This window comes from Kryptolebias marmoratus, linkage group LG14 (assembly GCF_001649575.2).
Source record: "Kryptolebias marmoratus isolate JLee-2015 linkage group LG14, ASM164957v2, whole genome shotgun sequence".
In the NCBI taxonomy this organism is placed as follows: Eukaryota; Metazoa; Chordata; class Actinopteri; order Cyprinodontiformes; family Rivulidae; genus Kryptolebias; species Kryptolebias marmoratus.
In genome coordinates this window covers 15,529,831-15,582,895 of record NC_051443.1, presented here as the reverse complement: position 1 = coordinate 15,582,895, position 53,065 = coordinate 15,529,831, and the positions used below count along the sequence as shown (strand labels likewise).

At 36.8% G+C, this 53,065-nt stretch overlaps 2 protein-coding genes across 8 annotated transcripts; both read left to right on the top strand.

The window, feature by feature from the left end:
• The first annotated feature begins 16 nt into the window (after positions 1-16).
• Positions 17-3,062, top strand: LOC108230932. Of its 2 annotated transcripts, none has more exons than XM_037979330.1 (2): positions 17-2,494; positions 2,572-3,062. In XM_037979330.1, exon 1 carries the CDS (start codon positions 810-812, stop codon positions 2,367-2,369), a length of 1,560 nt encoding a protein of 519 aa, XP_037835258.1. In that variant the 5' UTR covers positions 17-809; the 3' UTR covers positions 2,370-2,494; positions 2,572-3,062. The 2 variants fall into 2 exon arrangements, with proteins under 2 accessions (XP_037835258.1, XP_024859831.1); XM_025004063.2 differs by having other exon boundaries at positions 17-2,774; positions 2,866-3,062.
• A 12,158-nt stretch (positions 3,063-15,220) lies between these two features.
• On the top strand, positions 15,221-47,980 carry znf618 (zinc finger protein 618). Of its 6 annotated transcripts, none has more exons than XM_017407981.3 (16): positions 15,221-15,845; positions 15,892-15,976; positions 27,842-28,169; positions 29,325-29,402; positions 30,945-30,989; positions 35,294-35,383; positions 36,385-36,465; positions 38,203-38,292; positions 38,871-38,960; positions 39,109-39,129; positions 41,086-41,163; positions 43,701-43,745; positions 43,904-43,999; positions 44,211-44,369; positions 44,679-45,778; positions 46,534-47,980. In XM_017407981.3, the coding sequence occupies exons 3-16, from the start codon at positions 27,869-27,871 to the stop codon at positions 47,071-47,073; spliced, it is 2,814 nt and encodes a 937-aa protein (XP_017263470.1). In that variant the 5' UTR covers positions 15,221-15,845; positions 15,892-15,976; positions 27,842-27,868; the 3' UTR covers positions 47,074-47,980. The 6 variants fall into 6 exon arrangements, with proteins under 6 accessions (XP_017263470.1, XP_017263469.1, XP_017263468.1 ...); XM_017407979.3 differs by having other exon boundaries at positions 15,224-15,845; positions 43,698-43,745; XM_037979588.1 differs by having other exon boundaries at positions 15,225-15,845; positions 43,904-43,981.
• Positions 47,981-53,065: the final 5,085 nt, after the last annotated feature.

Genomic DNA, 53,065 nt, shown 5'->3' with positions numbered 1-53,065 from the left:
GGAAATGATCAAATTACTTATAATATGCTAAGTAATCTTAGTGATGTGAGTAAAAAAATATTATTGGAAGTATATAATAAAATCTGGGAGGAAGGTATGCTACCTGATAAATGGAAAGAAGCCATCATTATTCCTATCTGTAAACCTGGTAAAGATCCACATTCAGTTCAAAGTTACAGACCAATAGCTCTAACATCATGCCTTGGTAAAACTATGGAAAAAATGGTAAATAACAGATTAATCTACTATTTAGAATCTAAGAAGAAGATCAAAATGTACCAATTTGGATTTAGGAAAGGCAGAAGCACAGTCGATCCAGCTTTATGTCTGGAACATGAAATTAGACGAGCCCAGATTAATAAAGAGAGTGTGATAGCAGTCTTCTTAGACGTGGAAAAGGCTTATGACATGCTGTGGAAAGAAGGGCTGTTGATTAAATTAAAACAATTAGGTATAAAAGGGAAAATGTATAGGTGGATTCAAAATTTCTTGACTGAAAGAAATATTAAAGTAAAAGTAGGAGGGGAAATAAGTTCAAAATATCAAGTTGAAAATGGGACTCCTCAAGGCAGCATTATAAGCCCTATGCTATTTATTATAATGATTAATGATATTTTTAGCAGTATAGATAAATCTTTTGGGGTTTCATTATTTGCAGATGATGGCATCATTTGGAAGAAGGGGAAAACACGGAATTTATTAACAGGAAAGTACAAGAAGCATTAAACAAAGTAGAAGCTTGGGCTTTAGACTGGGGTTTTAGATTCTCAACATCCAAATCTAAGTTTGTTGTATTTACAAATAGGAAAATGAATACTAATGTGGATCTTAAATTATATGAGAATGCCATAGAAAGAGAGGATCAAATTAAATATTTGGGTATGTGGTTTGATAAAAAACTCACATGGAAAGTGCATATAGATAAAATAGTGGAAAAAAGTAAAAGAATTTTAAATATTATGAGATGTTTGAGAGGCAGAGAATGGGGAGCAGATAGAAAAGCACTAAAAACCGTTTACATTGGACTAATTAGGTCAGTCTTTGACTATGGTAGTATTTTATATAATTCAGCTTCAAATAGCCTATTGACAAAAATAGATAAAATACAATATCAGGCACTAAGACTTTGCTGCGGAGCAATGAAAACCACTCCAGTTTCAGCTCTACAAGTTGAGATGGGTGAGATGCCGCTGGAGCTCAGGAGGGAACAACTAGCCTTGAATTACTGGGTAAATATTAAAGGGCATGATGGTACACATCCCCCACGTGCGACACTACTACCTTGTCAAGAAAAAGGAAAAAAGCAAATTAATAGTTTTGGATGGATAATTTTAAATAAAGTAAAGGATGCTGGAATAGATAATTTTCTAATTAGTCCTGTGGTTCTCACCCCTGTTATTCCATCTTGGAATTTTGATCAGGCTGAAGTTGATTTAAAGTTACTGGAAAAAGGGAGACAATTAGAAAGAAAGGAAGTGGAGAATTATATTAAAAGAGAATATTCAGAATATATTCAAATATATACAGATGCCTCTAAAATGTTAAACAACCAAGTAGGTATATCATTTATAGCTCCAGATTTAAACTTTATGAAACATAAAAGAATATCTGATAATTTGACAGTGTACACAGGTGAATTAATGGCAATTTTAATGGCTTTAGAATGGGTTGAAGAAATGGAAAGAAGAAAGGTTGTAATTTGTTCTGATTCAAGTAGCGCATTAATTAGTATTAAAGAAATAAATTCAGAAGCAAGGCAAGATATTGTATTGGAAATAGCGCATGCAATCTTCAGGACTAAAAGTCGTGGTTCTCATATTAAACTAGTTTGGATTCCAGCCCATATTGGGGTGGTAGGAAATGAGTTAGCGGATAGTTTTGCTAAGAGTGCTTCAAAAAAGAACACTGTTGATCTGGATATTAAGATAAGTAAAAATGAGGTAAAGAATATTATAAAAGAGTATATCAAAGGGAAGTGGCAAAAAAAGTGGGATAGAGGAGACAAGGCGAGGTCGTATTATAGCATCCAAAAAAAAGTGGGAGAATTTAGGAAGTGTAATAGAAGTAAGAAGGAAGAAGATATTATATCTAGAATAAGATTTGGACATACAGGTTTAAATAGTACTCTTAAAATAGTTAATAAACATAGCACAGGTTCTTGTAGTTACTGTGGAGAATTGGAAACAGTAAAACATATCTTCCTAGAATGTAACAAATATGTACGGGAAAGAGAGATATTAATCAGAGAATTAAGTAGGGATAAGATTAAACTGGATATTAGAGAACTGTTCCAGAGATCATCAGGGGATGTAGTCTTTTGTAGTATTTTTATTTATCTGAGAAGAACGGGTATTATGGGGAGATTATAGGCATCTGATCCATACTCCAACCTGGAAGGTGGCGGTAATGCACCTAAAAGTTGTTTGCCAACCGCCATAAAAAGAAAAGAAGAAGAAGAAGAAGAAGACCAGCGCTGGAGCATTACCTGCTTGTGGTAAAGTCGCTGAGCCTCTGTACTAATAAGATTTGTTATTCCGAGTTTGACTAACTCTGTCTCACTGTGTGCCTCAGGAATTACCTTCTGCCTCGTGGATCCAGTCTGGTTTTCGTTTTCCCTGAGACCTCTGCTAACGCTCATACTACCTGCCTCCCGTGGCTGTCTGTCTGCTTCACTATACCATATGGAAGGAATACTCACCACTGGAAGGATTCTCACCCTGGAACCCGAACTCACCACTGCTTGCTTCTCCAAGTGTTGGACCCGCCGCCCTGTCGTAAGGACTTTAAATTCCAACCATTACTTGCCCTTCGTAGGTTCCTCGTGTTTTCACTCCGCCATACTTACAGTGTGTTTCGCTTTTTCAGATCCCGACGTTCATCCTGTAAAATATTTCTCCTGCACTGTAAATAAATCACTTACTGGTACACTCCTAGTTTCCTGTGTCTGTTTGCTGCCGGACTGCTCCAAAAATCTTCCCTGGTTTATGACAGTTTCTTGATAAACCAGCAGTAAAAAAAAAAAAAAAAAAAATGAGAACCAGCTGCTGGTAGAAGTCTCCCAGTTTCTTTTCTAGTTTAAAATAATTCCCAAATGACTGAAACAGTGGTCAGAAAGAGCAAGAAAACCTTCCAGTAGAACTACTTGTAGGATTGTTAGAAAGACCAATCTAAATCCCTGTCAGCCTGCAAAAAAATAAATAATAAAAAACAGCCCCTCCAAAAAACCCTTACCCACTCAGAAACCCAGCAGATTCTGGACAGGAGAAGCAGAAAAACAAGCACTGCAGTGTTTTGTAACATCTCTGTGTGGGCTGCAGTGTACCATTTCTGCCTCCTCATTCACAGGAGACACGGATGCAGGGGCGGGGATCTGATTACGGTAGAAAATTCATTAAAAAAATGTGAAAATAAAGGTCATGCTCACAAAAGAAAGCTAGATGAAGAGTGTCCTTTATTCAGCAGCTGTGGGGTCATATGATGAGTGAATGTAACAAGCATTAAACAAACTTAAAATGAATTGGGGGGGGGAAGCAAGTGAGAAGCAGAAAGAGTCCATGTTTTTCTCTCACAGGCAAACAACTGTAAGACATCCTTCACGTACTTCTAAAATAGGATTAATCACAGAACTCTTTTAAGTCTCTGTCTGCACACGTTTGTCTTCGGTTGTTTGTCGTCCTGCTTTCAGGAGAGAGAAGACAAAACCAAGCTGCACCAGATGATCCTGAGTGCAGGTGACATGGAAGGTGATGAATATGGAATCTGAGACAGGCTCTTGGCGTGAAAACAATGGCTTCAAAGAGGTGAGTATTCAGCCAGTTGAAGAGGCACAAAAAGCTGAAAACGCAAAGGTAGATCTTAGCACTAACCATTCATTTGAACTGCTGTTTGAAGCTTAGCAATGTACAGTTTGCATCTTAGACAATTGAACAACCTTACTAATTTTCTAACAAAAAATATATATTTCTATTATATCATATATCATTGCCCACACATTCTCTGAGTGATAAATCATCTCACAGGATCAGATTTTTAAGATTTTGCCATTAACTGTTCACAGTCAACTCTGTTCGCCTGTTAGCAAAATCTCTCATGGACCACTGGACAGATTTTATTGAAACCTTCAGAAAGTAGTTACTGAATGTATGTCTACGAGTAAATTATATTCTGGAGATACTCCAATTTAAGATGGCCGCTACAGCTATGACAGTCATATTTACAGATATTTAGGTAAGATTTGGTACGATAGTTGCAAAAAGTCATTTAAAAACCTACTCTAAGTGCTACACATTCTGACAAATCTTTGCTTAAAACTTTAACACTAGCTGTTGGTAAAATATTGCATGAACCATTGAACCTTTAAAGATGGCTGCCATCATCCAACCCCAAATTGATAGGCTCATTAGCTCATTAGACTCATTCCTAATGCACACTCCGAGAGGGAGATCTTGCACTACTGCAAATGGTTATTTTCAAGGTCTGACCGAAATGACTACAACTCTGTCATTTCCCAGCTTAAAATGGTCTGATGAAATTTAAAACTCTGTCAATAAAGAGGGCAGATGATATGCATTTCTTTAGGGAAAGCTAGGGCTTTAATTTCATTTATTTTGATTTCTGGCAATCATGTGGAGACCTCCCGCTTGATGATTCTTATTCTGCTGTTACATCCTTTCTCCTTTTGATCAACTTCTACTCTCCACATTGCTGCTCTCCACACCAAAAAGTTTAAATAAATCTGAAATATGAAATATTTTATGAATTTAGGTAGTAAGATTAGCTTAAAAACTTGTGAAACACAACATCAAAGTGATCTCAAGAGATCAGCATATACAGTAACTCGGAGTCTTGCCTTTTATTTCGGTTTATTTTCCAAATATCTGATTCATTTTCTGCCTGGAAAAGCGTCTCATTCAGTTCCTGTGTTGTGTCTGTAATGGCTTCTGCACAAAAAGTGAATTTGGTTTCTGGTGTTGTGTAGATGGAGTGGGTGGCAGGGACTCAGCACAAAAACAAAACCGGCTTTTTTAGAATTCGCTGAAAAATAAAACTGGGACAGTGAGCCTGCTTTTAGTACACGGATGGGCTTGAAGCATGCAAACAGCCCACTCACCCGAAAAAGTGTAATTTTATGTTTCTAGGAATACACTACATTTATTCTCAGTCAGACAATAAATGTGCACATCCATTAGGAAAAAGAACACAGTATCTCTCCTACCTTTTCACACAGGACTGGGTTTTAAAAATCTACATTTTATGCTAAAACTGGACCTGTTTTAAACTTACCAATAAGATTTTGTTGTCTAACCGTAACTTTATGGCTTTGGTGTTCAAGTCAACCAAATAGTTTACTAATTATAGAGACTATGGAGCTGAACGCCATGTATTATTTATTGCCTTTACACCTTTTTGTTTACTGAGGCTTGCATCTGTGCAGCATCATCCCAAAAATGCTTCTTCAGTGCATATAAGGCACAGATCAATCCAAACACTAAAGCAAAAAAGCAAAAACTGTCCTACAATTAAAATACAAAAGAAATGATGCCTGAAAAGTCTTCACTTGTGCATATTATTAAATTAAAATGTGGCCCTGGTTTGTGAATCATTACCTAAATCAAAGTCAGAGTTTACTAATTAAAAATACCCAGACTTACAGACTTGGACAAATACATTTCCTAACATTCAATATAAGCAATGTAGGAGGAACTTTCTGGCAAATATGGAAAATAAAAAACAAATGTAAGCAGCTGTATTCATGTAGTTTTTTTTGTTGTTGTTAATGTGATACGCAGCATGCAATTTGATGAACTGTAAATTAAAGCAACATTTAAAAAACTCAACAGAGCAGTTCAGAGAAACCTGGCAATGTTAGAAAATAAATGTTTTTTTAGGGCTTTTAGGAACTTGCAGAGCTCTTTATCTGTGGGGACGATGATCTTATTCACAAAAGCCTCATGGAAAATGAAGGAAAAGAAGGTCTGAAGTTAAGATAACGTAAAAATGAATGAATAAATTTGCGGTTACCCCAACAACAAATGTTTGTCAGGGAATCTGGTGAGACCCAAAAGCTTATACCACTGTATTTTTCTTTCAGTGAGACACAACCATGAAACTCTGAGACAAAACCTCAGACATGAACTCTAACGGCTTGGAGTGTTGCGTCATGGCAGAAGTTAAAGCCTCCTGGGTTCTTGTCTCTATTATAACAGACTCCTAATGAGGTTCCATTTATAGACTGTCATTTATATGATGTCAGTGCTCAGGTTAACACACACACACACATACACACACCCACATACTAACACGTGTGGGTGTGTGTATGTGTGTGTGTGTTAACACTAACATCTTTATATCTGAGTCTCAGAGGCATGTATTTCTTGAGAAGTTGTTCTCGTCACTTATGTTAGGTATGTTTCTCGTCTTGGCCCAGATATAAACTGTTACAGTTACATAACTGCTTTTATCTGAGCAGAATCTTCAACTTGTGGGCTGCAGTTGAAGACGAGAGCTTTTAAAGTGACATGACATAATTTTGCCATGACTTCAAATTTTATCCAAAGATTTCAACAGCCCATATTATTAATTTATTACCAATACTGTATAGACCACACCCTGACAGGTGTCACTGGAACAAGTAAACCATCTAATTATTCAAAGGTTTTATTATTATTAAAACTGTTATCTGTGCAGTTATCACAACCATCGTCCTGACTGATCAGATACTAGTGAAGCAGTTTACGTTAGCTTTTTAACATTTATTAAAATATATACTTATGGTTGTTTTTTGTCCAGTTTATTGTTAATGAATACTTTTAAAGATATAAACATTGCTGTTTAATGACATTGCTGTTTGATCACCAGCTAAAAGAGCTCCTAAACCTTTTGAATATTCATTACATTGAAGCAGAACCTAACTCAATAACGATTAAAGTGACACAAAGATTTTATGTTAAAGAAAAGAAATAATTATACTGAACTAAACTTGGTTCTCCTTTCAATGATAATTAGAGATTAGGGCATTAGTTTGGCTAAGACTGGGGTTTAATTCAATCCAGGGTTTTTCGGGGATCTCTCAACGGGAGAATATTTGTCTAGTCAGGTGTAACTCTGAGTGTTCCAACACATTATCACTTGTGTGTGCTCAGTTTAAAATGTAACCTTAAAATCATTGATTTCTTTTTTCTATTTTTTTTTTTTTGGTTATGACTATGAGTGGTTAAGCTCCACTCTGTAACACTTAATACGTGCTTCTTTATAACTGAGCTGCTGGTACTTTTGATGTTTTGCTTTTCATTCCAAACGGCATCCTTCCTCAAATCTTGCAGCCTTTGCAGATTTACAGCCTTACCTAACAACACTTCAGTTCAGTTCCTTGCGGTTTTCTTCACAAAGTGTCTGGGCTTAACAGAAGCCTCAGCAGAGCAGCTTTATACGAGTCCGGGGACCAATAACATCAATTCAAATGGCTGCGCAGAGGAGTCTATGACTGCATGCATAAAAGAAGCCCTGTGCTGTATCAAGAAGGACGATAATAAGCTGACCAGAAGGTGTTATCATCAGGCTCTGAGGTGAGGACAGAAGACATGAAGGGCAGAGAAACAGTGGCTGAATCATGACAGTGGCTGATTAAAAAAAACCACCAAAGAGAGACATCATCTTTTCCATGAGGGGCTCCATGGATGAAGACAGGGTGAGTGGGGCAGTGGATCTAAGACGCCAGAATCGTGCGGTGCAGTTCACCACTACCTGTCTGAACAACAACAACAGAGGAAGTCATTTTACTGGCTGCAGCACAAGGGTTATTGTGGTCTTTAAAAACAACTAAAGTTTTCATACTAAACCGGTGTCACATCTTTCTGACTAGACATCCTTATCCCATTCCCCATGAGAGTAAGAAAATACAAATAAAAATGCAGCCAGAGCTCTGACAAAGCTGGGACGCTGTGTGAAATGCAAATAAAAACAGAATGCATTGATTTGCAAATCTCAGTAAAACCCAAATTTTATCCACAATGGAACACAGTAAACATATCAAATGTTTAAACTACAAAACTGGACCATTTTGTTCAGAACAATGTCATTTTGATTTTAAAGGCATAAAATGTTGTAAAAGTACATGGTTCAAAGAAGAAGCAGCTGGAGGAGCATTTTGCAATTTATTAGGTTAAATAGCAATAGGTAAGTAAGAGGACTAAAATGAACATTTTGGAGATGCTGAATCTTTCAGATGCAAAGATGGGCAGAGGTTCACCAGCTTGGAAAATGCAATGAAAGAGTTCGGAAGATGGACCGGGTCATAATTTGTGATTTACAGTCACTCTGAAAAGTAACACCTCCCATCGGGTCATTCAAGGTGAGGCAAGGACAATGAGTCCAGGAGTGAAGCCACAGCCACCGTGTGACTTCAGTTTAAACGTCCTCGTTAGTTAACAGCCACTGCTGGGATACAACTGAAGGCCTAATCACCTTCAGCTGGGTCACCTGGTTGAGGCTACACGACCCCCAAACCCCTGATGACCCCAGGAAGATCACTGAAGATTCACGCGAACACGTCTAAAACACATATTTTACGTATCAGAGGATCATTTATTGTTCTCTTACGTGCATCCTCGTGTTGAAAGGAGGCCATCTGTGCTGTTTGTGAAACTCGGCCACCATCTGCGATTTTCTGGCAGCCATCGTTCTCTCTCTGCAGATGGAAAATTCTTTTTGTTTTTGTTCATACTTTGGATGCTTCGTAATCACATGCTGCTTTAACTTGGCTTCGCTTATGGTTTTGATTGCTGTTAAGTTAAGACAGATGGTGCATGTAGGTCGTTGTCACTTTTTCAGTGACATCACATTTTTTTTACTTTCAGTGTGCTTTGTTAATAAAGCTGCTAATGAACTATAACATACGTCACACAATATTTCAGACATGTTGAAATCGTTATGTGTTGCGTCAATGTTGGTTAACATGTGAATGAAAAATGTCTTATCCTACAACAGAGTAAAGATCAATAACTCTGGTGATCAATATTTGTTTGAACAGATGGGTTGATTTTTATTTTTTTGTTTTTTACTTAAAGCAGTAATTTGAATCAATTGAAGGGAGTCTGTGTAAAGGTTATGAACAATCAATAGCTTACCTGTTGTAGATTGCTCAGTTTGAAAGAATAAAGTTTAATTCTGACTGGACAATAGACTGTATGTATTTTAGACCAAGTGTTGGGAGCAGAAGGCAGCAGAATGCAATTTATGGGATATTGTATATTTGTAACCAGAGTCTGAGCACTCTATACGTGGTGCTTTAAGTCCCACCCACTCCCCCATGGTGTTACATGGCCTTTATTTTAAGCATGAAAGGACTAATTACAGCTAAATGTGTTGGAAAAATAAATATTAGAACATACAGCATCAAGGTAAGAACAGTGTGAATCAACAGGAGTCAACACCTGAAAAAAATAAACTGAAGTGTATTTTTTTTTTATTTTGCCAAGAGTGTTGTTTTGTTTGTTTATATCAGTGGTCTCAAATCCTGGTCCTCGAGGTCCACTATCCTGCATGTTTTACTTGTTTCTTTGCTCCAACACACCTGATTTCAATCAATGGGTGATTAACAGGCTTCTGCAGAACATGATGAGGTGATTTAACCACTGAATCAGGTGTTGGAGCAGGGAAACAAGTAACACATGCAGGATAGTGGCTCTCAAAGACCAGGGTTGGAGACCCCTGGTTTATATGGAGGGAGCGGGACTCAAAACTCATTCTGGAACCAGCCTGCAGAAAAGTTGGTCCCGTTCCTGTTTCAGTTTCCAGAATCTGGTTGGAGGTCTAGATATGTACGGTCTATAAACTGAACTGACAAGCTAATGGAGTGGCAAGGTGAATCTCTGCCGTCTTTAAACAACTCCAGTCTCAAAGCTAGCAGTTAGCTTGTGGATTCAGTCAGCTCCAAACAAGATTTTGTTCAAAGTGCTATCTATAACAGGTAAGATATTAATTGTTCATAAGCTTTTTACAGAACATCTTTTCAAAAGATCTAAACTATAGTTTTAAGGGACAAAAACGTGTCTGTCTTTGAAAATAGTTTCAGAAGACAGGCGGACAGATGACACTGACACAAAAACAAGAGGGACGTGTCAAATAGAGGACAGAACTGGCTGACCTGCTTCATATTTCTGAACTCGCACGCAGGCGTCGCTCCTCAGCCATTCAGGTCAGGTGAACAGGACTGTCTTTCTCAGTTCTTGGAGAAAACAGGAGCAGCATCTTAAAGAACCAAAACGAGAACTCTAGTTGTCTTCAAGCACTTAAGAAACTTTTTGTTCAGTAGCAGAAAATGAGTGCTAGAATTTATTTCAGTAATTAAAAAAAGACTATTGTGTAATAGATTGTCATGTTTTTGTAAGACTGTTTTTGTAATTTGATCATAGTACAAAAAGCACATGAGCTCATCTTCAGAGCTGATCTGGGGAGGCAACCCAGCCTGGTCTACAGGTGTTCAAGTTTTTTCTGAAGGGACAGTGTTCCCAAGCCACCCTTAATCCCTCTTGTGAGTCCTGGGTCTTCACAAGACATCTCCTAGACATTCTCTAACTACATCCTCTGGGAGAAATCCAGAAGGCATCCTTACTATGTGTTTAGAATTAAAAAGCAAAACTTATGTAGTTAATTATACATCTCAAAAATGTCACTTGATGTCTGATTAAAGTGCAAAAGTCCACTTTGGGTAGTGAAAAGTATTGATACATTTGGATCTCAGTTCCTTGATGATAATTACAGGTTGTGGCTTTGATTCCGGGGTGACCAAACATAAAAACACCAATCAGGTACAGAAACTGGATTACTATAATTAGGACTGGAAAGGGCACTACTGTAATCAGAGACAATCTGGGCCACAGAGGTTTACAGCACAACCAGCGTGTGTTTTATTCTTAGCATCCTCCTCAACCTCTCTTGACTTGTCATGTAAGAAAAAAATGGAGGTGGTTTAGTCATTTACTACCCTATCATAACTAAAATTATGATCCATCTCATTGTCTAACCAGGCGCTACAAATAGTGGTGATTTAACCACTTATGAGCTTCTTTCTTGTGTGTGTTGTGCTCTTGCCCTGGTTTGCAACCAGGTCCAGAGCCTCTGATTAGCTGCATGATGTATTAAAAAACAAAAAACAAAACAAAACAAAAATACATGAGCAAAATGTTTTAAAAATATATAAGAGCTACTCATACTATTGTGCAATCAGAGCACAACAAGTTAAATGTTACTTTCAGAGATTTATACATAGCAGCAATTTGTTTTTCATCCGTAACATGCACGTGCCGTTAAATGAGATTCGGACATATGATATGGAAAGTTGATATAATGATTATTGTCTAAACAAAGGGCCACTGCAATAACAAATTCAAGTTGGAAGGAGCATCAAAGCGTATGAATTGATTGCACGAGTGTTTTAATGAAATCATCGTCGCTGCTTCTACTCTGAACATGCAAATTTAATAACACTCATCATCAAGGATTACCAAAATGTCGATGTAATTACTTTGCATGCCTAATAAATGACACTCGCATGAAATTCGTGTTGATCCTCTAATGTGACTTTACGTAAGGAGCTAGGAAAACATATTTAGAAAAAATGATAAAACTCGATACTGTATTTTTTTTTCTGCATTTGGTGTCATCTCAGTGGTGTGATGAGCCGTTTTCTTTATTATAAACAAATCTGCACGTGGACACACAAGGCCTGACGGTTGGTCTTTAAATAAAAACCTGCTATTAGCAGCAAAGTTAGCAAACACCAGCATGGATTACTGCCTGCTTTTACTCTTCTGTGGTTAACCAGCAACGACTGTTTTCTTGGACAAACAAGAGGAACTCAGAATTGTAATCAGTGGTTCCATTCAAGTACTTTGAGTTTTAGTCATCAAAACACAGATTGGTCAGAGGTTGTATCACGGTGCTCACATATCTCAATACTGTGTTATAATGCATCCTGTCTATTTCAATCTGGTTAGTATTCTGCATATCTTAAACAACGCAATTTGGAGCATTTACATGTATATATATATATATATATATATATATATATATATATATATATATATATATATATATATATATATTTAGAAACATTAAATGTGCTGTGTGCATGTCATGTGCACAGATGTAAGCCATCTTGTCTCTTTGTGTTCCTTGTGCTAAGCTGCACATCCCAGCCTTCTTGTAAGGTTTACATGTTTTTTTACTATTTTGCACAAACCTTGAAAAGAAAGTGTATTTTCCAAGACTGTCCTTCAGGATCCTTGCTGAATGTTACAGGTTGACACACATATCCTAAAGGAATAATATAACGATGATAGTTCTTTTTTCACTTCTTTTCTTTTCTTTTTTTTAAAAATTTCTGTCTGTTTCAGGGTCACCTACACGCAGGATGACTGTCACACTCTGATGCCTTAATGGGAGTCTTGAATACAACAGAGCACAATATATTAGCAATACTAATAAAGTTTATTGTTATTTTTATTTGGTTTAGTCTTTGTTTGGAAATGTAAAAAATAGAAATGGACAAACAAAGTTTTAAGTGTGGGAATAAACTGTGCAGCTGTGAAGTTTTATTTTAAAAGAATGTGCTTTCTGCTTGGATTTGACTGGAGTTTTAACTTTTAAATTTTGTCTAAAAATTCAAAATAAATTCAAACTCAATCACCAAAACTGGAATAAAATCAAAGCTGAACAAAATGGACACATCTTGACTTGTATATAGGTTTTTATCATGTGTCCATATGTTTCAAGCAATTCACTTCCCTTCCTTTAGTTACTCCAAGTATGTCTGTTTAGTCGAGTGGAAAATGGAAATAATGTCAGAAATTACAATTTTGACCAGAATGAGAGGACGTGATAAGAGTTAGTACATCAGTCTGCATATTATAAACCACTCATGCTTTGCTATCTAACTTTGTGCTGGCCATAAATTGCAATTACGAGTTACAGTGTAAAATGTTGGATATAGCTGGATGTATTAAGCTTTACAACTTAGGCAAAACTGAAGCAATTTAATCTGTAGATTTATATATCTATGCATGCCCAGAAGGATGCCTTCCTGCATGGAAGTTGTTGTTCTCTTTCTGCATACTATTTATGTCAGATTTTGGAGGACCTAGATTGTGTTGGGAATTGTCACCTAATTTATCCAAAAGCTCTTGAGCTTGCTGCAAAGGTCTGCTTGCTTTTAAACCCAAGTAGGTCGCTGAGAAAAAATAGCACAGTTGTTGTCAGGCCCCCTCACCTGTTGGTTCTTCTGCTACTTGAAAGAATATTTCTCAAAGAAGTAAGAAAAGTAGGCTGTGAGGAGGAGGTCAGGCTAACCTTCAGCTGTGAAAAAAGACAGTGTGAGGATGAAGGATGTTTTTATTATTAGTGGCAATGTTTTTGTGTTCTATTATTTTTTTTCCATTTTTGATCTGATGTAAAAACACATACTCCTACATGTATTTCATTTAGTTTCTGCTCATCTGAAGAACTGTGTCATTCTTTCCTCATTAAAACAAAACACCAAAGCTTTAACTTACCCACATATTTGACCTCAGCGGTGTCCTTTAAATATTTTCTCATTTATGAATTTGTGCTCTCAAGCAAATCCCACAAGTTTCTACAGTTTTGTCAATGAAATAATTGTTTTTTTTAGACCCACAACCTACATAAAATTAACATTACTTCAGACCTTTCAAGAAAAAACAACAACCCCAAAACATCATGATGACCACGTGATGATAAGACAGAAGAGACATACATTTAACTTATGCTAATGAACAAACCTAAATGTCAGCTGGAGGCCTATAGGATGAACTGAATGAGAGCTTTAAGAAGCAAAAGCAGCAGGGGGAGACATAGAGCAAGAAAGGGAGTAAATACTGGTGCATATTCACAAGTGAACTCACTGACCACTGAAAAAAACACTGGCTCTTCCTTGGTTCATTGCTTCCCTCTGCTGGACAGAAGCAATAACTGCAGATGACAGGAGTGGGCACAGACAAACTGGAAAATGTAACTTTTTTGTTAACTTATTCCTATTTTAAACAAACTTTTCAATGTATAGTGTTTGAAATTAGCTGAATCTATTATGCCATATATGAATACATGTAATTAAATAGTAAATGTTGCCTTCACATGAGAAAAACTGAATATCAAGAGATGAAAAAGGCTCCAAATTAGCCAGAAGTACCTGGATTTCGTTCTTGGTCATGCATTAACATTATTATAAAATAATACTATCTTTCTTATCATAATGAATCTTAGATGCTACTGCTAATAAAAAATACTGGAGGATGATGATTACTATCATAATCAGTGTTGTGCATTTAGAGTTAGTGTTTTGCACAGTTAATTTAACCCCGCATTTAAAAACACATACCTGCATAATAAATTTACCTTTAAATACCTGGATTCGACATTTTTGCTTAAATCATGACTATTTCAAAAGGAAAAAAAGAAAAGATCACAAATTCTCATAAGTACGATTTTGAAATCAAAATTTGTTGGCCAACAAAAAGCTTACGCTTGAAACCCAGGTTTTAAATGTCCCTCTTCAGCATGCATACATGCTTCGTATGTTGCTGGATTCAGTGACATTGGCATCGTTTGTTGTAATAATCATTGATTTTATGAGCACAGTAAGAAAGCAATCACAGAATTTATTGTGCATTTATGTTGTTAGGAACTGCAAGATTGCCCTAATTCTTCTTTAATTCAAAATTGCAAACAGTTTACAATAAAACTATTCAAAAAAGGGATTTGCAGGCACCCAATGTTTGTGTTATTCAATAGATTGTAAACAATTTCTAAACTATTAGTAAACTTTCTTTAAGATGTACATCTATTATTTGGCTCGATCAACAACTATACCTTTTAAAAAATACCCAGATAAACCAAATATTTTACTGGTTGCTCAGTTTACTTCAACATCAGTTTGTCACTTGTCATACATGTTTATCAAAGGTGCAGGATGTTGAAAATCAAGTTGATGATAAAGAGTAAACATTAAGATTGAGGAGTACAGCAAATTGCAGACTCACTACTTGGAAAGAAACAGGTCAGTATTGTCCCTTTTTATCTAATGCATTGTAACTGCTCATTAATTGCTTAAAAAGTGTTTAAAACCTCACCAATAATAAGATGAACACATTTATTGTAAAATATGGTAAAATGGTACCAAAACAACTAATAATATTATCCAATTGCGAAGATATATTTTCATTTTAGTTCCCATAAAGATGCCTTGATCTGTTATTAATGATTAATTTGAAACGATTACGCTTTGCTTTTAAAATGTAGGGTTTGTTTTGTCTCCGCGCAAGTTTATGGTTGGCCAACATATTCTTTTCTTCTTCCCAGACTTTTTTTTTTGTTTCTTCTTCGTCTTTTTTTTTGTTTTTTTCTTTTTTTATGCGAGCTAATATTCAGGCCAGAGCTGCAATTTCGGAATCTGCCCTTGTATATGGCGGACGAAAATTTCCTCGGGAGGAACGGCAACACTTGAACCCCCCCTGTGGAAGAGACGAAGAGGCTTCACGGACCCATTTAAATAATAATATTAATAAAAAAAAGAAACCTCGGCAAATTTATAATTCAACACGCCATTACGCTTTACTAAAATGTAACGTAGCGGCTCGCGGTGGAGGGGAAAAAAAGAACGCTGTGGTGAATTTTTCTTTACCACTGGAAAATTCTCATAACTAATTCACAATTTTTTTTTTCAATTTTTTTTTTTTTTGAGGAAGCAGTTTTGTGCAGTCACCTCTAGTCGGGGAGGAGGAAGAATTTCTGCAGCAGGAGCCTGTTTCGCATGAGCTGCATCGTATTTGGAGGTATGTCAAATTGTATTTTTTTTCTCATTTTAAAATCCTTTTTTAGAAATTTGAAGTAGCGAATGTGAAGTTCCAGCCCCTCATCTTCATGGTTAAACGAGACCAGACGGTCTTGCTCGCCACTACAGCAGGTAAATGGCTTTGGAGCGAATAATCTGTGGATGTTATTGTGATTGTTATTCATTTTTAAGACGGGTAAAAATTCTCAGTAAATGAAGTTTGCGGTGAAACTACTGCCTCGTCTGTAGTTTGCTCACACATGACGCCAACTCGTGTGGAAAACGCTCTTTAATGCGATGGGAATACGAAGGACGATGAGGGGAGGAACAATCTGAAACACACAGAAAAAAAACCCTCCTGCAGCCATGTTTTGTGATTTTTTTTTTTTCTCCTTGCAAAATTTGAGCAGAAGCTCCCGGAGTTGCTTCCCCTGGCAGTTTCAGGGCGCCGACATTTTACGCTCCTGTTCGCCCTTTTTTTTTGTTTAAAAACAGCTGCATGTTGTTTCGTCGTAAATAAAGACGAAACAGAAACGGCACGGCGTCGTCTTAACGACACGCGTCTCGACTTTTTACCCTTATTGATATTATTATTTTTTTGTTCGGAGACCAGGAGATTTTTTTTTTTTTCAGATGCGGTCGCCATTGGCGCCACCTGTAGGCAGACATTTTGAGAAATTAGAAAATGTAACGAGATGTGATTATTTTATTGTTTTCATGTCGCGTTTGTTTATTCGTGCATTCAGTACTTAGTTTAGATTCGTATGCGCTTTTAATGTTGGCTTATTACGGTAAAACTAGTTATTATTCATAATGAAGGTTCTGGTCTTGCACTGTTATTTAAAGGTAAATTTAAAGGTGGGATTTAATAGATCTTATCTATGGATAAATCTGCACTTGCTGTTTTTTTTTGTATGTGTGTGTGTGTTTGAACAATAAGTTATTACTTTGCACCTCATTCATTTGAACTTATTGCTACAGATTGAAATTCTGTAATACTGCAGAGGAGGAGAAAGGAAAAAAAAGAAGTATTCAAAGTGAACTTTACAGCGCTGGGAGAAATAACATGTCAGCATAATTTGAGGGCAGGAAAAACAATCACAACCAGTGCCTCTACTGTTTATATTAATCCTGCAGACGCCAAACAGTTTCCCATCTTGCGTGGCTTGCTTTTATTTTAATGTGAAAGGAAACTGCAGAGGCCATTTTTTTTCTGTGGGTAATTTTAATGCTGACCTTCAAAATCTTTATTCATTCCATTCAAAGAGCTCGTGGAGGGGAGGAGAGAGAGAAAAAAGTGTGTGGTCGGTGTGCAAAATTCTGACCTTTGCTTTTTTTTTTTTTTTTAAAAGTCTATTCAAAATGCAGGAGTTTTGGGTTCATGTGCAGAATTCAAGAGAAACCAACCAGTGTGCTGAGTTTAATGGGCTGCAGAATATTGTAAAAAAAAACAACTAAGCAATAAGTTATAAAGCTCTTGGGAATAATGCTAATTTGGTTTATGGAGGTTGTATTAATTTAAATGGGTAACAAATGCAGCAACTCAAAGCTTCAAAATATGGAGCACAAACTAGTTTTATTGTGGAAAAAAGAAAGTTTTTATATGTACTCCACAATGACATACACAACAAGTTTTTTTACTGTATGTTTAATAACGGAAAAAAAGAACATTTTTCTCCTTTGCCTTTAGGGAGAATAGCCAAGCTACGACTTGTTTGCCTATAGGAATTATAAATTTGTGCGGGACTTTTCTTTCCTAGAGGATCAGCAATGTAAAAGCCCGATGGACCACAGCCTTATTTTTATGAACGAGACCAGCAGAAGACAACAAATCGAAGAAATGAGAGAAAAATTTCTTTGTTTTGTGAGGAGAATTGATAGAAAAGTAAAAAAAAAAAAGAAAAATCGGTGGATGTTACAGCCTGAAATGAGTTTATACAACATGTAGTAAGACAATATTTCAAAGTACAGGAGCTCACGAATAACTACCAGTTAACTTTGTCACAACTACAGAAATTCACTGAAACAGCTGAGTAAAAGATGCTGTGAATAATAATAATAATAAAAACTTCTCAGGAAGTCCAGTTATTTTCAGAATTTCTGCATTTAAGTTTGATCAAATGTATGAAAATTATGAACACGGTTGCTAAAAATATTCTCAAACTATAGTAATTTTTACTAAATTCACATTTGAGTTGCTCTGTCAGTAAAATAAAAGCAGTTCCAGGTTGTCAGTACTTTAATGAAGAATAGCTTTGCTTGGGTTAGGATCTTTGAAGCTAGTAATTGAGGATGAGGAGGTGAAAGTTTGTCTCTCTGGGCTCCAAGGAACACAAGATGGTGGCGGATTATATCACCGGCCTCCTTTAAAGGTTTTAAAATGTAGCTGCCGTGCTGATTGCCGTTAGCTTGCTTTAAGTGAAAGCAGCAACTCTGAGGTCGTCTTTATTTTCGTACACAGTTGCAGTTTTATTCCTGAATATGTCTGGAAAACATACGTCCCTCCTAAGCACAGTGAACATCTTATGTTCCGTTTTTCTTTTTTTTTTTCCATGGTGGCGTGTAGAAAATGTCTGAAAATATCTTCAGTTAAATTAGTCTCAGGGGAATGGCTTTTCAGGGGTTGGAAGTACTGCATAAAAAAAAAAAATTCTGTGCATTCTGCATTTTTTTTTTTTTTTTTTACTTCCTTTGTAAAAATGAACCTTATTGCTTTCATGAATAATGCATGGGGATGTTCAGTTGCTGCAGCAATGAAAATTAGGGCTGTTTACGTGCAGTGGTTATATACACAGAAGCTTCTTTTTTTATTATATTTTTTCCATGACCATTTCTGTAGGTAGAGCGGAGCCTGAGTAGCTTTTCTGAAAATACAAATTTTCAGCAAAGCAAATCTCATTTCTTTGAGTGAAAAGGGGAGGGGGCTGAAACTCCCGCGGGTTTAATGAATCCATAAATCACAATAGTGCCAGGTTTGCTGCGCCTGCGTCAGTGTGCAGTGTAATTTTGATTTTCATCAAAAATTTAATCTGCCAGCCTACAAGGGTTTAGCAGCAGTCCGGATGCAGCCCTGAATTTCTAATTTTAGGGGCCTGATCTTTCAGGATTTATTTTTGTATAATTCAAGTCTGCTTTTCAATATCTCTTGTTATTAAATTTTAATTCATGGCATTAACATATAGATTGAAAAGGTTTTATGTTTTTTTTTTTTTTTTTTTTTTTTAGTGTATGCTGATGGAATTTTACTAGACGACACAGTTTTTTTTTCCCCTTTTTTTTTTTAGAGCATCGCGCGTGTGTGTGTATATATAAGAGAGAGGGAGAGAGAGAGGTGGTGGGGTTTATCCATTTTTCTGCATTATTGCTTTTTGAAATCACTGGTCATACACCATCGTGGAAGACATTTATTACAGAGGACAGAAAAGTTTGCATTTGATTAAAGAAATGGGGAATGCAAAGCATCAGTGTGAAACAGGTTTTGGTCAAACTCGACACCCACTCTCCTCTGGATAATATAAACATGAAGTCAAAGCAGTAATTGAACTGACTCACCCCCACCTCTCCACTCCTCTTTCCCCCTCTCCTCCTTCATCCCCCTGTTTTAGCAAATTCCTATTTTTAATCCCTGCAGAGTGGAAACATTTTCATGAGCCTTAACCAAATTTGTGTTTAATATCTGGAATCTTTTTTTTTTTTTTTTCCAGTCTGCTTAACATGCCGAGCTTAGGGACATTTGGTCAAACAATGAGGAGTTTTAAAATAAGAAAATTTCAGCTGGTTGAAAGATCAAAGATTCATTAACTGCATTGCTGTGCAGGGGCAGATTTAGTATTTCCAAAATACTAGCTGACTAGTTAAAGTATAACGTGTAAGGACGTTATGACCTGGAGATGTTTTTCTTGTTAACCTAACCTTAATGTTTATTTTGCATCTTTTCCCGCGCATTAATCTAAAGATATTAACGAGCACATGCATATTTTAAATCGCAGCCTGGCCTGATCAGAAGAAGAGAACTGGCTGAGTGTGTTGACATAAACACGGCCACATATCTCTGCTTACATCGCTTGTTTACAGATTTCAGGGTATAAAAATGGCACTGGATGATTTCACGGAACTGTGTGTGTTGTTTTTGTTACCTCCTTTTGGTTAGGGCCATTTAGACTGTGCTGTATTTGTGAGACACATCAAGCAAACATGCATCTGGTTTAAATATTCATCCCGTTATGGTGCTGTGAGCTTCATTATATATGAACCCTCAGACTGTGAGAGCAACATAAGGCCAGATGGTGAGTTTTGCATTTTGGCTTTTAATTAGAGCAAAATAGACCTCAACCGACATTTTGTACAACCCCTGGCAAAACTTATGCACTCACCCCTCTTGGAGGATGTCCTTTCAATTGTTTAATTTTGTATTAAAAAAAAAAAAAAATCACAGACGTACCACAAAACTATCATTTCCCAACATTCCAACCTTCTGGCATTAGGTAACATTAAGATATAAATGTAATTACTTTTTTTTTCTTTTTAAATCAAATAGAGGAAAAAATATAGAATCACTCAAATCTGAGGATAAAATTATGGAATCACTGTGTAATTTGCATTTCTGAAACAAACACCTGCATCAGGGCCTGCATGTCAGGTAACGGCACAGGGCAGATGGCAGTCATCACATCTTTAAGAAATGCCAAAGTCTGCATCGTAATTTTGGACACTTCTTATTCCATCAGTTGAAAGGATGTTTGGTAATAATGACTTCACTTTTCAAGATGATAATGCATCTTGTCATAGGGCAAGGAAGTGAAAACTTTTCCTCAAGAAAGACATGTAATGTCAATGGCATGGCCTGGAAACAGTCGGGATCTCAGTCCAGGTGAAAATCTTTGATGGAAATTAGAAGAAAATGGTCAATGACAAGGCTCCAATCTGCAAAGTTGATCTGGCAACAGCAATAAGAGACAGTTGGAGCCAGATTGATGAAGAGCACTGTTTGTCATTAGTTAGGTCCACGCCTCAGAGAGTTCAAGGCGTTATAAACGCCAGAAGAGGTGTAACAAAGTACTAATGGCGCAGTGTTTTTCTCATGATAATTGTGACTGATTACATGCATTATATTGCTTTCTTTCTTTTATTGTTTCTTAATGCCAGAAGGTTTGAGTTTCAGAAAATGGTAGTTTTGTGGCATGTTTGTGATTATTTTCTTATATATATACAAAATTAAACAATTAAAAGAACATTGGTAGTTCCATAATTTTTGCCAGGGGTTGCAATTCAGCGTCTGCATTCAAAATGAGGTGTAGGAAATGTAACCTGGATAAGTGATCTATCAGATACTCCTGCAAATTCCCTATAATTTAATCTGATTTCTTACAAGAAGAAAAGGCCATATAATCTGGAGTTTGTCTCATTTGGTCACTGTGAAAATTTTCCTTAATTCCACTGATTAAACTCTGTAATAAAGAAGGTAAAGCCAAAGCCTTCCTATATTTAATACACTTATTTTACTAATCAGATTAAGGCTTTTGTTAGCAGATATTGTGCTAAAATTCTTGCTTATTTCCTTAGGAAGCAAGACTTTTATAATAAAGCATTAAATTTTGGCAGTGTTTTTAAGTTTAGCTCAGGTTGAACCATGGTAATAAAAAAGGCCTTGTGCCACACTTTATTTTGGTTAGAAATAAACAGGATAAACACTTTTAAACTCAATAAGTAGTCTTAAATTATTGTAATAGTTGGTACCTACAAAGGCATTAAAGCACTCATGCACCAGAAAAATGTCCCAGGTTTTGAGTTGTTACTGATCACAATATTAATGCTGCAGAGTTTTTTTCACTTTTATTGGTTAAGCAGATCAGGCTCTAAAATACATTTTAGTACTTCCAGCCTAGAAGCGATTTGTACTTTAGAGTCACCAATAAATTTGAGGGGTTCTGAGACAATTAATGATACTTGGTTAAGGAAAAGGGGGGGAAAAAGTTCTGCTAGTCAATCTGTTTTCAATTTATTTTGAAAGTTTCTCTCGTCTTTGCTTTTTTTTGTAGTCTGATGGATAATTGGGCCTCAAAGAGTAATTTAAATGAAGCCATCTGAAAAGGGATTTGGCTCTGAGTTCATTGGGTCTCTGCTGGTTATTAAGGGCTTTCAAGCAAAGTTAAATGTAACAGTGCTCTGTATTTTATGGTGTATTTTGGTAGACTTGATTCAAATTTATTTAATCCTAATTACATTCATGACATTGTGTAGTTATTTATTAAAAAAATACAATCAGAAACTCAACTACAAGTAATTTTGCTCTGCATATTTATTTATTCTTTACTAAAGTGTAGCCTTTTCAAATGCAAATATGCATGGTAAAAACGTATGAACTCAATTCGCTTTGCTCTTTGTAGTCAGTGTCTTGAAATTATAAACAAATACGTGTAAATGTTTAACTGTGTTTTCACCTCGGTGGCTTCCAAGTTGGTAACAAGTTACTATGACCTGCTGCAGTTAGAGCATTATTGTTAGGAGGCATGGTTTCTGGATTATTGCAACACTCGACATGATCATGTCACTGGAAAACTACTGTTGACTTGTCTGTTGTGCTGCTGTTTTGATTGGTGCAGCGCTGATTGTGTAGTATGTAGTTTCAGCCACTACATACTACAGTTTCCGATTCATTACATCAATGTGAGATAATCAGAATCCCATTTACCTAAATCTTTATTGCTTTAGTTGTATAAAAAATGGGATTTAAGTTTAAGATGTTTCCATATTGTTTTCCACTATTTGACAGAGTGGGCTGACTATTAGAATAATGTAACTTTATTGACATCTTATTGTTCCTGAAGCTCTAAGGTTTTCAACATTAGACACTGGCTTCTTTTCCATTTTTTTCTGTCTTGTTTTTGTACCTGATCTCAAGGTAATTAATCTTCTGATTGTTAAGCCACTTAAGGCTGACCTATGAATCATTCAAGCACAAAAAGAACCCAACTCAATGAATTACCTAATGTTGTGTCTACATGTAAGACCATTTGAGATCGTATCTTTGGTTCTTGCATCCTGTTTCAGAGACTTAATTTGTTCCCATTTATTTACTTAGATCTACGAGAAAGGTAGGGCGGTAAATTCATTAGTCTGACTGGATCAGTTATTGTTAAACCACAGTTACGGGAAGAGAGTGGAGCAGCAGAAGTCTGTTACAATCAGGGACGAGCAGCTTAGTTGGCTTTATTAAGCTTTCGGAACAAAACAAGTTTCATCTCCAGGAAACGACTTGTTTGGACTGACAGTGGACCTACTGAACCTCCTGAAAACCCTTTATATTTCAAATGAGTAGAAGCAATTACATGTTAAACTGCTCAGTTTTTATCTGTTTAGAAAGGATGAAAAATGCTTAAAGTTAAATGGAAGAAAAGCTAGTATCTCAACTACAAAAGGCTTTATTGTTAATACCTCAGTTTAAATTGAGTCAACTTGGTGTGTTGTACATGTGGCAGTTTTTAAGTTGTAATTGCTTATATAATGCTGTTTAAAAACACAAATTTCAATAATAAATAATATAAGATGATAAATCTTCAAATGGTTCCAGATATTGGAATCCAAAACCGTTAGATCTTTCCTACAGCAATCAGTGAATGATCTCCATAATCCTGATCTGAGCACTAACAGATATGGACTTGCATGCCAGTTAAAGGACAGGTGGATTTGGAAATCATTAAATCTACAGGAAATGCACTTATGGACATTGATATTTTAAGCCATCTTTTTCAATTTTATCAAACAAAAATAGGTTTACTGATAATAAAGTAATCTAATTTGCATTGAAGTGAGGTCATATGACCTCAATGACCAGGCCAGTAAATGGTTTAGATCTCAATTCAGCAAAAAAAATTACAATTTGGCAATTAATAACAAAACAAAAACAACAAGAGGCTGACAACAAGGATCTATATTGCACGGCTGATTTGTCAACTATATTGGAAAGCTGAAACGTAATTGACCAAAATGATTGGCTTTTACGACAGCTGGAAAAACAGAGAGTGAAAGAAGTTTTTGTGTTTTAGCCACTTTGAATGAAAAACCATACAATTTTGAGACAGTAAGACCTTGTCCTGTTTTACCTTCAGATCACATAATTTGCTTGGTATACACTTGACTGTTTTTCCTCTTCAAATAGAACATGTTTTCTCAGATTACCATACCTTTTTAAGATGGAGCTAGTTATTGCATTTAAGTGTTTTCACGACCTTGTTATGCTTCATGCCTCTGTAGTATTTCATTTCATAGGTCTACAATTAATCTCTTACGCTTTTATTAGTTTCACTCCAGCTGTATCTCAACTCCGAGTTGCATGGCATCTGGTATCTTTATTGTAAAAATATATAAGTAGTTCCTTTTTAAAATGTCAATTTTAAGCACAATCTCTTTTTTTTCTAGCCTGGTTGAGTTTGTAAATGTAGTCTCAGTAGGCATAATAAAAATAAAATCATGGCTAAAAGTGAAATCTAAACTGCTATGAACACTAAACTGTATTTTTGGTTTACTGTTAGTTCTTGCCTTTTTTTGTTTACAGGAGGATTTTGCTCATAAAATGTTCTGCATGTCAGTGTCCATGTTTGCCAAAGTAATTTAAAAAACATTCATAAGTATAAAACCACAGTTCTGATATTACTGTGGACTCTGCAGCACCATAGAAACAGTATTAGCAAAACTTGCTCTTACAAGTGCAGAATTTCCCACAAATGACCCCAAATATAAAACAAATCCCCCTTTACCAACATTTAAAGTTGTTTTTAATGGACAACTGAAGAAAGTTAAGGTGGAATTTCAGCCGTTTCAAGAATTCCCTTTTTCACCCAACTGAGTTGGAAAATACTGAGCTGACTTTTTAACCTCAAATGTCACAGAGATGTAAAATTTATCACTGCTGTGTAAATGATGAACGTGCATCTTATTTTGCTGACCCAGAGGAGTGTGAAAACATCTTTCCAAAAGTATAACTGTAGTGTAAAATCAGCTTAATAATTTCCTCACCTCGGAAATTACTACTGTTTTTTTTTTCTTTTCAGTTGCACTTTCCAGATTACAAAACTTGTCACAAGTTTTTGTTCTGTTTCTTGTTTCACAATAAAACGTTTGCCAATGATATCAGCTGTAGATAATGTTCTGTTTTAGAGATCAGGTAAAACTACATTATTTGCAGACAGTTCTTTTACGACTTCTTTGTATTGTGATACAATCATTGTTTCTTTGTAAGATTGCATCATGAATCCAAATTGGCAATACAGATGAAAATACACCTGTCACCTCTGGACTATCTGGTCAAACCTTTGATTGAACCTAAAATATGAAACCAACATCGCAGGGAGGACTTTGATCAAGGTTTAGTTCGTGTCGGTTTTGAGGTTTTCTTCCCTGTTTTTAAAAATCTATTCTTGTTATTTGCATGTCTGTATAAATTCCTAGTTTCAGTAGTGATTCTCACACTTCTCTTTTCCTCAGCCAGACACGTTGTCGTATTTAGAGCCTTTTAAAGCCTTTTTCTGGAGTTTGTGTCTTTAAAAAGCACCCAGGATGCTATTTTACTGTGAAAGCATTGTCACACCTCATCCCAACAGAAAAAAGCTGCATTGGCTATTCTCTGTGGATTACAGCCAAATATTGTATTCAAAGACCAAAATGTGGAAATTGGGAAATCCCAGTAATTTGAGTAAACAACTGGAAAAATGTCATGAAAGTCATAAAATTTGTAAATATTTGGAGTGGGTGGGTGATTGGAGAAATCCACTTTAAATCTCGTTTCTGGAAAGCTAAAAACACTTTAATAATAATAAAGTGATTCCTTTTTAAATATTTAATTCAATAAAGAAATAAGTACAGGAGCTCTTCTTTTTGGTACCCATTTTGTGGCTTTGGTCCAAACTCCGTGCAGTAAATATTTAATAAACAGTCCAGTGAATAAATACTTACATGTCATTTTGTTCTTGTAAGTTTTTTAAAGCAATTTTTCTCGGTCTATTTTTAGGCACTTTGTTAGTAGCAGCCTGTCACAAAACCACAATTTCTTCCCAGTTCTTTAGGTGCATCTAACAGATGAATCAGCTGGGATATTTCAGGTCCAGTGTCAGGTCTTTTTTGGATAATCTGTTTCTTTGTGGCATTCCTTTCAGACATAGTTTTTCTGATGGAGTTGTTTAGTCCTGCTGCTTCTTCCTTTGTCCTGCAGTTGTCAGGTTTATGGCGAATACCTCTTTGGCAATCACCTTGTTGGCTCAAAAGTACCTTTTTATCCCTTTAAACTGTATTTTCTAAATATGCTGAACAAAAATATAAACGCAACATGGATTATCTCAGCAAAGAAGTGCTCACTGACACAGATTTGCACAAATTTGTGAACAGTATTTGAGAGAAAAAGGCCTATTGTGTACATAGGAAAAGTCTTAAATCTTAGAGTTCAGCTACTTAAAAATGGAAGCAAAAACAAAAGTATTGTTTATAATTTTGCTATATTATATGTATATATTTTCGGTAGATCGAACTAAGAATAAAAATTGTGCCGTTTTGGAACAAAGTGACGAATAAAAGAAAAAAAGGTTTCTTTTTCTCTGTTTTCTATTATAAAAAGACCCAACACTGGTTCATCCTTTGAACATTGTCTGTTATGCCTGAATGATTCAGAGGACAGTGTCACTTTGAAAAAAAAAAACAAAAGGATGAAGGTCTGCTTCCTTGGAACCACTGCACGAAGAAACTAAATTGTATAGTAAGGCTTGCACAGTACTGCATGTTTGTTATATTTTTCCGAGGCTCCAGACTCAACCACTGTGCCCTTATTTAGCAGCAGTAATTTAACCTGAGCTAATTATCCTCCAGACTGACATTGGATTGCTGATATTATAACCAATAATTTATGCAAAAACCTTTCAACTTAAAACATCACATTTGAACACATCCAGACCCATGCCTCACAGTTTGTATGAGCCATCTGCCTTGAAAAGCTGTCTAAAAGTAATAGTCTTTGCATTTTTACTGGGAGTCTTGACATTTCAGTTTCTTGTTTTTGGACAGTAAAGGCTTATTATGTGCACTTATTCCGTATTGGTTAAGTTTTTGCGATTTCTGTGTATTTACAAAAGCTGCAAGAGTTACGAGTTTAAGTCATGTCATTCTTGGAGACTTCCTTGTACACAATGCTCTTGGGTTAAATGTGATGTTTTTATTTCCTTTAGTTTGTTTGTTTTGAGGATAAGAACTTTTAAAGATGTGAAAAAGACCAAATATTAAAATTGGCAATGGATACTTTGAAAGAAACATTTGCTAAAGAAAGTTAAACGTAACAATTCAACTGATTTTTGAAACTACTTTCTAGCTTGCTTAATTTAGGCACGTTATATATGAAATATAATTTTTACCGAAGCACAACTTCAAGCTGGGTAAGTGTTACACAAACTTTTTCCTTCTTTTTTTTCCAGCCATTTGTGCTGCAAACCATGAATGTTTTGTTTCAGTGTTACCCATTTTAGGATTGTTTGCTGAGGCTTGTTGGTCATGTGTCAGATCCAAAGAAAGGTGCATTTGGGCTATGAAGAGGCTTGTTGCTGTAATGGTGCACTATTATTAGAAGACAGATTTTCCCGCCTTCCATAATATCAGTCATTCTGACATAACTCTGTTTTGCTTGGTTGCATTTGAGCTCATTCTCTCAACAGGGCCTTTTATAGCCATGTGTTAAGGTGGCAAGTTGTGTAATTTAGGCCTTTCTTAAATTGAAGTGTTTGGGTGCTCCAAGGCTGTGGGTTTGAACCATTAAAGGTCAGTTATGAAGAGTTAATCAACATGCTGTTCTAGAAAAAAAACGAAAAGCCTCATTTGATTATTTTTGTTATTAGGATTACACTGCCACAGAAAATGTAACTTGCATTTTTTTTTTTTAAACGTCTTGAACTTTTCCTGTCTGAATCAAGCAACTGTATTTAGACAGGTCAATAAAGTCTCTCTGTTTTTATTATATTCCAGAAACACAGGCTCAGAGGAGGTGGAGTCATGAGTGCACAGGAGACACCTAATCCTGGGAAGAAGCAGGCAGACAGTGGGAATGGGAACGCAGCCACAGACGCCTCAACAACCCAGAGTACTAGTCCGCCACCAGTCGCTGTCAAGAAAGAGCCCGGGACATCGGAGAAGAGCAATGGGAAAGTTGGAGACGTCAACCCTGCTGAGATCTGTGTTGTCATTGGAGGAAAGAATGGAGGAACGAGTGGAGGTGGACCCCGTAGAGCTCCAGCCGAGGGTATGTTTGCCCTTGGTACTCCTCCTCCAACGAAGAGCACAGACTCATGCATAGGTGTGTGACTGTGTATTGACCATACCTACATATACTCAGAGCAGAGTGTTTTTTAAAAAAATACATTTTTCATAACATATATTCCAGTGCTAATTATAATATTCTGAAAGCTCATGCCCAGTAATCGCTGTGAGCAGTTTTTATTGGAACATTTTTCTTTAAACAAACGACCACAATCAAGATTCTTGGCATCAGAAAGCTGAGACAATAAACACTGTCCAATTTAACATTCTTAATATGATTTGTGTCTTAACTGCATTACTGATTGTTTGGCAAAGATAAGACAGTTAAGCCTATAGAAGCTGCTGTTTTATTTTAAAGAAATGTTTTAGCATAAAGGGAGTATTAATTTAGTTGAATGTTCGTTTTATTTTTCTTCCAAACCACAACTTGACTCTGACATTTTGCCGTCAAAAAAACAATCAATGTTGTTCATTCTTTTTAAAGTGTTAATTACAAAATATTTGACTATTAGTAATCCTGCCAAAACAATATAAAAAACTGTTATGAATCAATTTAGGTGGTGCGCCTACACTGATTTAGTGTTGGTGCTTCATATGTTCTCAGTTAAGAGCACTGGTGTTGTCTGGAACCCTGCTTGTATTTTTTTTTTTTTTTTTAATTTTAATTATTCTGTTTTGTTGTTGTTTTTTTTCCCTTTCAACATCAAAAATAGTATCCATTTTTTTAGAACTCGTGTTGAGTTTAAAATTCTAGTGTTGTGACAACCTGATTTAGATTACACACACGCAAAAATGGAATTAAAAGCTAGCTGTATGCCATCTATAATAAAGTTAAAATATAGCCTTCCTTCAGTGGCTCCTGTACAGGGTTTGCCTTTGTTCAGTAAACAGCACTGTTGTTCCCTAACATCTGGTTAAAGAAAAAAGTCTCAGTGGAATCTGAAACTTTTAACACAAATCCAAACACCAAAAAGGTGAAGACAATGATCTTCATGGCTTTATGACAACATTGTTTTTTTTTTTTAATTGAATACTCTTCAAGAGGTTAACGTTAAGTGGATCTGTGGAGTAGGATTTATTCAAGATCTCTTAAGTTGTAGTGATGTAACAGAAGACTGAAATACCTGCAATGTTATGGGTATCCGTACCTAATAAAACCATTCCTTTTTTATTATATCACTGTTTTCCGCAGGCTCGTATGTATGTGCAGTGTGTGGGAAGAAGTACAAGTATTACAACTGCTTTCAGACGCACGTCAGAGCACACAGAGGTAAGATACTGCAGTGTTTTGTACAGCGTGTAATATTCTGTTTCCAAAACAGTTAAAGGCTTTAAAATGTAAATAAAAACAAATACACTGATATTCAGCTTATTTGAGCCCCATGTATACATGTACATAAAATGAGAGCAGCATACCAATTTATGAAATTAGATACTTTTTAAAAGTTTTTTATTCTTTAATTCTGTGTTTACAATATTTCTCAAAACATAAGAATACAGACATATTTCTGTCTGTGTTGCATCATGTCTTTAGGCAACACTGCCAAAGTATTTTGGAACATTTGAGCTCATTTATGGTCATTTTTAAGGGTTTTCCAGTTCTTAGGTGGCACAGGATTTCAGGTTTTCAGCAGTTTGGCACCCTCTTTTCCATCTTTTGTTTTATAATACACTAGATGATTTCATTGGATGATAGATTTGCTCTGTTCCTTGTTTGTAGGTCATGTATGATCTTAGGATAGTGCTGTACTGTGAGCAGCAGCAGATCTAAAGAAAATAAACGGCCAAAGCCAAAAGTGAAAGTTAGGGTTCAGCCTTTCAGAAAAATCTGTCTGGATTCAAATGGTCTTTGTCTGTTTAACCAAAGAGGATCTACTGTTTTCTAGAGAAAGAGCTAGCAAGTCTCTCACTCGAAAAGATCAACACATGCTGGATGTTATAACAACAAAATGTTTACGAGCAGAAAATACAAGGCAAAAAGGAGGAAGTGGTGATTCTGGTGATGTGAGGCTATATCTTCACATCTGAACATGTTTGTTTCTGTATATAACTTTTGAAATATGTTGGGACTTTAAATAAGTGCATGAACAGAGAAGTTAGGGACTTTTTCAGGGTATTTTTGTGCCTTTTAATAAAAGTTTTAGTTTTGATATGTGAAGGCAGTAACATTTTCAGATCATTGAATTTCAGAAGTGTTCAGAGCTCTTGCAGTGATTTTCACAACAGAAATGTTTTTTTATTATGTTTTCATATGTTGGTTCTGCCTGGGGTGCCGAAGATCACATCTATTTGTCATTCATTTGCCTTGTCTTTTGTCAAAAGTAATGTTCCTGGATTTTAGGAATTTGATGACAATATGTTCTGTAATTGTGGTTAAGTGAAATTTCCAGGCCTTGTTTAATAAGATTTTTGCACCTTTTTTATGCTTCACTTGTCTGTTTGTAAAATTGTAGCTAGAATATTAAAGTTGAAATGTTCCCTTCTGCCACAAAGGTTGCGTCAAAGCTAAATCGATGTATGTGAGTGAAAGTTAGCAAGGCCGTGCACGCCACAGTAGACCCTTATTTTGTTATCAAGCCTCTGATTCCTTCATGCCAACATGCTATAAAAAAGCACATACTTGTACATCGCTATGCTTTTCTCTTTCAACAAGCTACAGTGGCTTAAAAGTCCTCTTCAGCAATATTTTTTAACCACGAATTGTATAAACACTTCACTGTCATAAGTTCTTTTTATGTGAAAGAATTGAATCTATGAGAACATGTTGGCACAAATCTATTCAAGGACATCCAAATCTTTTTTGTCATTGTAGAATCAGAGAGCATGGTTGGAGATGGTCTGCCTCAGACACCCAATAGTAAGTACACTTTTGGCATTTATCCACTAAACAAATTTAGCTTTATTTGCATGGTATTAAAGTTGGTTAACTTGTCTTTTTATAGATATACTTTATTGAGGGTAATTTTAGGCTTACCGTAAAATTCTGACTGCAGTTTGCAGGTGATTCCAGTAATATTTTAAAGTATGTAATTTAGGAGTGTTCTGCTAGAAAATAAAAGTTCAATTTGGTGTTCAAAATGCTGAATATCCGCCCTCCGAGACCAGGATTTATCAGGCTTCCTTTACATGAAAACCAAAGTTTGATTTGGACTAAAAATACTTGTGCCTCAGAGTAGTACTTGAGTTATTTATACATCTACCTACACACACTCACTGCAGTCATTATGTGGATGTGCAAGCTGCTTAAAGGCAGCAACATTAACTTAGCAGAGAGCAAGAAAAGAACAGTTTATGCAAACAGAGCGAGCGATTTTAGATGTATGAGAAACCCAAGCAGAATATAACCTACAAGTCTGTGACAATGTTAAAATGTAGGCCAGCGAGGCAGCATAGTGAAGAGATCACGATTAGATTAAATTCTTATGAGAATAGAACATGCTGCAAAGCACTTTTGGTTGTGCTGCATATTTATACTTGATCGTGTCTGGCATATCAATTTACAAATGTATTTTTAAATGTAATGTAAACGGGCAAAAAAATTGTGATTAAATAGAGTAGCTGCTCTAGGTGGAAACCTGAAATTTTATTGCCCCCGATTAAAATGGGTTAAACCTCTGGGCTGGGATTCATTAAACCAAGGCTAGCGTCTGGTCACATATCATAAATGGCACCTACTGGAGTGTCCGGTGCAGTGGGTGATGTCTTTACACTGTACTGTTCGGCAAACCAAGTCTCAACCAGCTCATTTAATTAATGACCAACGTATTCAACCAGGAACAGCACAAATTAGAGGCTTGATCTCAGCAGACCCATTAAAGTGAACGTCCAGATTTAAAGTGGGGATTCTGTGGAAACGCCATGAACAATTATTATCTTTGTTGGTGTAGATGGGTCTGTGAACGACCTCAGTTTGGAGAAACAGAGTTTAATTCTGACAGAGCTGACAGCCAAAAACCAGTTTGACCGTTGCCAAGACCGAAGTGGCTTTCTGCCGTCTTACTAAAACAACTCCAATTTCAAAAGTTCTTCGTGGTTCAGGCAGAAGCTGTTTTATAAATCTTCACACCACTGTCAGTTCTGCCTTACGTTGTTATCTATGTAGAATTTTGTGGTTATTTTCGAGCACAAGCAGCGTTGGCTGCAGATTGCTGTACATCTAGCAGGAATATCATATTATTTCTGATGGAATAACTATGTAACGCAAAACTTATGGTGGTGTAAAGGTTTATAAATAGTGTTTGAATGAGCTGCTGTGGGCTACACAATGAGGCAGTTGGTCAGCACTGTTGCCTCGCAGGAAGAAGCTCCCGAGTTCGACTCCTGGCTGGGGTCTTTCTGTGTGGAGTGTGTATGTTCTCTCTGTGCATGTGTGTGTTTTCTCTAGGCACTCTGGTTTTTGTTTTGTTTTGTTTCTTTATTGCTCGATGCAATGAAGCAATATTAAAATAGCTGAAAATTTGATGTATCTACAGTACTCACCAATGTTGTATCCTACTGAGCATTCTTGTGTGTTTGTGTGTGAGGTGATTGGGGGTTGCTGGATCTAAGGACTGTACAGAACTTTTGGGTTTTGAAAAATTACCAAAATAATGTACAATGGGTTTGTTAAATATTCTCTCTGCATTAAAAAAAAACAACAAAATGACAATAAAACACACCCAGAAAAATAACACTTTGATTGTTCTGCTGCACCACGTTTAGGTTTGATTATGCCTCAGTTTTGCTGCGGCATCTTTTTTGACAAGTTTATACAATGCCACAAGACTTGTTTCAGTCCCTAGTTCCATTAGTTTTTGTTGCCAAGATCCTGCTCTGACGCTGGGCAGAGTTGGACTTCTGGGTAATGTCCTCACCAGCGTGTCTCAAAGTTTCTCAAGGTTGTTTTTCAGATTTCGTGGTGCTGAATCCATGTGTGAAATTGAAGTGTCATCTTTCTGAACTGGTCTTTCACAGTTTTGAGTCCGATGGGTCCTGGCATTGTCATGTTGTAAAGTACTCGTGTTATCGAGGAAGGGGGGGAAAAAAAGATTCAAAAGCCAGTTTTTGTTGTTCATATCAAATAATATTTAATTAGCTTTTATGATTAGTGGTTTTATTCCCAATGTCCTGAGGTTTTATGTTGAAATGCTCTTACTTTAAGTATTACACAGTGCTGTAAATACCTTGTTATTTTTGTTTTAATACAACCTGATTTCATTTTTTAGTGATTACTGATCATGATGGTTCATATTTACAGTGTGTGCATATTTTCATTGTTGTTTAAACAGGAAGCTACTCTCTGTATTAGTGTGGGGTACATTACATTAAAGCTAAAAAATAATAAGTTGTGGAAAAGTCTTTGTCAGGTTTGTCATATAGAGACTATACAGGAACAGTTGAGTCTGTGGTTGGGCTTGTGTCCCAACACAAGTTCTTGTTTTGAGAGTGTTTGTGTCTGTGGTTGTGTATCAGTTCACAGAAACTAAACTATAAAGAGGCCCCCACATAATTGGGATTGTGCTTCTGTAAGCAATTATCTCTGCTGTTACCATATTTTATTGATTTACTCTGAAATGTGTCCTCACCTGAGCCTGGAGCAGTGTTGTTTTAGCTTTAATTATGCTGACAAACCTAAAGAATTCTCCAATTTATGAAATATACTGCAGTTTTAATCATGCTAATTGGTTGAAAAAAGTTACAGAATGTGTAAATTATTACAGCCTTTAGGTGATATAGGCGCAATTACAGTTTGGGACTCTAATAATCACCATATTTTCTTTATTTCCTCGTTTCCAGGTAAGCTCAAAGTTTTGCCTTTTAGCATTGGAAGGAATGTGAATAATTTTGTTCTTTTAAATTGGTTGAGATAACATTCTGCGCCTGCTTTTGTTGCATTTCTGGCACATCTATTCAGTCTGGTTACAAAAAAAAGAAATTATAACAAATATTATTTAAAAAATGTAACGTGGGTCAATCAGTCTGTTTCTTCCTGTTTTTACGTGTACTTTAAAAAAAATTTTTTTTCAATTTCTATATTATTTACTCGTTTAAAAAACCTTGAAAGTCTTGTTAAAAATGCAGCTTGTTGAATTACAATTTATTTGTAGAGAAAATATGTGGAAATATTTGGAATTTGTATCTCTTTTGCTAAATGGTGAAGCGTCGTGTGTATTCGCCTTAGAAGGCCCATTCGCAGCAGCAACAGCGATTTAACATTAAAGAGAACAAAATGAACCAACCGTAGAGACGCAGCGAGAAAGAGATTTTATCTTGTTGTTCTTCTGTGTCGTTCTTTACACAACAGATTGCATGAAGACAAGATTTGACTATGATGTGTCAAGAGGCAACACAGATGTTTATACTAGTTAGCAGACGTTTTTAATGCTGCTAGTCTTCAACCGAAAGCTTAATGAAGCCTAAATATGTAAAAAAGCTTCAACTTTTGAAAATCGTAACACTTTAAATTTATCATTTAAAGTGATTTGCTAAAACCCAACTTGATTCACTTGGATGTGTAAATATCTGTTTCATCTTCAGAACATTCTGGCTCACAGTTTTTGGAGGATGTTCATTCAGCTGTTTATATTTTGTGGAAATTCAAATCACTAATATGCCATAAAACTGTTCAGTTTAACAGCTGAACATTTGGACTTTGTAAAAATCCTCAAACCATAAATTGTTTTGATTTAAAAAATGGATGCTTTAGTAAACCTCATCTGGATTTCATAATAGCTTACATTCTTTGACTCATAGACGATGCTATTAAAAACATTGTTCAGATTCCACCTTTTTTATACTTCAGTTCACAGAGCAGCCTTGCAGGATAAATCTTGTATGGGACTGGGTTTTTTTTTCTCTCCCTAATTTTCTTTCTAAATTTTGTCTTATTTAAACTTTTTGATTATCTGTATTCATGCAGTAAAATCTTATCTTTTGAATCATTTTGTTGTATTCCTCTGTGTAATGAAGTTTTAGAAGCTTTGGAAACTGTACCACCGTTTCTCTCGCTGCTTGAATGATAAAATACGGCAGCAATTATTTGCCGTTTGTGTCAAAAGTTAATTATTTACCCATAATTCTCTTTATCAATTGCCAGCTGCTACTGCCATAAAAAACCTTTGTGCTTTGACCTTTGTGTGAATCAGACTTGAACTCAGTTGATTTTTCTCTGTTCACCTGCAGGCAGCTTCCGTTACTCCTGCGACATCTGTGGCAAGAAGTACAAATACTACAGTTGTTTCCAGGAGCATCGTGACCTGCATGCAGTTGATGGTAAAGAGGTGTTTTTCCCCAGTTTTACATCAAAGTTCATTTTTTTTCCTTTTAAAATTTCAACTCTAAGCCTAAAAGCCAATAAATGAGTCTCATATTTTGGTTAACTTTTTGCCTAATCACCCTGAAACCTTTTTCCAGTTTAACTGGAATGTCATTTTTGCAGAAGCTTGCAAAATGCTAAAGTTGTGCTTGAGTTTTATTGTGATTTTTCTGTTTTGCTCAACTCTAACTTTAATATAAAAAATGCAAACAGCAACAAAAAGTAACATGCACACACAGTTTTATTGAACATCTCTAATGAACAAGAGCTGTTTGTCTATAAATACATTTCACATTATACTAAAGAATTCTCTTTGTTTTTTTGATATTTGGTACAACTTAGAACCTAATTCGTTTTAGAAAAAAAGAAATAGCGTATTACTTTTGAATAAATTTCAAAACAAAGGGAACAAACTTTCAAAACTTCAGGACAAAAATTGCATTTAAAAGAGATCTCTGGGTATTATCTGCAGTCTTATAAACCAACACAAGGTTTTTAAATGACTTTCCGAGCAGACGTTTCGGTGCGTTATGAAATAAACCATTTCATGTTTTTGCTGCAGTCTGAATTTCCCACAACAGCAAAATCTAATTGAACTTTTCTTTCAAACACCACAAAATAAATAAACTAATAGTAGCCACTGCCTAATCATAGTCTTGATTAAATAAAATGAATTTGATAAAAGCTTGTACACTGTTTTTGCTGCTAATTAAAAAAAAACGAAAACTAATTACGGTTGTGGAATACTTGTTTTGTGAACACAACTTGGATAAAGCAAAACAAAAACAAGCAACTTGTGATTTATAGTCTTTGCGCGTGAGCTTCACGTGAGAACAAATGACATTTCCAACGTGAAGTAAGAACATGCACTTCATTAATGTCTGTTTTTTGTGTGCAGGAAACAAATTATGTTTTCCATTGAAAGTACTGAAGTGCTGCTTTCTTTTTTCTCTCTCAGATCCGTATGAGCAGGTGGTGTTACCTGTTGATGGCCTCAAAGAAGAGGAGCCGGTTGAACCCTATCAGAAAATCGGACCAAGTGAGACTGTTTAAATTATTTTTGAAATTCGTTAAGTTAGGGATGTAATGGTGCTCAAAGTGCATACTTCAGTATGTACCTGTGTCTTGCAGTAATGGTTTGGTATAACTTTAGTTTAGGGGTTGGCACCAAAAATATAACAAACACCATTATTTAAACGTTGTTACTCTCAAGAATAGAATTGACAAAACTGAAATTCCTGCATTTCTTATTTATTTTTTTTGCTATTTTTCAGTCATTTTTAGTCCTGTCCTGATCAAATATTTGTGCTTGTGTGCGCATTTCTAGATGACTTTTTTAAGTCTTCTGCTTTGCTTCCGTCTCTCGTTGTATGAGTAGGTTCATTTGCAGAATGGGGTTAAGAAGCTAAGGTTTGTGATAGGATTAACACTGGAGCATTTTACAAAATGGTGGCCACCGCAAGTTGAGTCAGCTTTAAAAATAATAAAAACCAAATGTCAGTTAATGTAAAAGTTATCTTGTTAATTCACTGCTGACTATTGTATCCATAGAATGATCTTTTAATTGATAACAGCCCTGACACTCTGTTCGTTTAAGTAGCACATGAAAACATTTGTTTAGCATCCACACTGCCGGATGTGGATATGAGTATCCCAGAGCACCTCTGAATGTTGCCTGAGTGATCTGTCAGAGCACTGTGTGCATCCAGGCTTATCCTGCTGTCACATTATAGCTGATTATAGCTAACCAATGTATGTGAATGTGTTTAGCTCTTTCTGAGTGAGAATTTGTCAACATAAATAGATACATTTTTGGTTGAAACAGGAAACTTAAATGACTAAATTTTATTACACGTCATTTGTTGCTTACCAAACTATACCCCTCGTTTAAAGCTGGTCATAAAATGTATTTTAAAAGGTTATTTGAAAGGGGAACAAACATGCCAAAATGAAGAAACATCCCAATACTCTGTATGTTAGTCTTAAATCTATAGCTGCTTTTTTTGTTTTAATAGTAAAGAATCTGATTAGATAGCAGTGATTTTGACGCATTTAGCTAAAATTAGTACATTTGTTTTAACCTTATCTGTTTTTAATTTACCTTTCAGTTAGTTTCAGACATCACTGTTAGACATTTAAGTTGTGATATCCTGTATGTTTTGTGGGCACAAAAGCTCCCAGTGCAGCTGGAGCCCACATGTGTCCGGTTCAAAGTATTAAACTCAGTTTCAACGAAAGAACTTAAGTCATGTTGATGTCATGTCAGACTGCTAACATTAAATATCTGAGCTAAATACATGTCAGCGAGGATTTAGAGCACAAGTCCAAAAGTCCTCTTTCGCAGGGGAAAAAGCGCTCGCCCAGATTCACAGAGACCAGGGGTTCAACAGCTGGAAGCTTGTGTCCCTTCAAACACAGTGGGAAGTGTTTGCAGGTGGGAAGCCTGGACTTGTCTTTGCACTAATCCTTCCCTCTTATTTGGGGAGTGATGTTTCGACACTGTGTAGGGAGACCTCTGTCTCAGGCACTGCTGAGCATTAATTCAGTTGAGAAAACTCACAATCAGAACCACCAGCCTCCTTCCTTATCTCAAATCAAACCTCTTATTTTCCACTTCTTCCTAATGACACAAGACATGATTAACGGAATGATTCTGTTCGTCATTGTAATTGACAACTAATCCAATCAGCTCGATCTCAGCTGAGATGTTTGTTTCATCGCCAACGTAGATTCTGTTGAAAAACAATGGCGTGTTTGTTTGTATTCCTGTCTCCAGAAACAGGAAGCTATGTTTGCGAGTTCTGTGGGAAACAGTACAAGTACTTCAACCCGTACCAGGAGCACGTTGCTCTGCACACACCAATGGGTGAGTCTGACTGCAGCTACTGCAGGGTGTTCATTCAGGTGTTTTTTTTTTATGGAAAAACCACAGATATGACACAGAGCTTTTGTTACATCCATATCTGAACACTTTAACTTTGTAACATATGCATTATGGATTTATTTTTTCTTTTTTTGAAAAGTGACTCACACATTGATATTAAAAGTTGGATATAAAGAAAACAATTTACATTTTGTTGCTCTTCCTCTGCCTTTTTTTTTAAAACTTGAAATCTTTGGAGCATAGACTTTATTAATATAAACAGCTTTTTTTCTTATTTTTTTAATTAGATACATTTTTTTATGTGACTCACTCATACAGTCCTGGCTAGGTCATCCTCTATAGAAAAAGGTTTAACACTTGGTGAAATGATCCATTTTGCACCTAAAAAACAACTTTATCCCCAAACCTACTTCTGATTGACAGAATGAGAAAAGTGGCCAAAACTTCTGAATCTGCCTTTGCTGTCACTGGTATAATATGCACCCTCACAGAATCAGGGTGTATGGATGTGAAGTTTTACTCTGGTGTGTATCTGACTCTTAATATCTCTTTCAATAAAGGTTCATTTGATTTAAAGACCTCTCGGGCACAAGAATGTGGCAGTATAGACATGAGTAAATTTGGCCACAGCCAAGCTGGTAAAATAAAGAGTAAGTATAATTTTATTCTCACAATTTTTTTTTCCATTGTTGCAAAGATTTGTAATTGAAATACTTAAAACAGACCCAATTAGTTGTGCTGTTTGTGAAAGATTGCTAAAAGCTGATGCCTTTGTTTGTGTTTTTTTTTTTGTTGCAGGTCCGAATAAAGCATTGAACAGTGAGTTATTGTTTTTTTTACTTACATAAAATCTTTGATGACACAAATGAGCTAAAGTAGTATTACTTCTCACAGATACTGTAATGGTGTTGATTTCCTGTAGGAACAACACATGTCAGTGTCTCCCAAATATTTCACTACGATGTGTTCTTATAGCTGAGGTGTTGAATGTTGGAGGAAGGTACAAAAATGAGAGGGATCTTTGACAAAGCGAAAACTTTAAAGACTTGAAAACTGAGCTGCAGTATCTGTTCTATTTAATTCGGTTCACAACAAATTCCATGGAAACTATTCACTATAATCAGATTTTTAAACAAACGATTCAACCAAAGTTCAGTTCAAATCAAATCCAGTGTTGTTCTTGGAATTGACTCCTGTTGAAATTGAGCATAAATAGAACTTTATAAAGAAGACAAAGAATTGACTTACTGCACGATTTAAATTCATGTTGTTATTTTTTTAAATTTCCGTTTGAAATGTTGATATCTGTGGTTACCCTCAGGACCACTGAAATGTAGCTGATCAGATTTACTTGGTATTGGTTCTGCTAAATGTGAGGTTAGATATGGCAACCTCACAGTAATGTTAAGGTTCCACTCTAAAGGTGTAATAGAAATACTTAAAACAATATTTTACTGTGGGTCCACTTAATATAAGTCAGGTTTTGGGTTAATGCTTTAAACTATTAATCTTTGGTGCATATTTATTGTATCAAGTACTTACTCTTATTCTAACTAACTACAATTAATTAAAACTCAAAATCTTAAAAGTAGATAACTAAAAGAGAAAATTCAAATATATTTAGTTGAGGTTTTGTGGAAAGACCATTAACGTTTAGTAACAACCTTAGTTTTGAGAGACAGTTTAATTTGGACTGGATTGACGAGCCAACGGCTAGTCTGAGCGAAGCCAAGACCAACATGGATTGCTGCTGTCATAAAACAACTCCATGCTGAAAATTCATAGTGTCTCAGGGAAACTCAGCTTTGTAAACCTGAACATGGCTATCAGTTTTGCATTGCAGTTATTCCAGCAGAAATATTACGATATGCCTTCTGGAAGTGCCCCAGGCTACAGTGGAAGTGTTACAACTTGCTCTTCCAGCCTCTATTTGCACTTGCAAATAACCATAGAAATCATGTAAATAACTATGTAACACAAAACTGACAGTGATAAAAAATGATTTTCAAATAGCATTTGCATAAACAGTTATGGACCCTTTTGAAATTGGAGCCGTTTAAAATGGCAGCAACCTGCTTTGGTCTCGACCCCACTCAGACTAGCTGTTAACTAGTTAATTTCGCCAGATTTATAAGGTGTTAAAAGAGCTGTCTACAACAGTTAAGATATTAAATTTTAATAACCTTTCCAAGGAAAGCGACTTCAAAAATCTAAACTCTCGCTTTAGGCTCCTGCTAGATGTTAGGTTTATTAAACAGGTACTGTATTTTGCCAGAAGATTTAACAAGACAGAAAGAAAGAAGGGGGAAAAAAAAGTTAAACCAAGTAGACTTAAAATAACATAATAGTCATTTGCAATTTTTATCTGTCAAAAAATGGACATTTTCTCTCAAATGTGGATTTTTTGTGGCTCAAGCCCCCACCCACCCTAATACCATCCCCCACCCTCCACTCCAACCCATCTTTCTGCTAAGAAGCACTCAGCCTATTTAAAGCATGGCACACACTCGCATCCTCGAAGTGGGTCAAAAAGATGGAATGAAGAGGAGGAATTAAACCCATATTTAAATATAATATGACCATTTGGATCCTTTTTCAAGGCTGCTTCCTGTGATGGGTTTGAATGCTGCGAATTAAGATTAAATTAAATGGCATGCCATTAATTTTGCATCATTTTAAGATTTGTATGTGCTTGTCGCTTGAATTTAAATTATCAAAGCCCTTTATTTTTTATGAGCTTGCCACTCATTGTTTGTCCTCTATTTTCCATAACAGACAGCCCATTTAGGCGGAAATTGGAGAGTGCAATTCAGTCTAGTCTGGTTGACACAAACAGTTCGCAGAACTCAAGCGGTAAGCTCTTAGTCACTTGTTTTGTTAATTTGTGCCCATTTGCATGAAAATATATCGTAATGTATTTCTGTTTAAAGTTTGAAAAGTGTGTTTTTGTCTGACATTGTTTTGCTATTCATGCATGGGCTGAAAATTGAGATGGAGGGGGTGTATAGAGGTTTGAGTGACCTACCTTGCATCAACTGTTACTATATAAAACCCAATTCTGGGAGCTGAATTATTATTATTCCTCTCCATACTCAGATCATGAAACTAGAGACCTTGTTCAATCTCATGTTTAGCTTTGATAACAGCTACGATGCATCATCCCAGATACTCAAAAAGAAATTTGTGCAGCCCTGTTTTCCAAAAAAAAAAAAAAAAAGTTGGGATTCAATGCGAAATGTAAACAAAAACAGAATGCACTGATTTACAAATCTGTCTTTAGTTTAAAATGGTACAAAAACAACATTCAATAGTGAAACTGAGAAATGTTTTCTTTAAACGTTTGCTCATTTAAAATTAGATGCTGACCACTTGTTTAAAAATAAGCATGAGAGGGCATATTTGCTACTGTGTTGCGTCACCTCTTCTTTCAACAATACTTCGAGTGTTTAGGAGCTGAGGGCAAACAACTGTCGAGGTTTGAGTGATAAAATATTTTTAGGCATGCTCAGTATTAGATTTCAGCTGCTTAACAGTGTCAAGCCTTTTTTTAATATGTATTTTATTTTGTAAGGCTCCATAGTTTCTCTGAGTGAAGGACAGATCTGAACGTTTTACAAGTTTACAGCAGCACCAAGAAACTTAATTTAACGAGCCATCTTGTTGTAAAATGTGCTCAGATCAAGGTTCTTGAAAGAGAAAATAATAATAATAAAAGGTGTTTGGATGGGAATGTATATTGCACCTAGACTTTAAATATAGTTGAGCATTAATGCCACCTTGGAGAGGTGGAGGTGTGCACTTGATTTGTGACAAAAGGGTGGCAGCAAAGGTCAAAGGAAAGGTTTACAAGACAGTGAAGAGAGCAGCCATGTTGTATGGTTTGGAAACAGAACTGGAAGGGACAGAACTGAAGATGTTGAGGTTCTCCTTGGGAGGGACGAGGATGGACAGGATGAGGAATGAGGTCATCAGAGGTCCAGCACAGGTTGAAGGACTGGGAGATAAAGTTGGAGGCCAGACTGAGATGGTTTGGACATGTGCAGAGGAGGGACAGTGGGTATATTGGTAGAAGGATGTTAGAGATGCAGCTGCAAGGAAAAGGACAAAGAGGAGACATATGGATGCAGTTAGAGAGGACATGGAGGTAGTTGGACTGAGGACGCAGAAGACAGAGTTAGATGGAGGAGGATTTCTCGCTGTGGCATCCCCTGAAGAGGGAAAAGAAGAAGATTAATGACACCACCAGATGTGCAAGTTTCACATATGTGCATGTACTGTTTTCCAAACAGTCCAACTTGTAGGGTTTCTCTCCTCATCAGCAGCACTCGTAACCCCTTGGAGTCTCACCAAAAACTTTCCAAGAACTTGAATTGACGAACAAAAACAAGCTATACTTACAATTTGTCTTCATTCTTTGTGAGTCTTAAAAAAAAGACAAAGTGGTGGGTTTGTTTCTGTAAGTTACGTTTCATTAACAAAGATGGACTATTAGGCGGTTGTTTAAACCGTCACCCGTGAACTTTCTTCCTTCAAGTTTAGAAGTCTCTAAATAATCTTGGCAGCTGTGATCACACCAATTCTAGCAGATGTGTCTTCAAACAGGCAAAAGATGAGGAGCTGAGAAACATACCGAACCATACTGGGAACTCTGGATCTTCACAGCTGACTGATGGAATCAGTGGTTTCACTAAAGAAAATTCTGGAAAGTTCCCGTTACGGGTTTACACGTCATTGAGTTTAAGGTGCAGTTAGGGAAAATGTATTTAAAGCTGAGAAATTATTCTGATGAGCATAAACAGCATAGCAGAAGGCTTGGCTATTTGTTTAAGGTTTTCTGTGTAATTTGTCTGGGCGTTGTTTACTGATTTAAAATGAGCTGAAAACAAAAATGATGCATGACACGATTTAACAGAATTTATCACAGTAAGCAGTAATATCCATACAAATAATCTGAAAGCTCTCAAGAACATAACCATACAGGCCGAATGACGTTGACCACTTCCTTAACTTTTTATTTCTTTTAGACTCAAAAGTTTTATTTGAAATATGTGACGTTTGCAGCTGGGTTTTCAGGAGCTTTAGATTTAAACTACCTTTGCAAAGTTCAAAGCTGTTTTTGGTGAGGCTGAAACCAGCCCTTGTGGCATTCAGGACGAAGGCCTTTTTATGTTTTATTAGAGTGCACTTGTGACTTGCTCTAAGTAAAACATTTACAGTGATCTGTTATTTGATGCTCCGGTTTGTAAATAAATGCTCTTGCCAATTATTTCTGCACAAATAAGACCAATAAAAGCAGAGATGCTCTGGTTTAATAAAGAAGAGGAGGGAGTGATGCAGAGCGGCTCAGTGTGTCTGTACTCTTAAATTCTGCCCTGTTGTCCTTTCAGCAGGAACTCCAAGCCCTCTGGTGGCCAGCTCCTTCTCTACAGTGCAGAGTAAGTCCTGGCCCTCCTTCCTGTGTAAAAACAACACATTAGAAAGAAATGCAGCCTTTTTCTCTTTTTACCTGCTTCCTTATGTGCAGTTCATAGATGCATTGTTTTTTCATTACTCTTCTGACAAAGAATCAGCAGTCTTTTATTTTTCCATCCAGAGCCCTACACTTGTGGTGCCTGTGGCATCCAGTTCCAGTTCTATAACAACCTGCTGGAGCACATGCAGTCGCATGCTGGTGAGTCCACAATGGCAGGTGAGCATTTAGGCTAACAAGAAAATGTGAGAAGTAACTTGGAAATCAATTCACATTAAACTTGTAGACTTACACAGCTGTTAAGAAGGCCAAATAAAGCATTGTATTGTTTTGGTTTATGGTTTCTTTTTTTTTTTCCTTTTTTTATACATTTTTCTCTACTGCCATTCCTTAACGTAAACTTTTTGCATCTCTGCCTGCTTCTCCCCAGCTGATAGTGAGAACCACACCAAAGGGGACTCTCCCAAAACCTCTTCAGCCTCGGGTCCTCAAGAGCAGCTGTGGAGAGGGTCCCAGACTCAGGCCCACCCCTCAGTTAAAATACAAATCCAGCCTCAAAGTATCTCTCAGAGAAATCATACTCTCAGCCGTAAGTACTGCAGCCTCATTAAGTCTTGTGGTTTAGAGGCACAGCATGTAACTGCGATATCCTCATTAAAGCCTCTCTTTTTCTCTTTTTGTTTATATTTTCATTGTATAGGTGTAACATAAGGTCCAAACTATAAAAAAAATTTGTTTTTGTGACAACTGAGTTGTTTTTAACAAGTTTAATAGTGCCACGAATAGCTGAAATATGATACTTTGAGCTTTCTGCCTCTAAAAATCTGAACACTAATGATTCCTTTCATGTTTTCTTTCCTTGCCTGTCAAATAATCCGTCTTTCATCTGTCCTGTCAGAGAATAATGGGCTACCTGAGAAGGAGCGACAGCAGGTGGCTGAGCGCCTATTACGGGTAATGTGCTCTGATCTGAGCATGCTAAATGTGCTTAACAGCAAGGACTTCCTAAAGTTGGCTCAGACCCTTGTGGATACAGGTGCTCGTCATGGTGCCTACTCCACCCGCGATGCTCTTGGCAACATGAGTGCCTTGGCACTGCGCCAGCTTCCCCGCATGTATAACCAGGTGAAAGTAAAAGTCACGTGTGCTCTGGGCTCCAATGCCTCGCTTGGCATTGCTGTAACCTGCCACTCCCAGACGTCTGGGCCCGATGCCTGCTACGTCCTGACAGCCTACCAGGTGGAGGGGTCCAGACTCAAACGCTACGTCCTCGGCGTAAGGGAAGCCGAGCTGAGGGAGGGGCCTGAGCAGATTCACCACTGGGTGCAGAATGTGCTGTCTGAGTTTGTCATGTCAGACATTCGAACTGTTTATGTCTCCGAGCCACGGCTGTGGGCTGCAGGGTTTGCAGGATCACCCCTGGGCGGTGGCGGTCGGGGCCGGATATGTTTGAGATGTGCAGGTTGTTCACTCGAAGCAGTCGTTCAGGCTGTTCTCGGAAAGCGCAGCCTCCAGGCTCGAGGGCTTCACGAGTTAGCCGAGCTCCTTGCAACGTGCAGAGATATCGCCTCCTCAACCACACTGGCTCTTCGTGAAGAACAGTGCTTCAGCACATCCTCAAGCACAACTGAGGAAGGCGCACAACTCCCCCCTGCACAATGCCCCACACCTCCTTGCTGGGACCGTATGGCTGAATCACTCCTTCAGGTTCACGCTCACTTCGAACACATTTGTGAGGCCTATGGCCGCAGCAAGGCTACAGCCCCTCTTCTTCAAGGGCTCAACAAACATCTGTTGGGCACTCTGGCTTGTCTGCTGGCACCTCTGCGCCTGGCTGCTCTGGAGCTAAGCAGCCAGAGGAGACCGACCTTACAGCAGGTGCTGCCTGTCTACCTGCGTTTGGAGAAGTTTTTCACATCTAAAGCAGGGGAGGCTGGAACCGGCACAGCTAGCAAACTCTGCCACTATTTCCTCGAAGCACTTAAAGAAAACTTTAAGGTACTGAAGTAATATTGTTCTCTTTCTTTTTCTTGATGACCTAGTTTACTTCAAAAATATTTTTTGATGATTATGTAAATTCTAATGCCTAATTTCAATTTTATTTTCAACAAAACCCTATTTATCTTATCACATGATTCTACTACTTCTACTATTGTGTTGGTTAGTAATTTGTGTGGTAAAAAGAGCAGGAATGATCTCAGTAGGGTATTAGAAAGGAGGTGGTGGAGAAGGGTATAAAACTGCAATTCTGCATCCTGATCGTACCTTACCTTGACTGGATAGTCCTGTTTTATTTTGACCAAGTAATTTGTTAGTATTTCTAAAAAGAAAAACAAAATCTGTGATTTTTCTGTGTAGCCTGCTTTGTTAAACAGGACACCACTTAGACAACCAGGACTTAAAATGAAAAGACCCTCACCTCAAAAACGTTTAAAAAGCTGCACTTACAGTAAATATTATTATTATTAAGGGTGGCAATGTAGTTACTAAACATCAGAAACACTGGGCAGGTGAAGACTGAGAGACTTGTAGTAGCTCCTAAACAGTTTTTAGAGCAGAACTTAAATACTGAAATGTGTTAAAGTGTAAAAATGTAAATAGGAGAGAGAATTAAATGAATATTTAGAGATAGGAGGTGCCAGCAGTGCACAAAGTAGACTGAAAACATATTTAATGAAAAGTAAAAACATAAATTGTTAAATGGATTGGAAACACTTGCACATGTAATATTTTCTGAAATATTTTGTGTCCAGGTTGAAAGAGCCCACCAGGTTGCCATGGTTCTGGACCCGCAGCTCAAACTGCGTTCAGTGCCGGCCTACCAGCACGAAGACATCATTTCCCGTGCGTGCGAAATGGCTGCTGAAAGCAGGGATGGAGGTATGAGTGGTGGTGGAGTTTCAGGTGGAGAGGAGCGGGATGCAGACGGCCCTTCTGCCCCTAAAGTAAGCCGCATGGAGGGAAGTGGAAACAACGGCGGCCCCTCGAGGGGCACCTGCACGGTGTCTAGTAACGATGAGGGTCAGGGCCAAGTTAGACAAGAGATTTTCCAATACCTGGCTGAGCCTTTGGTCCAAGGCACACCGGATCTCTTCCAGTATTGGAGCTCAACGGTCGCTGAGAAGTTCCCCAGGCTTGCTCGCTTGGCTCTGTGGCTCCTTGCAGTTCCTGCTGTGGGCATACGCAGCGAGTGTGTGACTGTGTGCGAGCAGAGCCTGGCCATGAAGAGGAGGCAGCAAGTCACTGCTGAAGAGATGAACAAACTCATTTTCCTTCGCTCTAATATGGGTTAGAAGAAAAAACCCAACATACTCTAATCAACCAAACTTTCACCCAACCAATGACTCAAGACATTTATTTATATACTGTAGGGTTAGACAAATTGTAAACATCAGTGTCCAGGAACATTTAGTAGTTCTCAAAGCAGATATTTACAGAAAAAAAACCCTCACTTTCAAAGGTTGCAAACACAATATGACTAATTACATATTTTGTGTGAAGACTGGACTGATGTAAAATGCAGCGAATGAAGAGCAGGGGAAAAACGGTAACTCTCAAATTACAAAGTTGTGTTTGGTACACTGTCCGTGTAGGCAGAGTTTCATCTGGTCCCAACCAGTGAACTGAATCACTCCAGTCTAATGATTAAACTGCTACAAGGCTTCAGTGCTGTTATCCTCACTGGTTGGCAACATTTTCAGGTATAGTCAGCTTTCACTGCTTAAATCTACTGTCACACCTCTGGAAACTAACCTGCTTTATCAGAATTGTTCAATAAGGACCTAAAGGCGAACTACTGTAGCATTTGCAGTACATTATTATTTTTATTGGTGTATGACAAACAAATTACGGAGTGAAGCATTACTGCGAATTGCACCTCTGACAATAAAGGGAACTAGGTTTATAATTTACTTACACAAATCACTGAAAAGGAACTATTTCACTATATTCAGCCGTTAACAATGGGCAGATAATTTGATGGTTACATTAGTGGCCATAAAATGTAGCGTTGAATGATTTGCATGCACTGCATGCAAATTTTCAATTTAAAATGCTTAAAGGTAACTCATTTTACATTTGGAATATTGTGATGCTTTTCTTTTATATTAGCAATTGTGAAAAAAAAAAATCATCGAATATTTTCTTTACTTGATATTCAAGTCAAACTAGACTTGCACAGAAGAGCTGACATTAAATCAATCAAATTTAGCTTTTGATTTTAGTGCTGTTGTTCCATGTACAAAGAAGAAAGCATCAAATTGTTTGTGGCTAACATTTCTTTACTGAAATCCTTAAGTCTTACATTGCACTCCCCCCCAAATAAATACCATTATCAAAAAAAAAACAAGTTCTTACGTCAGAGTATTAAGACGATAAAACCTAGTATGTATTCTAGTTTAGAAAAGATAATATTAATAATAAAGTGAAGGTAAACGTTCTGCGGGCATTGCTTTATGATGGTTTCCAGTGCTGGTATTTCAGGAATGCCCCATCATTCAGCTCTCTGAAAAGAGACACCCATTTTTAAATGTTGAGTAGTGTCAGTGCACTAGGCATGGGCCGGTTACAGGTTTTAAAGTTTACCACGGTGTTAAAAAGTCACGTATCATGCCTCATACGGTTCCTACAGTTTAAATGCCTTAAAAAAAGAGAGATGACACAGGCGTGGTGTACTCCACAAAGAACAGGAATATTCTGACAGCTTCTCCTCCCCCTGATGTTCTCTGGTCAATATGGCGATGTTTAAACATGCCCTTCAAAATAAGAGACACCACAAATATAAAGTGCACAAAGAATACAGCTCCCCATAACGCTGAATCAGTGGGAGCCCTGAGCCTGTTTCTCAGTAATGAGACGGTCCCATCTAGGGCTTCCAGAGACGTTTGTTTTTTACTCATTTTGCTGCTTGTGGGTTTGTTTTTAGCGGTCAGGGATCATGTGACCTAGATAAGCATTCTGACACGCATCAAGAGTGAGTCAGAGAGATGTAGTGGAGAGAATCTGGTCAGTTTTCAAAATAAATGTCATTCAGACTCAGAAAATTTAAAAAAACTGAAATACCGTCAGTTAATTATTCTTTCTCTGTGGCCTGGTACCAAATGACCCACGGACCGGTACCGATCCACGGCCCGGGGTTTTGGGGACCTCTGCTGTATAGTACATATAGTAGTATGTGCGTTTCAGTTTTTGAATAAAAGCAAATAAATTAGGCTTTTTAACTTAGTGTAGGGATGTGTTTTAAGCAAAACCACTTCAAATTCATGTGATAATTTTTATTGAATATTTAATCCCTCTCCCAGTATTTTATCTGTAAAGCTGAGCTCACCCGTGACCATAGTTTCCAATATGTAACTCTTTCAAAATAAACTACCATGGCAGAGAAACGCTGGGAATGCTCAGAGATCTTTTTTTTAGTCGGTTTTCTGCCAAAAAGAAGCACCCAGACTGGAAGCATGACCTTAGGCAATAACTGGACACGTTATTACCAGTTGTGGACGTAAAACAAAATATAAAAAAAGACTGCCGTAGCGGTCGCATTATTTCGTCTAATTCACCCATCGTAACTAGACTTCATCCATTTTAAAACCCCCACCCATCCCTAATACTGTGAAACCGTGGTAACTGCATGGTCAGGTTATCACACCATCAGGATCTCATACTGGCCCATGCTTAGAATGCACTATATATTATATTTAAATGTTTTGCCCGTCCATAAACAGCAGTACTGTTATTTCTCATGAACTTGGTAAGCTTGTTTGCAAGACTTGACTCGTATTTTTTTGAGCGCGTATGTGCATTTTGTATTTATTTTTTCACGCCCGGTTAGAAAACATCTGCTCATAGGAAACGTTACTACTTTATTTATTGTTGCTTTCTAGTTTATCATTCGAGTACAAACATTGTCTTCCTTATGTAAGCTATAGATTTCCATTTTCAAGGCAATAAGCTTTATCACAGCAAACGGCTCCCAAGTTTCTCTGACTGTTCTCACGACACTCCTAGAGTTAATTATCAACTGCGAATTGTCGAACGTTTGTCAAATCAATAGGGTTTTCTCAGGAATGAGCACATCCGAGCAGGCACCGCCACTTTTCCTCACTGTACCGAAAAGAAAGCAAAACTGTGACCTCGTTGCTGAGGTGAATACTTAACCATGGCATTTTGAGGAAACTTCCATCCCAAATACGGTTGGTGCCATTTGGGAAGAAAAGACGAAACACTGAGGAATTTTTGTTGTTGTTGTTGTTCTTGACCAGTTGATTCACTAAAGTTATCTCATGCATACTCAAAGCAAAGTCAAGTAATCTTTTTTTTCCTATATATTTATATATATTCATATTTTGGTAAACATCTACCTGTAATACCTCCTAAAATGGCTTAGAAGAATGAAAGCTCTGCTGTTTGTTTGCTGCCTTGGGGATTAACTAGTCAATCACTAGTTTGTTATCTCAGTTTTTGGGCCTTAAGTCTCTTCCGTGTGCTCATCTTAAACCCTTCAGTCATCATGCCTTTTTACTGTACGTTAATGGCCTTCTTTTAAACATTTTTTAAATGATTTTGCTTTTTTAATCCCCTTTTCACGTAGGCTTGCAGGGACTTGATAGCTGAGAGTTGGAAACAGTGACCTCTGGTGGCCACACGACTACTTTTTAAACCTTGTGCAACTGTTCTGCTTAAAGTGCGTGCATGCTTTATGGTTCTTTAGTTTCTAAAACAGGTCAGTCATAACTTAACACCAAAACAGAAATCCACTGTAAAATATATAAAAAATGACTCAATAATATTAAATTTAAGTGTACTGACTTCTATTTGTGTTAACAGAAGGATATGTGGTGTTTTGAGGCTATTTTAAGCTCATAGCTTTTCCATTAAGGCTGCAGTGCAGTTATTTGATTTAACACCATATGTTTTGTTTATTTATTTATGTCCTCCTTCATCCAAAGGCAAACTGTCACTTTTAAAAAATATATTATTTGATAAACAGAGTTACAGAAGTCCCCTTTACCTCATAATTAAGAGTTTATAAAAGTTGTGTTTTCTAGCTTTTGTGTCTGGATAACCCAGTGTCCCAATCATGTTTTTTTTTTTTTAAATAATTTTTTGACACAAGATTTCTCCATTGTTCATCTCGTAGAGGTGCTTTGCAGACGTTTAGAAACACTGACATGCTGTTCTCAGAAGTGACGCCACCTTTCTTACACTGTTACGACTTTCTTTGTACGGCATCACGACAACGACGATCAAAACTGCCACCTGACCCCTCACAGTGATCAGTACTGGAGCTGAAACTTTGTCCGTTTTCGAGGCTCGAAGGCGCGGCGGTTGTGTTCGAAGTGAATGTAAACTGTACAAAAAACAAGGAACGGGCATCTGTGTGAACCGTAACAGAACCGCTGTAAAGCCAAAATGTATCAGAATACGGTCTGTGTGAAGTTAAGAATCTGTTTGGTCTGCAGAAGTTCCGATTTATCCGCTTTCTTACAAATGATAATTGTCAGTATTTTTAGAAGTGGCAATAAAGGCGTAAAACACTAAAATTTACATTTAAAAAAATATCAGGAGCTCCACATCGCAAGTTGTTTCTCAGCTACTTAACATTTTTGACTAGACTGTAGGCCTTCTTACCTCCAAGCTTACTGTTTCATAAATGCTTTCTCTTCCTCATGGCTTCTTCAGAATATCTTCGTTTTTATATATATTTTGGTAAAAAAGAAGAAAAAAAAAAAGAAAATGATTATAAAGTATATTTAAATTAAAAACAATTCAACTACAGATCCAATGTTTTACCTCAGTACTCAGATACTCAGAAGGCAGTGTTGTTGTTTAATGATTGGGAATCAGTTTGTCGTAGGAAAGGTAGGTTTGGTCAAAGAAATGGTCAAAATACTGTCCATGGGTTGTGGTTTTAACAGGTATCCTCGGTTATACTGATGAAGGGACTTTTCTTACTGTTTTCTTTCAGTTATTAATAGGATATGCTCTGGGACAAATGCCATTGTTGACATAAACATGTCAACTTGATTTTCTTAGAAATAGCATTTTTCTGTTTATCAAATAAGAAGTATATCTAAAATATGCATGCCTTTAATAAGAGTAATGATATATAATGTTATAAACCAGTGTTTCTCATCAGATGGAAATGAATCATATTGACTCTGAGGTGATATTAGGAGCCTCAGAAAGAGTCAGATGACTGAATTTTTACCTTTCGAGGTAGAAGTAGCTGTTCTGATTATTGGTCGGTGTTCATGGCTGCGCGTCGACCATCTTTTGGAGGATGTAAATACGGGAGAACTGCTGTTTTTATGCCACAAGGGGGCACCTTCATTAAAGAGATAAAAGTAGGGAGCACCGATGACATTATACCTCTTTTTTCTACAGTAGCATTTCAAAACGTTTTGATATAATAGAAGAAAACTCAACTTAGATACTAATACTAGGAAACTGAATTCAGCTGTAAATTTTATTTTGTTTTTAGGGTTTTAACTTATTCCGACAATAAAAGTTCAGTTGTAAAGTGTGGTTTATGAATGCGAACATGGAGATCTGTTTATCTAATCTAGTAATTCAGGTTAAGAACTCGGTGTTGCTTTCATCCTATTTTACAGGCATTTCTTTTTATACTCTGCTCAAACGCAAAAGAATAACGTTGCGTTCCATTTCTTTAGTCTTTTTAATCGCACTTTGGCAGCAGTTTCCTGTGTAGATTCAGATCTCAGTTGTCTTATTAGTAAACCTAATTTATACTTTTGTAGCAACACTATTTTTATATAACGGAAAAGAAAAGGTTTGGTCTTTTGTTTCCTTTTTTTGTTGTTGTTGTTTTGTTTTTTTCCTGTGACATATATGACAGCGCTGTTCAATGTTTCTTGAATACATTACCCACTGTAGTATGTTATGTGTGAATAAACTTTAAATCTGTGTCAAACCGGTGAGTGCACTTTGAGTTCATTCAGGAGTTGGCGCATTAGAGAGCCCGGAAAGGACTTAAATTCGTTTAAATTGTCTTTTTAGTTCTTGCACTTCAGTTCAAACTAGGTATGAAGTAAAGTGATCCCTTTTTTTTAAATTAAAGCTTTTTACTTGTTTTTAGTTTGACTTGGAGCTCCCACCCAGAGAGAAATGAAGCAGCTTTTCACAGTTTCTGAGGCAGAAGGCGGGCCTCACACATATGTGGGGGGGAGACAGGTTTTATATAAGAAAAGAGCCACTGAAGGCCGGCATGGGGAGCGAATATGCAGAGGCTGCTCAGAAGTGCATGCAGAGGTTCTTCAAGGGGCTACG

Coding starts and splice junctions, on each gene's coding strand:
- LOC108230932 (XM_037979330.1), top strand. CDS start 810: ATGAATACTAATGTGGATCTTAAATTATATGAGAATGCCATAGAAAGA.
- znf618 (XM_017407980.3), top strand. CDS start 27,869: ATGAGTGCACAGGAGACACCTAATCCTGGGAAGAAGCAGGCAGACAGT. Junction 29,403..30,944: donor GCACGTCAGAGCACACAGAG/GTAAGATACTGC, acceptor TTGTCATTGTAG/AATCAGAGAGCATGGTTGGA. Junction 38,293..38,870: donor TGCTCTGCACACACCAATGG/GTGAGTCTGACT, acceptor CTTTCAATAAAG/GTTCATTTGATTTAAAGACC.